The sequence below is a fragment of the Schistocerca americana genome, chromosome 1 (assembly GCF_021461395.2).
Source record: "Schistocerca americana isolate TAMUIC-IGC-003095 chromosome 1, iqSchAmer2.1, whole genome shotgun sequence".
Classification (NCBI taxonomy): Eukaryota; Metazoa; Arthropoda; class Insecta; order Orthoptera; family Acrididae; genus Schistocerca; species Schistocerca americana.
In genome coordinates this window covers 1061569043-1061641131 of record NC_060119.1, presented here as the reverse complement: position 1 = coordinate 1061641131, position 72089 = coordinate 1061569043, and the positions used below count along the sequence as shown (strand labels likewise).

Here is a 72089-nt window from a genome sequence, read left to right as displayed (position 1 = left end):
CTCAAAGTCCGTCAACTGCACATACGGTTCACGCCCACGCTGTCGCGGCATGCTACCAGTGTTAAAGACTGCGATGGAGCTCCGTATGCCACGGCAAACTGGCTGACACTGACGGCGGCGGTGCACAAATGCTGCGCATCTAGCGCCATTCGACGGCCAACACCGCGGTTCCTGGTGTGTCCGCTGTGCCGTGCATGTGATCATTGCTTGTACAGCCCTCTCGCAGTGTCCGGAGCAAGTATGGTGGGTCTGACACACCGGTGTCAATGTGTTCTTTTTTCCATTTCCAGGAGTGTATATAAATGACCTAGTAGATAGTGTCGGAAGTCCCATGCGGCTTTTCGCGGATGATGCTGTAGTATACAGAGAAGTTGCAACGTTAGAAAATTGTAGCGAAATGCAGGAAGATCTGCAGCGGATAGGCACTTGGTGCAGGGGGTGGCAACTGACCCTTAACATAGACAAATGTAATGTATTGCGAATACATAGAAAGAAGGATCCTTTATTGTATGATTATATGATAGCGGAACAAACACTGGTAGCAGTTACTTCTGTAAAATATCTGGGAGTATGCGTGCGGAACGATTTGAAGTGGAATGATCATATAAAATTAATTGTTGGTAAGGCGGGTACCAGGTTGATATTCATTGGGAGAGTCCTTAGAAAATGTAGTCCATCAACAAAGGAGGTGGCTTACAAAACACTCGTTCGACCTATACTTGAGTATTGCTCATCAGTGTGGGATCCGTACCAGATCGGGTTGACGGAGGAGATAGAGAAGATCCAAAGAAGAGCGGCGCGTTTCGTCACAGGGTTATTTGGTAACCGTGATAGCGGTACGGAGATTTTTAACAAACTCATGTGGCAGACTCTGCAAGAGAGGCGCGCTGCATCGCGGTGTAGCTTGCTCGCCAGGTTTCGAGAGGGTGCGTTTCTGGATGAGGTATCGAATATATTGCTTCCCCCTACTTATACCACCCGAGGAGATCACGAATGTAAAATAAGAGAGATTAGAGCGCGCACGGAGTCTTTCAGACAGTCGTTCTTCCCGCGAACCATACGCGACTGGAACAGGAAAGGGAGGTAATGACAGTGGCACGTAAAGTGCCCTCCGCCACACACCGTTGGGTGGCTTGCGGAGTATAAATATAGATGTAGATGTAGATGTAGACCCCATTGCTTTCCCGCCATGACGCGTAGCCACTGTTATCCGTGCCAGATATGACAATACCGGCTATTAGGCAGGGGTCATAATGTTCTCGTTGATCAGTCAAAGCTGTACATTATTATGGTAGGCTAAGGAACTTACACTGAATGGCGCACTATACTTCGAAGTGACGTAGATACGTGACATGATTTGTCAACACAGTCACGCAGTTTTTGTAAACGGTGGTCGGAAAGTCCCATCAATCGTTCATTTCCTCGATGACAGAACTTCGTTCCTTGGTCATGGATCCTTTCGGAAAGCGCTTAGCGAAAGTTCCCCAGCTGTTCTTTCAGCCTGCCGTAAGGATGGAAATCGTATGGAGCAAAATCCGGACATCTCGATCACCCACACTCACGTCTGTACGGCCTTGGCCAAATTGGTGGCACTATTGTTGGACGCGTCATTACGTTCGGTCCATATACCACCAGACCTTCACGGTGAATCTGAGCCCAATTTAGCACACAATACTTTTATATAATGTGTATCTTTGACGGTTCGCTCATAGAATCGTATTGTCTCGTGAACTTCAACTTTGGAGAAAATTTCCAGTTCCAGCATCATTTCAGTCGCACACCGTGCTGCGTCCATTATTCAAACCGCAGCAGAACTTTGTGTGCAGGATGTCCTAGGCGTATACTGTTTTCTGACAATGCACAGCTCTTCTTGCGCGAAGGTCTTAACGCGGGACGGCATGGATAACTTTCTTTCTGAAGTGCCTACGTATGTATGTCATGAGACGAAGAGAATGGAGCAGGAGAATATGACGGACCGCATCAGACTAGTCACACACAGGTCACAGTATGATATCTTCCATAAATCTGTACATCTTACGTGCGAATCTGTCTTTTGTGCGCTGAAACCGAGTCGATATATTAATAGACGAGAAGAGGAGGAGAGGGGAGGATAACGTGGGTACGCATTCCTTTGATTTGCAAGAAGCCCGAAGGTTTTGCAGAAGAGGTGTTGGAAGGCGCTGCGGGCGCTTACGCCCCACGTAATTACTAGCAGTCTACAGGGAGAATGGAATGGGGGGGGGGGGGGGGCTCTGGAGGCGCAGGTGGGATTACCGTGAGGCCCTGAAACACACCATAAATACTGCTCGACGTTGCTGGCAGGCTGGCCGGCTTTGTGAACGGCATCCCGGGGGCTGGAGGCGGTACCTGTGGAAGCGGTGATCGCCTTGCCCGTCATTTGTGCGTAGCTGCTTCGTGCGTAAAGCCCTTCTCCTCCAGAAAGAACGTTGCTCCTCCAAGCGAACAAAACTATGCGCCTCATCTTGATGTTAAGCACAAGAACATTTAAAGGTTAACTGACATATTATTTTACTGCAAAATTAGAAACAGCCAGACTGACTGATCAGTACAGATATTCAAAGGGCGAAATATCAAGGGTAGTCGAGAGAAAGCACTTAAAATCAGAAAAAAAACTATATCTAGCTGTCTGAAATGTAACACCACTGTAACATACGTTCTGGGACTCGCCACGACACGCGAGAACAGATGTTTCATATCGCACCAAAGTACACTCACGCTCGAGAAGTGTTTGCCTTTTGTCCCCGTATCTGCGGACAACATTAGTGATGATAAAAAAAATGAACTCATTGTCAGTTTTGAGGACATGCGCAGTGCTTATTAAAGATATCTACTGAAAAAGTGAGCAATGTTCTTGATAACAACGTTGACTTGTTAAACGATGAACTTCAATAAAACTACTTCGACAAAAATTAAACACAATTGAGAATGCAGAGTTTCATGATTACTTTCAGTGATTAACATACCGTATGAAATTATTATGCATTTGCTTGAACATAAAAACCTCTTCCAAGTGTGTCAGAGCGATTTTACTGTGCGAAAGCAAGGCACCGATGACCACTATCTCTTGAAAGGGAACCGTCTTATTTGCCATGTCGATTTTCAAGAAGTTTTGGTCATAATTGTGGGTGAAGTTACTAATTAGATAAATGTACTCAACCACTGCAGCATCGATATAATCATATTCACTGTAAGTTTGTTTTTGAGACCACACATGTTGGTCAGAGAGGTCACATCTTTTGAAGGGAGTAGCAGTGTGTAGTGTGTGATGGACAGTATGGCAATGTACTCGGTTTGTGAAGTATGGAGGCTGACCTGCCGTGTAATGGAGGCAACATTATTTAAAAAGGGATTTTGCAATAATGCGTTTTAAGGAAAGTTTTTGGCAAGACTATATTAGTGCAAGAATGATAAAACCAACTGTTAAGATAATCCAGTCTTTTTATATGTGTGACTATGTAGTTTCTTATTGTTAGAACATCGAATATGGTTAAAGTTTGCTGTAGATATTTTGTAGAGAAGCACATGGACTTTTCTGATATTTGAAACAAGCGTCAAGGAAATCAATTGTACGCAAGAGAGATATTAAGAAATATTTTTGCTAACTTGTCTAGGTGCGAGAATTTTATGAAAAGGTGTATTGTTGTTATGGCTTAATGAAGCATGGTTCTACTTGAAGTCTTTTTTCTCATCTAACAGTCGTTTAGTTCCTCATTTCTCGTTCTTTACTTCCATGACTGTGTTTGCATACTCGCATTGCACATCGCGAGTTGTGTACTGAGAAGTATTTTTATGAAAATTGGTAAGCTACCGTCTCGCATTGTACCTAGAAAATAGGGCAGGTGAAATATGATTTTTGACACACTCATCATCATCTTAATAGTAAAACGTCGCAGAACAAACAAGTGGTCCGTTCGCACAGGTAGGTCAACAAATTTAATTAGTTCCATTAAAGTTCATGTCCACTGTGAGGTACAGTGACTGTCAGAGTGTATTTGTGAAAATAATATCACATCTGTTCAGAGACTTAATACCTGTAGAAGATCTCAGTAAAGTGATGTCTTGTGAATTTTCAGCAGTTTTATGAGAGAGTAAGATGCGTTAATTTGTATGTTTGCTTACCGTGTAATTACAGTAACAGTTCTGGAACAGTGACTGTTTGCAAGAGTAAAGATAAACATTAGCTATATTCAAGACCTACATTTTAATCTGAATCATTTCGTTTTGCAGTCAGATGCATATGTAAAATTCATTGAAAACAGGATGCCTTCCCGCAGACGAATTGTTAGATGTATCGACTGGTCTGGATTCCCCATCGTGTAGCGTGACCTGCACATATTTTCCGGTCAAAAATTCTGTTGGCCTGTACTGAGATTTACGCATGTCGACAATTTTTCAACTTGACACCTACAGACACGAGTTTAAATTTTACGTATTACTTTCACTTTTTGGGCTTGCTCACACTCTCTAGACTGTTTGCAGACCGTCTTGTACAGTCATCAGATGATCTAAGCCAGTTGTATAATTATTTAGACGAGATATCTGCATGGTGTGAAAAGACGCAATTGACTCTAAATAATGAATAGTGTAAAGTTACCCACATGAATACTAAAAGGAATCCGTTAAAGTTCTGTTACACGATAAATCGCACAAATCTAAAGGCTGTCAATTCAAATAAAGCCATGGGGATTACAGATACGATCAGTTAAATTAGAATGTTGTGCGGGCAGAAAACCAAAGACTGCGATGTATTGGCATAATATATAGAAAATCCAATGAGTCTACTGAAGAGACTGCTTTCACTATGCTCGTCCACCCTCTTCTGGAGTACTGCTGTGCTTTGTGCGATGTGCATCAGATAGGGTTGACTGAGGACATCGAAAAAGTTCAAACAAAGGCAGTTGTATTACCATGAAATAGTAGAGAGTGCCATGGATATGATACGCGAATTGCAGTGCAATCATTGAAACAAAGGCGTTTTTCGTTGCTGCAGGATATTCACATGAAAATACAACCAACAACTTTCTTCTGGGAGTGTGGAAATATTATGTTATCACCCACATACATAGGCAGAAATGATCATCATAATAAAATAAGAGAAGTGAGAGTTCACACGGAAAGATTTAAATTCTCGTTTCTCCCGCGCGCTGTTCGAAAGTGAAATGGTAGAGAAATAGCTTGAAGGTGGTTCGATGAACCCTCATCCAGGCACTCAATTTTGAATTGCAGAATAATCATGTAGATGTAGATGTTGATGTAGTCTGCAAAGTCTCCATCAGCATTTCTTTTGCGATACGGAAGTGCTTCTAGGAAAATGTCTTTGAGTATCACACTTTGGTTCGCTGCTTGGAAAGAAGGATTCGTGATGAGTGGGAAGGACTGAAGCATGCCTATGCTAACCATCCTTTACGACTTGTGATTGGTACACGTTTTTTGTCACCAGGAAATAAAGGAATGAAATGATGATAACCAATACAAGACGACTAAAATGTCCTTGAATGATACACACACACTGTAACCTCCCCACAAAATTTTTTTAGAATGTAATGACAATACTTAATAGAAATGGGAGCCGAGTGTAACCTCCCCACAAAAATTTGAAAGAAAGAAATATGACAATATTTAATTATGAATCCTAATGGACATTGCGCTAAGCGTAACCTGCCCACAATGAAATGTACTGACAATGGCAACAAAAATGTGAAATTCGCAATCTGACTCAAATATAAATTCTTCACCAAAAAATTAAAGTCCATTCAGTGATAAGAAAATTCAATTAAACCGAAATATCGGTCTTTGGCCCTGTGCAAAAATCAAAATTAAATTCTTACCTCATTGCAACACCTAGTCAAATTTCTGCTCTTGTTGTTGCGCACCGCTTGGAGGAACTGCATTGCAAATAATAATATTCTTTTTTTTTTGTGATTTTAGTGAAATTTTTCTTCAAAAGAAGTGGAATGAAATGGGAAGTGCAACGAAATCTTTAGTTCAATAAAAAATTAAATTTTTGAGAAAATGCTTTTGAAATAAAAATTATTATTGGGGCACTTGTTGGAGAATAATTACAATAAATAAAATTTTTCATTATCTAATGATTATATTAATTAACAGTATACCTCATTCAGCATCTTGACCAGTGTTGCCGACCGCCTACATCACACAACCGCACTGGGCTGCTACTACTGACCGACTGCTCTGCATGGCGACTACTAGCGTACTGCACTGCACGACTACTGACAGAGTACTGCTCTCAACTAGACAGAGCCACAGACTCGCAACGACTGACTGACTGACTGACTGAGAACCGCTCGCAACACTCGCGCGGTCAAGCGCAAACCCTCTGGTCACAGATGCTACAATGCCTCGCCATCGCTGCTGCGTTACATACGTGTTTCATAACCCTCCACTGGGGGGGCAAAAATTTGGCAGCGATGGTGAGTCATTTGGACTTGGCAATCGCGGCAAAATTTTTCTTTAATTAACAAAATCCTACAACTTACAGAATATTTAAATGTTGTGCACACGCACTAAGTACAAAATATATCAGACAAAGACAAAATGTGAGTACAAAACATAGTAGCAAATCAGAAAAATGTATATACAAATTATTTGACAGATAACAAAGTGCACAGGCGCTGAAAAAATTCTTTAGCATATTCAGAACAAATAAACAGACTGGCAAAAAATATTATGTTGACAAATGACATGAGTGCACATGCACTGCAGTTGAGAACATATCAGTAAATGATGAAATGTATATACAATGAGTAACAAATGATATAAGTGCATACGCATTGAAGTATTGAATATACAGAATGAGTACAATCATATTGAAAAATGAGAAAAGTGCACATGCACTGAAGTTCAGAACATATCATAAAAAATAAAATGTATATACAATATAAAAGATAAGAGTGTACATATACTGTACTTCAGAACAAATCGAAAAAAATGTCTTTAGCATTTTCGCAATAAATAAACATAATGGCAAAAAAATCATGTCCAAAGTGCACATGCACTGAAAAAATGTCTTTAGCATTTTCACAACAAATAAACATAATGACAAAAAAATCATGTCCAAAGTGCACACGCACTGAAGAAATGTCTTTAGCATTTTCACAACAAATAAACATAATGGCAAAACATCATGTCGACCAGTGCCATAAGTGTACTCACACTGGAGTTCAACAAATCGAAAAATGTATAACCTATGAACATAAATGATGTTACCAAAAAAAAATTTTTTTTTTTTTATGTGACAAGAATCAGGATAGGAAAGGGAAGGATTGCATCATGGTTGTAGCACTTTAGATTGCACACAGCTGTTCTGAAAGTCCATATCTTTCCACAGAAGTACAACACCAAGTGACACAACTTGAAGTTCTTTTCCCATCAGAATTTATCAGTGTAGCCAAGACACTGAACTGTCGTAGTAATGTTCCATGTTTTCATTTTGGCAGTACATTAGGTACACCAAACAGTGGGACCATAATAATGTCTTCATTGCTCACGGTGGTGGACAGCATGTCGTGTCAACACCACGCTCTTACAAGGCACACCCACGTAGAATTAGTGCAAAACCAAAGATAGTGCTCCATGATCACTAGGATAGACAGGACAAATGGACATTGCAGTAATTCAGGGTAGTTAGCTCGTGAGGTGAAGGACATCAAGTCACATAATATTGACAATTACAGTCTTCATGAGTAGTTTGTGGCATTCATAGCCTAGTTATTGAACATTTCTGTACCAAGTATGTAGTATTACAGAAAAATGTTCATTAATTGTTTTACATAGAATCAGTAGCCTTCTTTTCCTGGTTACAAAGTATTATGAAATAATCGCATTCTTTTCAGTTACAGAGTATAATTAAGAATCATTAACCTTCTCCTAATTACAGTTAATTAATCATTTGTCATTCTAATAATAATCATTAGCCTTTTCCTAATTACAGTTAATTAATCATTTGTCGTTAATTAATCATTTGTCTAATTACAGTTAATTAATCATTTGTCGTTAATTAATCATTTGTCATTCCAAAAGTAAGAATCATTAGTCTTCTCCTAATTACAAAGCATTATTAAACAGTCACATTCCTTTCTGGTTACAAAGTATCAACATTGGAAACAAGAGCTAATCAACGGCATAATTAATAACAATTCGTGTAGTGACATTAATTATTGGCACTCAGTGGCCAGCAAGTATTGAATATAATAAAACATAGTTCATCATTCAATATTATTCAGATCATTACGAAGTCATTATTAAAAATCAGTTAATTAGTCATAGCATTAATAATCATGGGCATTATAAGTAGTCTCATTACAATAAACAGTGTTCCTCATTCAGTAGTATTCAGATCATTACAAAGTCATTATTAAAAATCAGCTAATTACAATCAAAGCATTAATAATCACAGGCACTATAAGTAGTCTCATTACAATAAACAGTGGCAGTTATTAGCTAGTGACAAAGCATTATTTTAAATATATACTTTTTTTTGTCTCATTAAGAAGTCATTACTCAAGTGACATACTATTCAGAGCTAATCAGTATTATTCAGAATTTTCTCAAACTGGTATCACTACTTGGGACTGGTAATACATTTTTTTTTGTTAGCAATGCATTGCGTTGGGATCGTTAATTAATTGCTGAGGCATAACACTATTTGTTTTTGACCTATTGCTGCAAATGAGGATAGATAACGTCATTCAGCATGAGTCAGCTGTAGCAAGGTTATGTAACAAGGCAGTATATGTGATCACATTTATAAGTGATAAACACAAATGGGTAAAAAATAAAAAATGCAAGTACTAGAACAGGTATAATAACTAACAGGTTTAGTAAGTATCATGAAAAGCTTCTCCTGGAAAAAATACAAAAACGGATTATTGACCTGAAAGAAGAAACGCACACTATGCTGAAAAGTAGTGAACTTCGAATTAACAGGTAGTGAAATGTGTATAAAAATGTGTTCCATAGCTGTCCTTTCCAAAACTTTCTGTCATCCTACTATGCAATGTAACACCTGCTGTCAAAGCAAACTGCAACAAAAACTTAAATAACTACATAGCATAAATACATAACTTCAACATTATCCTCATCTGTAAAGAAAAAACTTCATTATCCATCACTTCATTATCCACATTACCATAACTTCATTATTATCATCACCTACAAAGAAAAACTTCACTATTCATAATACCATTTCCTTCATCATTATTCATCAGTATTAATTATCATCTGCAAAAAATCACTTCATTACTCATTATACAACTATTCCTTATCTCTAGCATATTTCATCACTAAAACTAAGATGTGTAGTTCAGTCTGACAGCCTGCATCAATCACCTTGTATTCTGAAAGAAAAAATTAGTTAAGACTGCTATTCTATGATGAGTATAGTATATTCTTGTTAATGTTTGTTAATCCTGATCCATTTACTTTTCCTCATAAAGTTATTGCATCTTCTATCGTTTATTCCGTAGGTGAAATTCCCGTTTCTGTTGAATTTATTTCTTACATACATCATTTCTTTCTGAAATTGATGAACAAAGATTAATGTCTTGCATTTAAATCATATACCCACTAAATAATAACTGGTTTATGGTAACATACTTAAGCATACAGCCTAACATGACAGAAAACGTAATATGTCAAAGACATTGACAGTGTTCAGATACGAAAATGTACACAGAATAATACAATGCAGCAGCAAAAAATGTAAAACAGTCACGATGTTGACATGTCATAAGGCAAAAAAAAAATGTCAAAGTCAACTGGTGTGTGTTATATCTTAACTATTTCACAGTGCATACAAACAAAACTGGAATACAATCGTACATAAAAAGACAAAATGTGACGTTCGTTGTGTTCAGCTTGTATGTAGTGTAGTTAATCGAGGCGAGACTTAAAGACCTTAATGAAAAAAATGTAATGAAATTAACATGTCATTAGCTAACATTGCATAATTAGTCATAAAATACGTAAGTTCGTCTGGAAAAGTATGCACGGTCTGATGTGTAACGACAAGAAAAGCGACCTGCTAACCTTACCTTGCCGGGCACTTGCCAAGAAAAAATACGATAATCATCAGTAATTAGTCAGGTGAAATAATTGCATTAGTAACTGGCATCATAGTGTGTTGAATCATACAGTGGTTTCACTCAATAAACGGTTTAATGTTTGAGATATGGTGATTGCCTTTCGATTTTCTGGTTCTCAAAGTTTCGACGTGTACAACATTGGGGTGAGGGATGCTGCGAATCCGATATGGACCTGCGTATAGAAGTTCAAATTTACTGCACTTACCTTTTAATTTACTGGATAAATAGTGTGTACGTACTAGTATCTTCTGTCCAACGTGAAAGTCACGGCGTGTACAAACCTGTTTTTGCTGTCTTCTCCGGCGCTCTGCGGCACGTTTGATGTTGTTCAGCGCAATGTCAATTATTTCGTGGTGTCGTAATCGACGAGATGTAGGAAATGTTATTAATTCTTTAATTTTGTTAGGTGGTTCAGCATTTTTCAGTATAACAGACGGAGATAGCATAGTGGATTCATTTGGTATGGAATTAATTACATCTTGGAATGAGAGTATGTATGTATCCCAATCAATATGTCTTTTGTGGCAGTATATTCGGCACAGCTTACCAATTTCTTTCACAAGGGTTCGAAGAAGCGTGGTACTTGGATATATAGATCGGAGAAATGTTTCTGGCTCGTAACATGCGTGTCCATACGCTACTACGAAATTGAGATCCATTGTCAGAAATTACTTTCATTACATGCCCTACATGAGATAGAAAATGTTTTACAAATGCTTTCGAAACAGTTTTAGCAGTAGCTTTGCGTAATGGAGTGAAAGTAACAAATTTTGAAGTAAGCTCAACAGCGACAAATATGTAGCAAAAACCTCTGTTAGTTCTGGGAATCGGACCAAAAATATCTACAGCGGCCATATGTCTTAATTTAACAGGTATAATGGGATATAATGGAGGAATATGTGAAGTGGTGTCTGATTTAGCTTTCTGGCAAATTTTACAAGACGCTAAAACTCGTCGTATACGTTTCTCCATGTTGGTAAAATAACAGTTCTGTCTCAGTATAAGAAAACATTTTCTTGCTCCGTAATGTGCGTAACTTAAATGAGTGTACCAGATTAATTTGTTAACCAGTTCGTCAGGAATGCATAATAACCAGCTGTTGCTGTCAGGATGAGAGCGGCGAAACAGAATGTCATTGCGTACAGTGTAATGGTTTCTAATCGTAACATTTTTTCTATCTTGCCAAAGGTGTTTAATTTCTTTCCACACATTGTCCTTATTTTGCTCTTGCGCTATGTCCTGTAATGACGATGAAATAAAGTTTTCAAATGCAACTTGCTGAATGTACATGACACTGAAATTTGTTTTGCAGAAGTTGGTTGCTACGTCTTGCTGATTGTTGCCGAGAGAACGCGATAGTGCGTCTGCTATAACATTTTGCGTACCGGGAATGTGAACTATTGTAAAATTAAATTCCTGTAAATATAGTTTCCATCTACTTAACCTGTCGTGCGTGAATTTGGCTGAAAGCAAAAATTGTATCGCTCTGTGGTCTGTGTAAACAGTGGTATGTCTGCCATAAAGAAAGTGCCTAAATCTCATAAATGCCCATACAACACATAATGTTTCAAGTTCTGTAACGGAATAATTTCGCTCAGCAGGTGACAGAATGCGGCTTGCAAATGCGATGTTTTTAATTACTGTAGAACCATCTTCTTCAATTTCCTGAAAAATGTGTACGCCTAAAGCGGTATTGGAACTGTCAGTGGCAATGGAAAAATTTCTACTAAGATCTGGGTGCGATAAAAGTGGTGCATTCAACAGAGCATTTTTCAAATAGCATTCTCGTGAGCAAAATTCTGCGTGTCAAAAGTAATGTTTGCGTTACTGTAATATGCAATCTGTGCTGTATCTGGTTAAAATTTATCGTACGTGTTATTATTTACGGGAGAATGTTGTGGCATATCCACTATACGAACTGTTCTTTTATTTCTTATTGACGTGTTACGCTATGGATGACACCTATTGTCTGTTTCATTCATGATTATTTGTTGTTGCTGATGTTGTTGCTGCTGAAAAGATCGACTGTTATTAAATGTACGCTGAAAATTGTGCTCGTTATTTTTACGTCTGTCATGATAGTAATTTCTATACGGCGCATTGCGATACGAGTTGAAATAGTGTGTTGTCTGTACGTAGTTATTTCTTTGCTGCCATGCGTCACTATTTGTTGGAGCTGGGACTATACGTGCACGCGGCGAAACATTAAAGTTTGCTTGACCTTGTAGACTGCATTGTTGGTTAGATATGCTAAGCGGCTGACTTTCATGCTATTGTGGTGAAAAACATCTATTGTTACAAAAATGTGGTTCCGATTGCTCAAAATTTTATACATACTGATGATTACGATTTTATCTGTAATTAAAATTACGGCGGTAGTTGTCATTACAGGAGTGCCTACTGAAAATTGTCACATTCGGTAAAAGTTAGTCACATCGGGTTTTCATTACTCGTTTCTTAATACTACGTAGAGCAATAGTTAAAGAGCAGTTTTGATAGATATAAAGGATAGTAGAAGAGAAGGCAGCAGTGCAGAAAACTAAAGATGAAACAGCACTACTACAGCTCGGGGCCCTATGCTCGCTACGGCACAAATTCATTAAAGCGTAATGAATCCCCTGAGGTCATTTACGCACTGCAAATAAATTTTAGCTTTTGCGTTGCAAGCAATAGCGGTAAAATTCCAAAAGTAAATCGCTGTATTCTTGCTAATTCCAGTTTCTGCATAAAACGTAATGCTGATGAAAATACAATAGCAAATTGTCGCCTCAGGTTCAAAGCTAGTTTCTCCATTACAGGTAATAGCGGTGAAAGTACAAAAACAAATTGTCGTATATAGCTCAAAGCGTGTACCTGTGTTCTGTCGTTATTAAATTCTTTACATTTTCTTACAAATGCAAATTGCTCGAAATCTACGTTCTCGTCACTCAGTTTGAGACCACGTTCAGGTTTGTGTGTGAATCTGTTCGTCTGTGTCATTTCGTACTTCAAGTTACGTAGCTTTTCAGATTTTACGTCGTGTGGCTTTTCGGATTTTAAGTCGCGTAGTTGCTGTAAATTGCTCACATTATACACGCTGCGTGAGTCAGACAAATGTTCGCAAAGTGGCGGATTCTGTGACGTATTGGTGACTGAAATAGTTTTTAACTCTGTTGCTTTAATATTTTCGCCAATTTGGTTGATCTGTCGTGCTAATTTCTCGTCAACTTCCATATTCGGAGTGTGTGAAACTTCCAGTGGCTCTAAATTAAACTCGTCGCGTATCTGTACTGCGTTTTTACGGCATTGTTCAGTAACGGCATTAACTTCGTGTATCTGTGTTGAGTTTGCTGAATATTGTTCAGTGACTGCATTAACTTCGTCTTTACGTAATTCTGTTGTGCTTACACGTGTACTATTTAATTCTTGTGCAACAGTGCCAACTTTTTCATTACTGTTATTAGCACAAGCCTGAGTATCCTCACGTAATTGTTCTTTATTGTCCTGACATTGAACGGTAACAGCTGTAATCTGTTCGCTAGCTTGTTTGTTCTGTTCATTAAGGTTATCGTGTTTTTCTCTCGGCTGTTTAATACTTTCAGAAAATTGTTTGTTCCGTTCTCTAAATTGTTTGTTTTCTTCTTCCAGTCGTTTGTTCTGCTCATCAAGTTTTTCATTAAATTGTTTAAACTGTTCACTAAGTTGTTTAAGATTTTCACTTTGTTTGTCTAATTTTTCGTTCTGTTGTTTGAAATTGTTGTCTATTTTCTCACTTTGCCTTTCATTCTGTTCTATCAATATTGCCATAAATTGCTCCAAGGTGACATTACCTACTCTATTCTCAGTACTGTTTGATGGTGTATCTACAATTGTCGCGTTTTGTGTGACCATTTGGTCATTCTGTAATTTACAAAAAGGTTTATCAGTCGGATGTACACTATCAGACATTATTTCGGAATTAAATGGATCCGTCATACTCTCACTACACTGACCATTTTCATTCGAAAAATTTGTCTGTACATTACTTAGATTTTCTAAATCGGGTGTGTTAAGCTCGGCAGCGCTCATTACTATAGAGCGTCCCGCGTCATCAATTGTCGTCAACTTAACAGACGAGACAATTGAGTTCGTTTGTTCATCATTAAGGTTAAAGTCATCATTAGTGGTTGGAATGCACTGATTGTTAGTGAACGCAGGATTGTCATCATTACGCTGCGTATCACAATTACTATCGGTCACGTTGTTTAAGTCGGTAATTTCATTCATAATACTTCGCGATACACTATTCACAGTCTTTCGCGGCATTTTTGCAATAGTCACAATTATTCACAAAATAAATAAGTACAATGCAAAAGCAACACACAAATACAATAGAGCAACGAATTGCCGTTGACCTGTAGAAAGAAAGTCACAAGTTAATAAAAGCGTTGCGCCAAATCCTAATTATATCTAAGCAAATAAGAGCAGATATCTGACTGTCGCTCAAAAGACTCTCAACGAAATACGATCCTGGCAGGGTCGCCAAGTGTAACCTCCCCACAAAATTTTTTTAGAATGTAATGACAATACTTAATAGAAATGGGAGCCGAGTGTAACCTCCCCACAAAAATTTGAAAGAAAGAAATATGACAATATTTAATTATGAATCCTAATGGACATTGCGCTAAGCGTAACCTGCCCACAATGAAATGTACTGACAATGGCAACAAAAATGTGAAATTCGCAATCTGACTCAAATATAAATTCTTCACCAAAAAATTAAAGTCCATTCAGTGATAAGAAAATTCAATTAAACCGAAATATCGGTCTTTGGCCCTGTGCAAAAATCAAAATTAAATTCTTACCTCATTGCAACACCTAGTCAAATTTCTGCTCTTGTTGTTGCGCACCGCTTGGAGGAACTGCATTGCAAATAATAATATTCTTTTTTTTTTGTGATTTTAGTGAAATTTTTCTTCAAAAGAAGTGGAATGAAATGGGAAGTGCAACGAAATCTTTAGTTCAATAAAAAATTAAATTTTTGAGAAAATGCTTTTGAAATAAAAATTATTATTGGGGCACTTGTTGGAGAATAATTACAATAAATAAAATTTTTCATTATCTAATGATTATATTAATTAACAGTATACCTCATTCAGCATCTTGACCAGTGTTGCCGACCGCCTACATCACACAACCGCACTGGGCTGCTACTACTGACCGACTGCTCTGCATGACGACTACTAGCGTACTGCACTGCACGACTACTGACAGAGTACTGCTCTCAACTAGACAGAGCCACAGACTCGCAACGACTGACTGACTGACTGACTGAGAACCGCTCGCAACACTCGCGCGGTCAAGCGCAAACTCTCTGGTCACAGATGCTACAATGCCTCGCCATCGCTGCTGCGTTACATACGTGTTTCAACACACACACACACACACGCACACACAAGCGGAACATAAGGGTGAAAATCTCAATGTCAGCTTTCACAGCTGCTGTAAAACTCTGTACATAGCACCAAAGGGGTGCAAGAGAATACTTTTCAGTCATCGATAATTTTCTAGTCTCTCGTTCTCTCCCAGCATTCTTGAAACGTAACTACTGCATTAATAAAACCGCCTTCCAAATTAAAACGTTGGACCACCCGGAAAGAGCAAGGTTATGGCTGTGCAGTGTACTGATTTTAACGTTGCTTGTGAGACTTCGCGATTGAATTATTTCATGCGTATTGTGAGCCGTATTTCTGCACTAACTGTTGGCATATTTTTCATTGGAAGTTTTGGTGATTTCAAATTTCACTCTCACGCATTTCTCATACCTTTTGTCGTATGGCCAAACCCAGGCATTCAGTGTGTTTAAATACACCTGAGTATGATGGAAAATTTGTTTGTTGGTATATGCTAGGAGCATTAATAGGACAGTGTAAGCTGAGACAAAATACATCTTTATATCTCTCCAAGAAGTCTGAAGGTGAAACACTCAAAAATTCGAGCTGCATTCATTACTGAGAGAGTGCCGAGTAACGATCCGTACCATCTCGATGCGCAACAGTTAAGAATTTCTTGTCCGGTTCCGAAGTGACTGAAGCTGTCGTCAGGCGTAGAGCAATTAATCCTCCCCGGTTCTGCAGATTTCCTGTCCACCACCGGCCGACATCGTTCACGTTTCGTTCCCACCGCCCACGCCCTGCCAACACTTTCCACGGGCTGTTGCCGACACGCGCCACTCAACGTCATATCGCCCTCGTAATTAACGACCGCGACCGCAGAGCTTAAACTGGGGCGATTTATCAGCTAATGTATGTGAATTCTGTGAAATGGTTAAATTTATGAGACTTTCGTGGAATACAAGCTGCTTTTTTCCCCTATTACATAACCTCATATTGAGAGACATAGATCCCCGAGCGTGATTATCCGTTTCACATGAAATTCCTACACACTGGGGAGCACTAGTCACGAAAGGCGCCGAGGAACAACGTAGCACGCGCTACTGAAGATGAAACCAGGCGGTAAACGAATTTAATTCCACACAAAAAAGTGTGCATGATACATAATGCAATGTGTAACTACCATTTCCAACTACTATTTCTGTGGTCTTCATGGCGAAACCTGTTGTGATGTAGGTCTCAACGCTACTCCATCCTCTGCAAGCCTCTCTCTTTTCGCGTAAATACTGCATCCCACATTCAGTTGAATCGACTTTGGTTTTCCTCTGCAACTTTTACCCTGTACATGTCTCTCCATTACCAAATTTGCTCCGGTGTTGCCTCAGGGTGTGTCCTCTCAAATGATCATTTCTTTCCGTCAAGTTGGGCCACAGATTTCTTGTCTCGCCTCTGTACCTCCTCATTTGTTGTCAGAAGTACACATCTAATCTTCACCATTCTTCTGGAACAACACATTTTTTTTTGCTGTCTAAGCTGTTTACCGGCCGTATTTCACTTTCGTACAAGGATTCACTCCAAACAAATACCTTCAGAAATGACTTACTAACACTTAATCTTATATCCGCTTAAAATTTCTGATTTTTCAGAAACGCCTGTTATTGCCAGTCTGAATTTTATATCCTCGTCACTTCGGCCATCGTCGTTACTTTGTCTGTCTAGATTGCTTATACAGGGTGACACAGAAAAACGGAAACATATCCACAATCCAATAAAACTAGAAGTGATGAAGAAAAGAAATTGCATTCATAGTAATTGAAACCTTACAACTTTGCCATTTACGAAACATTGATGGCATTTATCATTTTTTTTTTTAAATTGCATCTTTTAGATGGTGTCCTTCTGTACGAATACATTCGTGAAATCTGCTGTTGACATTCCTCATTGGCCGCTGCAACATCTCAGCTAGGATACTGTGAATTGCATCCCGAATTCTCTGTTTTAACTCTGTTTTGTGTATTGGTCGAGTCGTGTAGACTTTGCTCTTGAGGTAGCGCCACAAAAAAAATCACAAACCGATAAATAGGCGTTCTAGGAGGCCACGACATGTTACCGAATCGTGAGATCACACAGTTGTCAAACAATCCTCGCACATATGCCATTCATTGCTGCGCAGTGTGTGATGTCGCTTCGTCCTGTTGAAACCAGGCTTCTTGAACGTTTGGAAAGTTGTTCAATGCAGGTGTAACGAAAGTTCTAACATCAACACGTAACCATCGGCATTGAGTGTTATTGTGTTTCCCCGTTTATTTTAGAAAAGGTACGGTCCGATAATCCCATGTGATGAAACACCAAACCATACTGTCACTGTAGTTGCGTGTAAACGGCGCTCATGAACGTCATTAGGATTTTTGTTTGTCCAGTAACGGTAGTTCTGTTTACTCATATAACCTGTGAGATGCAAATGTGCCTCGTCTGACATCGACAACTTCTTTAGAAAGTCATCGCCATTGTTTATTTTTGTCATCATTTGCTGACAGAAACCTAATAGTATCCGGTAATCGTCGTCCATCAACTGTTGCACCATCTATATTTTGTACGGGTTGCGGCGGGGCGGGGTTTTTGCGTGTTTTCCTTGTGCAGGCAGCAAATTAGAATTCACCTACCTCAGAACGGCGTCTGCTCGATGTCCCTCCACTCGCCAACGTAGATACTTACAAGATTATGTAAAAGCAGCACTGATAAAAAACACCATCTAATATCTACAATTATTGACGCTGCGCAACTTTAGTTCAAATGGTTCAAATGGCTCTGAGTACTATGGGCCTTAACATCTGTGGTCATCAGTCCCCTAGAACTTAGAACTACTTAAACCTAACTAACCTAAGGACATCACACACATCCATGCCCGAGGCAGGATTCGAACCTGCGACCGTAGCAGTCCCGCGGTTCCGGACTGAGCGCCTAGAACCGCGAGACCACCGTGGCCGGCCGCAACTCTAGTAATGAAATAAAGTTCTATAGAAAATCTGTCAATAAAAATTTATCGGGCGGTAAGAAAATGGATTGGCTTCTGGAAAATAATGTCTGAAATTTCCATACAAAAAGGCTTATTTTGTTCATATATCCAAAGAAACGGTACTATTCAGTCCACATTTAAACTATTTCTTCACGTTCACTCATTTCACACGCACAGCAGCCAGAAATCTGTACAAACCCGTCTCGAATTAAACAACGTTCTCACAGTCGCCGGCCGTGGTGGCCGAGCGGTTCTAGGCGTCAGTCCGGAATCGCGCGACTGCTACGGTCACAGGTTCGAATACTGCCTCGGGCATGGATGTGTGTGATGTCCTTAGGTTAGGTAGGTTTAAGTAGTTCTATGTTCTAGGGGACTGATGACCACAGATGTTAAGTCCCATAGTGCTCAGAGCCATTTGAGCCATTTCTCACAGTCATTAATTTCACTACTAACATGAGTTATTACACTCAGTCCTTCTTGTGGATTTCCCAAAAATTAAACTGCTCGCCAAAAAATTCTCAGTGGTTGAATACTGAAACATTCGATACGGATACTATGAAGGCCAAAGTTTCACTCGCGAATATCTATCCAACAAAACTATTCTAGAACTTCCAAACTTCACAGAACTGTTTACATCAGCGTTAGTCACGATACGTATCAAATGCGGGGAACTCAATACTCCTTCATTTTACACATTATTTTGACGAGCACTAGTAACATGACCGTCCGCGTTCAAAGCTAGCGAGCGACTGCTTTCTTGTGGCCTCACTCTCAGTTTAACTATCAGGTAACGAGCAGGAACCGTCTCATTTCTGATTGGCTAACCACACTCGCTGCCAATCAGAATGCTCGCTCATGATCATACGCCAAAATGGCCTGCACCAATCAAAAATGGTTCAAATGGCTCTGAGCACTATGGGACTCAACTGCTGAGGTCATTAGTCCCCTAGAACTTAGAACTAGTTAAACCTAACTAACCTAAGGACATCACAAACATCCATGCCCGAGGCAGGATTCGAACCTGCGACCGTAGCGGTCTTGCGGTTCCAGACTGCAGCGCCTTTAACCGCACGGCCACTTCGGCCGGCCCTGCACCAATCCTTACATACAAATGCATTCACGTCATTCTGATATACAAATATTAAAGTAATGTTTAACAAACGAAAACGAACAGACAATAAATCTGGAAATATCCTTTAGATACAGATAATATTCCAGCTGACTTTCTGGCTGCTCTGGTACAATAGCAAACACACCTAGAAATACGTCATCAGCAAAGTGGGTTAATTCCCTATAAACATTTTCCCATGACAGGCTTGTGTAACTCTTGCAGGTTACTTAAGACAGTATATAATGCAACATTAAAATTTGACGAATGTCCCAGGGACACACTCTCATTCACTCACATATACTCCCACAACAATCTTAGACACCAATAATAATTTTGCCTGATTTTTTATATTACGAAAAAGAAAAATAATTAAAGTTTTAATATGAAAATCTCAGTTAATTAATTCTGCACACTGAGAGTTCTGTTTATGATTTTAGATCATACCAAAAGATAAACTATTATATTTCCAAACTAAATTTAGTTCCCTAAGTGTCAGTTTTTTACTTTTTTTAGGAGTTTTAGCTATCCCTGAAACTATTATAGTTATACAGCTGAAATTTGGATACAATCTTCATCTGAACGTCAAAAGGTAGTGTACCGATTTCGAAAATGATTAAATAATATTTAATATCATTTATTTAGGTTCTTATAGGTGATGAATGTACGCGTCCTGTAAGAGACGTTGGATAGATTTCCCACGGCGGGTAGTGACAGGTGCGCATGTGTCTCCCGGTTAGGCCGCCAGATGTCAGCCCCCGAAGTTACATCTAGCTAGCTATCCTAAAACAAACGTTCGATCCGAACAAACTTGCGACGCAACAGGATGAAATTTTAAATCAAGATGAAGAATTCTGCGAACACTCTCCCGCGACATTCCAACCACTGCCGCTTGCTTACGAATTGAACGCCATGGGCTCCGTAACACAGACTCGCGCACAACACCAATGTTCGCTGGAGAACGCACTCTTCTTGGTCGTCCTGTTGGTTTTTTCTTGAGGGCAGATCCAGTCTCTTCAAATTTATTAATCTAACATTTTATCGTGTGTTTCGACGGAACGGCATCATAACGTTCTAAATTATAAAAACGTCGAAACTCCCTCTGCGCTGCTACCAAAGTATCATCATTTTTATAAAACATTTTTGTGGCCAATACAAGCTGTCCGTTCCACTGATCCATGATTACTGAAATGGCGGGCCGTTTACTCGCTAACTGTCACGAACCCGCAGTGCTGCCAGCTGCCCATGGCTGCCACCACTCATTTCAAACATTCCCGTTATTTTGTGTCACCCTCTATTCGTAACATTGTAACCAGCATCGATTCCATCGGACCGTCTTCAGATCTGAACATTTCGTTTACAAGAGTAACTAGCTAATGTGGAAGCTACGTCACAGAATATCGGTACTATTCTACGACGTAGCACGTGCACTGTTTGTGTAGAATGTGACAGGTCAGTGTTCAAGCTAGCAACTAAGATCCGAAGACGTTTCGAAGGAGTCAAACCGGTCATATCACTGGGAATGTACGCCAATAAAATCTAACATTGATTGCGTTATACAAACAATAATATATCAATATTTTGAATAGGTCTAGTGTCCCATTTTTAATCTAATGCTCTCGACATCGCCTGATTTAATCCGACTACTTTTCACTACCCTTTTAGCTACGTTAATATTCATCTTACAAATTGTTTACAAGGCAATATCCCTTCTATTCAACTGCTCTTGCAATTTCATTGTCCTTTCTGGCAGAAATAGAATGTCGCCAGTAATCCTTATAGTTTTTATTTCTTCTCCCTGAACATTAACTTCCTTCTTTGAATTGTCCTTGGTTTCCTTCACTGTTTGATCAATGCAACAGGAAATCGAAATCAATATGGAGATTGAAAATGGTTGTAAATATTTAATACATAGCGATTATGGAGGGTGAAAAACAACTTCATGAAAATGTCTACATACTTTTTACATGAGTTCTTATGGTCACACGAACAATATTCAGAATTTGACGCCATACATTCCGAAGCGTATGTGGAGTCGCCGACGCAAGCCTTCTCGAACTTTGACGAATGAAAATTTGGGTCTCATTTTTGTTACTGCAAAACACTGATCTAGAGTTATCTTAATTTTCAATACAATATTATTTCATTAGATAATGTTCAGTGAGAAATACACAGCAATGTTTATTTAATTTATTTATCGTCTTATACTTTCTAAAAATAAAAAAATGGGCCAAGTACGATTAAGATACGAGAATCTCAAAGACTTTGTCCTGCCATCGGTATCGGTACTGGTAAGATATTGGTTACGTGCATTCCAAAATCGTATCAAAATCTCTACAGTAGTTCCGCAGACTAACCCGCAGATACGCACATACGGAAAGAAGCGAGCAGAAGCCTTCACAAAGAAGATGTAATAAAACAGTTTTAATTTGCTTAGTAATTCATTACAACAACTTACATTTTATGTTTCCATAAGTGGTGTTCATCTATTATGTTACTTGACGGATGATGAAAGCGATGTATGTTCCAATCGAAAAAGATATTTTGTATGTAATATAATTACAATTTAACTAGTTCCAGACTTTTTACTTTACTTTTACTGTGAAACCTTGGTTCTTGCCGAATTTTATGGTCTTAGGTGAACGGGAAGCACCCTACAGATTTTGATGAGTGAGTCTTCGAGAATCAAAATATCTGGCATAAATGGCTTCACTGACTTAGAACCTTCAAGCTTACAATTTTTACACCATCAAAGGATCACAAACCATAGAACGTGACGTAAATGTGAACGTGATACGCCAAACTTTTCGAGAGAAAAAGGGTCTTAAAAGACGAACAGACAAAGAGAGGGATAAAAAAGTGACAAAAATATTTTTTTCGTATAGCATAGTTGCAAAATATCGATTTTCGAACTTTTTCCTTTACTTGTACCGTGAAACCTTGCTTCTTGCCACATTTCATAATTTAAGTCAACGGGAAGCATCTTGTAGGTTTCGACGAATGAGTTTTCGGGTCTCAAAATATGTGGCAAACGACCGTACATTTTGATTGCATTAGCTCAGAAGCTTGCAATTTTTGCGCTGCCAAGGTACCGTAGACTAGCGTGACATAAATTTGCATGATACGCCAAGCTGTTCCAGAGAAAAAGCGTCTTAACTGACGGACAGATTGACATACGGACAGACAGACGAATGACGGTGACAGAATAGAAGTTTCCCGTTACATAATTTCAAATTAACAGTTTTCGGATTTTTGCCTTTACTTGTACTGTGAAACCTTGCTTCTTGCAAAATGTCATGATTCTAAGTCAACGGGAAGCACCCTATGGGATTTGATGAGCGAGTTTTCGAGTGTCAAAGTATGTGGCATAAATGGCCTTTTCGTTTGACTGGAGTGATTTCTAAGCTTAAATTTTTTACACCTCCAACGGACCATAGACTTTAATACATGACATAAATCTGAGCTTGATTCGTCGACCCGTTACTGAGAAAAGCGTGGGTAACAGCCGGACAAACAGACAACAAAGTGATCCTACAAAGGCTCCGACTTTACAGATTGAGGCACGAGATCCTAAGAAGTATTAGACATTATTTTCAATATTGTTATGTTGCCCAATGGTCAAAGGCATTTTGCATCAATAATGGAGCTAAATGAAACTATTGCAGCAGCTCTTCAAATTAGCAAATAATTATGACTGTATTAAAAAATTACACAGTTATTTAAAATTCAATAAAATTTCATCCTATTAATATATACGAAGAAAAGAAAATTAGTTTATTAAAAATGGCCAATTCCTAACGTCATCAGCTTGCCCCGGTTCTCCCTACGCAATGTTCTAAGAGAATGTAATAAATTAAGAGCACAAGAAGCTGGCATAGCATAACTCTGCCATAAGAATTAACCGGTATTTATAACACCAAGAAGCGGCTCTGCGGGAGTGCGTTCCTCTGTACAAACACACATCATTATAAAGTTTTAATGAAGACATATTTTGACCGTAGCGGTAGGTATTTTTAAAGCTGTAAAGTCTCAGCACTCAATAAAAAGTCTGAGTAACGGAACTAATTAATGTTTTGCGCCGATCCGTGGTTTTGTTCACACCGCCAGAGCCGCTGTCAATACCAGATCACTTCCCGGAGGTCCACTAATAACTTTTCAGAGAAACCGGCATTAGCAGCAAACACTATCAGTGTTCCTGGAATAAAATGTCCCGTACCATAACTTGCTAACGGAAAATGAGCACCATTTTCTGCGAAACATCTATTTGTATACTATTAATTACTATGACCTACTGGCTGCGCAAAAACAGTATACGATATCGGATTGGTTGTATACCTCAATACACAGCTGTCTAATTGGTCATTCCGAAACATTGTGTGGATGCTCTAAATTTTTTAATTGTTCTCGGCAGATAATATCGACCGTATATCGGCCACAGTCCGATGTAATCGTGTATTTGCAATTTTCAGTCATAGAAAGCTTTGTTGAGCGAAATATGTGTGAAAATAACGTTCTACATCTTTGAATTAAACGCTTAAAAGGAACCTGTCTCATTATTTGTAGATCTAGTTACGTGGCCACTACCATGATTTTTCGACTCAGTATATTAATAATTTGTATTTAATTAGCAACGTGTTTTGTAGATTACTTTTTCAACACGCCACAATCATGTGCCAGTTAGTCAGTTAAATTCAGGCTACTGAACATGATTCGAATTTTCATTTGATAATCACTTTCAAATATGACTCCACAAGACAATTTAGTATCCGGACAAAGTACTACGTAATTGTTAGCTATGTATTTTTAATTTTTTTCCCATTTTCCGTATGGAAATGTGGAATTCCCAACTGAAAATCCTCAACTTTCTTCTAGAGTCACGTATCTTCCAATGTTCCACACGAATAAGACACTATTCGGTGGTTTCATAGCAATATTTTACTCCTTTCTTAACGAAAGCACAGTTAATGAAGCGTAATTTTTTGTCCTTATTGACCCAGCAAACGCCCTATAATATGGTTCATGGAAAAAGTTAACACAGACGAAGAGATCACCCCTTGTTTGCACAAAGCCAACATAAACAGTGTATCAATTTCCAGTACTAAAAGTATTGCTAGTCAGCCTCAACAGTAAAATACACGTGGCTCAGATGGCTCTGAGCACTATGGGACTAAACATCTGACGTCATCAGTCCCCTAGAACTTAGAACTACTTAAACCTAACTAACCTAAGGACATCACACACATCCATGCCCGAGGCAGGATTCGAACCTGCGACCGTAGCGGACGCGCAGTTACAGACTGAAGCTCTAGAACCGCTCGGTCACAGTGGCCGGTTTTAGTACGTGTTTACCTGGTGATTTAGCTAATGTTTTATACACACCATTCGAACAAAACTGATTCAGTGGCACATTTCCCCAGTTCAAAGAACCCATCTTATATTAAAAAAATGTTTACAGAATAAAACATGTGTTGCCACTTTGATGTTTTTTATTATGACCAGCACTGTCAGTACAACCTCAGTAGACCAAGCTTGAAAATGAACCTGTGAGGTTCGAAACTAGTCAGCCTAATGTAAATACTGCAACTGTTGACAGGATCGTTAATGAATGCCTTATGAAAATTCATATTCATTAACCAACGATAACTGCTGATGAATCAAACCTATTACTACTACGTTCAGCTCAGTTAATTATCAGGTATAATAAAATTATTGACATCAGCCATGCAGAGTTATGCGAATAATTTTATGAGACCTATTGACTGAATGTAAGCAGCTCTTTGTGGTTTCTACCTATGAGTTATAACAAATATCTACGATCAATGCGGTTCCGTATACACAAAATAAGTTTTAATAGTTAATTTTATTGCCAATATAATATTTCCTTTCGGTCTCTCCAAAGCTGGGCTTTTCAAAAGACCCTTTTTTGTAACTGTATATTGGGTTTAACGTAAAAGTATTATGTATGCCAGCTACAGGAATGTATACGAATTAAACTACAATTGGCATATTTGCATATAACGTTTTGTTTCGACATGGAGCAGCCAATTTTAGTTACCCTTTACAAAACAGTTAAAACAATTAACTCCTTTCCAAGTCTACAATTACAATAAGAAAACAGTAATACGCAAAGTATTATAGTGAAAAGGTCTCAGTGTCGCTTTCCACGACTTCTTTATTATTGGTCTGAGATAAAAGGATTATTGGCATGCTGACTATAACGGAAGTGCACATGTACGTATCATTACCAGGCGAAAATTTGGTCGGTCGGCATCGTCACCTTACTGTGCAGAAGAGTCAGGTTACATCATGTCGGACAGAAGACATGAAGGCCTCAGCTGAATATTTACGGCCTGAGCTGGAGATTGCATCGCCCTAGTATTCTATCAATGGACCGAAGTCTGCCAGATGCTACGCTTCAGCCGGCCAGTGTGGCCACGCGGTTAAAGGCGCTTCAGTCTGGAACCGCGCGACCGCTACGGTCGCAGGTTCGAATCCTGCCTCGGGCATGGATGTGTGTGATGTCCTTAGGTTAGTTAGGTTTAAGTAGGTCTAAGTTCTAGGGGACTGATGACCTCAGATGTTAAGTCCCATAGTGCTCAGAGCCATTTTAACCATTTTTTGCTACGCTTCAACGAGGTCTATATGATCTTTGGATATCCTTACAAACTGTTACATCCAACTATTTGAGCAAATAGACTGGTTTAAGCTTACGGTCTTGGCGCACTGGTAACACCAGTTCCAGTCAGACCACTGAAGTTAAGTGCTGTCAGGCTGAACTAGTACATCGGTGGGTGACCGTCGTGTCTACCGAACGCTGTTGGCATGCGGGGTGCACTCAGCCCTTGTGAGGCAAGTTGAGGAGCTACTTGAGTGAGAAGTAGCGGTTCTGGCCTCGTAAACTGACATACGGCCGGGAGAGCGGCGTGCTGACCACAGTGCCCCTCTATATCAGCATCCAGTGACGCCTGTGGGCTGAGGATGATACGGCGGTTAGTTGGGCCTTCATGGCCTGTTCGGGTGGTTGTGTTCGATTGGGTTCTTTGGGGGAGGAGACCAAACAGCGAGGTCATCGGTCTCGTCAGATTAGGGAAAGATGTGGAAGGAAGTTGGTCATGCCCTTGCAAACGCATCCAGGGACACCTGTAGACTGAGAATGATACGGCGGTCGGTCGGTACCGTTGGGCCTTCATGGCCAGTTCGAGCGGTTGGTTTGGGTTATTTGGGTGAGGAGACCAAACAACGAGGTCATCGGTCTCGTCGGATTAGGGAAGGATGTGGAAGGAAGTCGGCCGTGCCCTTGCAAAGGAACCATCCCGGCATTTGCCTGGAGCGATTTTGGAAAATCACGGAAAACCTAAATCAGGATGGCCGGACGCAGGATTGAACCGTCGTCCTCCCGAATGCGAGTCCAGTGTCTAACCACTGCGCCACCTCGCTCGGTGTTCGGGCGAAGTTTAGTTTTTATTCTGGTTTAAGCTGTGACTTACTGATACTATAGTTGTAGTATACTACGCCTTTCCCTTTTGGACGATTTTACGTTTCGGAACAGTTAAAGGACGTTGCAAATCTTTACACCATTTTTAACCGTTAGCAACGTCTAAATGAATGTTTGCATAGCATTTTTCAGTCAGTACTTTGTAGATAACTAGACCATCTACGAAAATTTTTACTATTAATATTGGCAGCAAGGTCATTAATATATTACATGAACAGCAAGGATCTAGAACACTTTGCGGAGACGCTGTGAAGTTATTTCTTCATCTGTCGATGACTCTCCATCCCAGACAATATACACTGTTCTCCCCAGCAAGGAATCCTCAGATAAGCCTATTGGTACCCCATACGATAGTACTTCTGTAAATAAGCCTGGATGTGGTACTGAGTCAAGAAATGATGCATGAAGTTGACTGCTTTGTTGCATGTCCTTCAGGGAGTCATTCACGATTACGAGAAGTGCATATGACCGTTGTTATAGGAATCCATACCAGTTGGAACTGAAAAGGTCATGGTGATGATGATGGTAATGGTAATGGCCGCGGTGATGATGGTGATGGTGGTGGTGGTGGTGCTGGTGGTAGCCCTGGCAGATGTCATCTTCTGTTGGACTGAGTCTCCGAGGCTTTCTAAATCCGCTGATATACTTGAGAGTCTGGCTGGGAAATTATGTATCGACGAAGTCGTCCGTGTTATTTGCATGTATGCCGCAGCGAAATACGTTGGTGTGCAAAAATTTCCCACGAAAGTAACTTTCAGATGACGCGTCCCAGCCAAATAACATACCTCGATGAAACTTTGACCATGGATAGAAAGAACTGCTACAGAATAGAACAGTACAGAAGGTACCAAAGAACAGAAATGACACTTTTATTCAAAGACAAAAATTACAGTGAAGTCATCGAGAGTTATGATGGTTCCCTGGATTTTGCAAAAGGCGGGGCATGGTTGTTAATACGGTGCGTGATCACCACGGACGACAGCGCATGCTCGGGAACGTGCTCCTATGCTGATTGTAAGGTTGGTAAGGAGCTCTTGAGGCAGGGCGCTTCACCTCTCCACCAGCGCTGTTGACACTGCTGGATGATCGGTGATGTATGTGGACGTGCTGCAGTAGATCTCCCACATGTGCTCGCTGGAATTTAAGTGAGGGCAACGGGCAAATCAGTCCATTCGCCGAATATCCTCACGTTTCAAGAGCTCCTCTACCTACGCTGTATGATGCATACGTGCATAGTCATTCATAAAAATGGAAGTCCGGGCCGACTGCACCACTGAAAAGAGATATATGTAGGAGAAGTGCAACGTCACAATAACGTTGACCAGTGAGTGAAATGTATTCAAAGATTTGTATATCAGTCCCCCAGTGTAACATTATGTCGCCCACACCTTAATACCCGATCTGCGAAGTCAATCATTTTCGATCATGTTCCTGGGTGCATTACGTGTTTCCACCGTAAATCAACTAGACACATTGGAGGTCATTGGAGAACGTACATCGCATCCGTGGTGATCCCACACCGTATTAAGAGCCATGTGCAACAGTTTGTTATATCTAGCGGACTATATAACATGAAAATTCTTTACTTAAATGAGTGTGTCTGTACTTAAATTGCAGAATGACTGAGAAGATGAAAGTTCTATGTTATTTGATTCTGAAACAACTGAATGAAACTGAGCGTACTGAGCCTACTTTCTCTTTACTTTTTCCTATCATGTCAATATTGACCTACAATATTCTGGCGCAACGCAGTCTGACTGCTCAAAAAAATTACAACCTACTTCAAATAATTAATTCAAAAGAATGGCCCTGACTAAAAAGAAATCTTAACAATAACCTATACATTTCATTAAGCACTTACCTCACAAAAATCTTCATTACGTGAACTACTGCAATACAGCGAGCGTCAATACTGCCAGCTCAATAAAAGATTCTAACTACTAAAGCCACTAACTACTAATAGGCATGTGATTAGCAAAGGAAAGATTTTGTTGCAAAAGAAATAATGTATTTTTCACCTTATTAATGTGACGTCCAGTTCAAACACGAATATAAATCGTCATTGACATCTAGTACTAAGGTATATAATCATGAAAAACATTCAGTCTCCAAGTCGAACATGTACAGATCGTTAGCCCACGCTAACACTTCAGACTTCTACCATCCACCAATGCTAACTTCTCACATCTAACCTCCATCACTGCTGGCGACTAGCTTCCAACTGCCCAAACCTACTGGCGATTAACTTCCAACAACGAGTCTGACCAGCCACAGACTCTCTTACAAAGAAAGCGCAGTCAGAGATCCAATGCAAAGCGCTGCCAACTTACACATAAATCGCGGTCACTTCAGTGCGATTATTGTCTTTGAATAATAGTGTCGTTTCCGTTCGTCTCATTGCATATTTCATTCAGTTACCTTCCGCACTGTACTGTAAGAGTTCTTTATACACCGAAGAGCCTGCCTAATATCATGTAGAGCCCCCCCCCCCCTCCCCGACACGCAGAAGAGCCGCAACACGACATGGCATGGACTCGTCTAATGTCTGAAATAGTGCTTGAGGGAATGGACACCATGAATCCTGCAGGACTGTCCATAAATCCTAAAGAGTACGAGGAGGTGGAGACCGCTTCTGAACAGCATCTTGCAAGGCATCCCAGATACGCTCATTAATGTTCGTGTCTGGGGAGTTTGGTGGCGAGCGGAAGTGTTTAAAATGATAAAAGTGTTCCTGGAGCCACTCTGTAGCAATCCTGGACATGTGGGGTGTCGCATTGTCCTGCTGGAACTGTCCAAGTCCGTCGGAATGCACAATGGACATGATTGGATGCAGGTGATCAGACAGGATGCTTACGTTCGTGTCTCCTGTCGGATTTGTATCTATACGTATCAAGGGTCAGATATCACTCCAAGTGCACATGCCCACACCATTATAGAACCTCCAAGAGCTTTAACAGTCTCCTGCTGACATACAGGGTCCATGGATTATTGAGGTTGCCTCCGTACCCGTACACGTCCATCCGCTCGATACAATTTGAAACGAGACTCGTCCAACCAGGTAACATGTTTCCAGTCATCAACAGTCCAACGTCAGTGTTGACGGGCCCAGGAAAGTCGTAAAGCTTTCTCTCGTGCAGTGATCAAGGGTACACGATTGTGTCATCGGCTTAGGAAGCCCATGTCGGTAATGTCTCGTTGAATGGTTCGTACGCTGACACTTGTTGATGGCCCAGCATTGGAATCTGCAGCAATTTAGGGAATGGTCGGATTCCTGTCACGTCGAACGATTCTCTCCAATTGTCGTTGGTCCCGTTCTTGCAGAATCTTTTACCGGGCGCAGCGATGCCGGTACTTTGACGTTTTACCGGTTTCTTGATATTCACGGTACACTCGTGAAATGGTCGTACAGGAAAATTCCCACTTCATCGCTCGTGCACTGACTATAAAATCACTTTCAAACTCACTTAACTCTTGATAACCTGCCATTGTAGCAGAAGTAACCGATCTAAAAACTGCGCCAGACACGTGTTGTCTTATATAGGTCTTGCTGACTGCAGCTCCGTATTCTGCCTGCTAACATACCTCCGTATTTGAACAGGCATGCCTATACCACTTTCATTGGTGCTTCAGTGTGTGTATAGACACAGTTTAATCATACTACGTTACTTGGCAGCGTCAGAGAGTCCTTAAGTTTTGCACTGTAGTATATGCTGCTGTGACTGGAATTAACTACTGCGCTGTCGTAAATTGCAGTAGCAGCGGTACGTCGTGAATTCTGAAACCGGCCCCGCCGCCTTCTGGCATCTCATTATCACTCGTTAGCGCGTCCGCGGGTATCTTCCAGAACGTAAACTGCAGCCAGTAATTGCTCTACATACTCGCTGCGCCGAAAGGCAGGCGCCAGGCTTCCGCCACCCAAACCGGCGCCCCACTTGCGCGGTCTGGCTGCCTCGTCAAAGCGACGCAACTATTGCCCTGTTAAAATGCGTCTCCCAACACATCATCAGCATTTTTCGTGTCATACAATCCATTCTGGATCCATTACATTGTGATCTGGGGCTGATCTGAGATTATGTTATTCTGCGCAACGGATTAATCTGAGATGTACCCTTTACCCTGTGACTCCTGCAAGATGCGATTTCCACCCCCACACTACTACAGAAGTCAAACACACGCTGCTAACGTTCTACAGACAAATGCCTGAAAAACTTTCAGCAATAAATATCTTCTGTAGTCGTCCGCTGTAAGGAAATGACACAAAAATTCACAAAATTTCTTACGTAACTAGTGGGATACTTGGGTACTGGAGTAGTGCTAGTTAGTGTAAGAAAAACATGAAACTAATGAATATTATTATTTATTTTGCAAAAATTCTGAGAAATCGTAATGGCACTTTTAGTTATGAATTGAACAAGTTATATCCTGGTTCTTTTCGGAATGTGAAGTTACCTCTCAAGGATAGGATTCGCTAATGAAATTTCTATACAAAGTTTAAGATGGTTGTTGACTTGGGAGAATGGCTGAGGGGTGCGCTTACTCAACTTGAATAATTATCCTTTAGAATGTTGCTAGGTATGTTTGAGGCTGTCGCGTGTGAAATGCAGTGAAGTGTACTGTTGTGGAGGAAATATGGGGCTCGCAAGAGCTGTAGCGCACAATTCCGTAAGCTGCGATGACTGCTGTCTGCGCCGCTCGCTGCTGACAAATAAGATAACTCTCGTTCTATCTGAATTAATCTTCGCCAATCAAACTCTCCCTACGCCATGATGAAGTCAAGGATTCCTATTCGCCTCTAGTCTAACTGTTGGCGTGGTACACCGGTCAGATAACGAGTTCACCGTGATGCCACTCAAAAATTCGCTCGCAGGCGTTTAACTATAACTCTGTCCATTCACACCGCACAATAAGTGTGTCGGCCAACACAGTGAACAAAGCTTAATCGCAAGGACTCAATTATATAGAGAGTCGCACTTCGATTTGCTCTCGACAGAGGTGCTCTCCCAGTGAAGTACTGAAGAGAGACTTGTTCCTCGCTCCAAGAGCGACAACAGAACGGCGCCTCTCCACGCCAGACATGAAGGGGTATATCTTTCGGTCTCTTCCATTACACCTTCAGGTCAAGGCGTCAGAAATATCGTCTACCAATGAGCACCAGGTCAAGGCGTCAGAAATATCGTCTACCAATGAGCATCGCTCTTCTAAAACGGGAGAATGACGTTTCGTTCAAGACAACCAATCCAGAAATCCGTAGTATTGGCGTTTGGCGTTTGCTGTCTCACTGTGAAAATCTCTGAAACTGCGTGCTATGTGCAAAGGATGCGTAGGCTGGCCACTCCCACACAATGTAGTGGAATTTGCTTTTAATCCGAACACAGGGTCGTTCCCCCTTTTCACTCAGGCCCACGCTGTCCGCTTCACAGGCGGTCACTGGCCGACATAGGCTGGGTCATCCTCTGTCGGGACCAGCATCCCGTTGTGCGATTTCTCTCCCGAACTAAAAGCTCCTGTGACCGTCGTGTCTGGAATGTATGTGTGTACACCAGCCTCGAGTATTTCAACCACGATGCGCTTACTTGTTATTTGCATATCGTTTATATGAATTCATACAACACTGACTTTATTTTATCGAGTTTGGGTTCGAATGAAGCGTCTTGATGTGCAGAATACGATTGTGAGGGCGGAATATGTAAGCAATGAACGTCAGGAGACCACGACGTCTTACAACATCATTTGTAACCATCAACAGCTGGTAAGGTACCCTCAAGTCTTAGATTCAAAAGCACGAAGCACAACGAATCACAGGTTCGATACAGTGAGTTGCATACCATCACCAATGCATCTCCAGTAGTTCGTAAACAAACTCATGTACGTGAACCCTCGTTTGCCGGTAAAGACCTCAAAATATAACTAGAGATCTAGCCTTGAATAAAATTTTAATTAACAAGGGCATTCAATTTTATTCTGTGCATGATTATTCTATTTCTAGAAAAGTATTCCAGTAGAGAAATACACTGAGGCAGGACGCTAATGCAGGGTGTTTTAACTCTTTTATTTGGTGATAATTAATTGAAACCCTCAGCTGCCGACAAGTGTTGTTGATATTCCTCGATGGGGACAGCTGAAAATGTGTGCCCCGACCGGGACTCGAACCCGGGAGCTGCTGTTTACATGCCAGATGCAGCTGATAATGTGGGTCTCAAGGGAAGCATGCAAGGGATAAGTCCCTGCAGTAGCGCTATTTATCTGTGTCCTCGGTGGCTCAGACCGAGCCGGCACGGTAGCTCAGCGTGTTCGGTCAGAGGGTTAATTCTATTAATTATTATTTATTCTAGAGAAGCTGCGCGGTCATCAGTGGTACCTGTTCTTTCGAGAACAATTACTGTTTTCATACATCTTTTATTTGGAGCTGAGTCAATAAGCTACATTTTTGGTACGTAGACGACAGCAATGAAACGAAAACCGTGAATCTCTACTTTCTCTACTGGCACTCTCGTTAAAGACTGTCAGTCATTCAGTACTAGCTTCGATGCAACTATTTTTATTTTAAAACGTATTATATTCAACAAAGCATGTAGAAATCACATGCTACTCTAGAAGACGCGTTTGTAAGTCCTAGAGCACGTTGAATATAGCCATTAAAGCCACAAACAAATCTCACTGTTGATGAAGCATGAGCTTAACATCCGCCGTACCGGGTTCACTTTTATTTATTTATTTATTTATTTACATAGTTTACTTCCACATTGGAGCACTAAAATCAAACATAATACAACAGAGTCTACAATAATTAATTTTAGGTCTTAGCAGTCACCAATTTCTTCGTTTCCCAAAACTTCTTCATTCGCTGTGATCTGGCTGCTCGTTCTTCTGCAGATATGACATACTTCTTCCCTTCTGATGGTTTGAATGTCAGCGGTGTGTATTTTTTCTTCAGAAGCAGTTTCTCTTATCTTTGTTGAATTTGGTGTGTGGTGATGTACAGTTCATCCAGATCACTTTGTACTTGTTTAAACCAGATGTTTATAGTTTAACTGTTCCAGAAATAGTCAAAAAGTTGCTTCAGGATTCTAGTATTTGGTAGGCGAGATATGTGGCCGAAAAATGCAATCCTAATTTTCCACAGTGTATCAATAACGGATTCACTCTCTTTATACACTACTGAATTGGGCAAAAATCTCCACTGGCCGTTAACTTAGTGTTTCTTACTGGTAATTGATCGGAGTATTCTTCTATCAACTTTCAGCAATTTGTCAGGAGTCTTCTATTGAAAAAATCCACCGGTTTGGACAGTCACGACGAGATTATCTAGGCGAAGACACCATTCGGATACGGTGGGGTGTCACATAGAGGACAAAGGCTAGTCGGAGCGCCTAGAGACGCACTGAATGAACAAACAAACATGCAACATATTCCTCAAAAGAAGGTGCTTAAATTTAACAAATCAGGAAGATTTTCGTATTTTGCAACAGTCAATATTAATTCTTTAAGGTAAGTTGGTGAACTGAAGCATTTAACAGAACATAGTTATGACAGCCCTTCAAGAGTTACGCATTACTGACCAGGTTCACTTTTAGCTACACATCCAAGTTCGTTGGGATGCTCTCTATACGCTGTATTGTTTGCCGCTGACGGTATTCATCTATAAGATACCCTCCATACAGTTGAGCGCTATCGCACTGTATGGTGAAACTGCTCGAGTCGTAAGATACGTGTAAGTATCAATTTTATGAATCTGCACAGTCGGAGTTACTATGTGGAAACGCATGGACCTCTCTATGTAAAGATATACTACACCATTTAAGGCAAAGACCTCACGCTGAGCTTCTCTGTTATACCATTCTGAAATATTGTGTAAGTGCAATTGCTATTTTTACGATAGACAGTGTCCGGTCAAATCAATGTGACCACCTGTCAAAATCCTGAATAACCAGTTTCGTAGCGCGGCCCGCTGCAAGACGTCCAGGAAGAGAGTCAATGACATTCTGTACAGTACAAAATGGCTCTGAGCACTATGAGACTTAACAGCTGAGGTCATCGGTCCCCTAGAACTTAGAACTACTTAAACCTAACTAACCTAAGGACGTCACACACATCCATGCCCGAGGCAGGATTCGAACCTGCGACCGTAGCGGTCGAGCGGTTCCAGACTGTAGCGCCTAGAACCGCTCGTCCATCCCGGCCGGCTGTAAAGTACAGACAGGGATGTGGACTCATTACGACTCCAGCGCCGTGGCCAGCTGCGCTAGGTTTCTCAGTTGAGGATCCATGGCACGAACAGCCCGATCAAGGTGCTCCCACAGACGTTCGGGTGGGATGTAAATGCGGGGGCTGTGAGGTGGGTGGGATTTGGTAGCCAACGTAGTGCAGTAAACTCACTCTGGTGCTCTTTCAAGGGCACACATATATTGCGAGCTATGTGGCACGTTGCATTTTCCTGTTGGCAGATGTCAACCTACCGTGGAACAGAAAACTGTATGCACGGGTAGACTAGTCCCCAAGGATAGATGCATAGTTTTTTTTATACACTGTGCCTTTCAGAATGAAGAGATCACCCAGAGAATGCCAAGAAAATATTCTCCAGATTATAACGCTCCCAGCTGCGGCCTGGACCCTTCCAATGATTGTAGATCTTTATAATTAAATGTTTCCCTGAGACATTTAAGTCTCTTTTTATAATCTACGATAATGATCGAAGCAGACGAAACGAATTAAAATTTGTGCTATGGCTAGGACTCGAACGCGGGTCATTTCGCTTGCTAGGCGGAAACGCTACTATTTCACCACCCCAGCACGATTCTGCACATCACTGTACGAACTACCTAAGGTGAGTGCCCTCCCCCACACAAACTTCAATTCATTTTTCCCTTACATATTGTCACTACTGTCAGGCCTCTCCCACTACGTCCAATGCTGGGGTGCTTGCCAATATCGGAGAGCCCTGGCAGTAGTGACAATATGTAAGGGAAAAATGAATTGACGTTTGTCTTGGGGAGGACACGCAGCTTAGGTAGTTCGTGCAGCAATGTTGACCAGCGTGCTGTGATGGTGTAATGGTAGCATTGCTGCCTAGCAAGCAATAAGACCCGGGTTCGAGTCCCGGCCGCAGCACAAACTTTGATTCATTTCGTCTGCTTCGATCATTATCTTCCAATGATTATTGCAAGGTGTTTGCTCTCAGACGTTCCACACCCGTCAACGGCCGTTGACGGGTAAAAGATATTCATTTGAAAAGGCCATCTGTCAGCACTCAGCAGCGTTACTGGCTTGCAAATTACAGGTTTCGTCGCCTCTGAGCAGCAGCCAGCGTGGGCGCATGAACCAGACACCTGCTGCGGAGGCCCATGAGCATCAATGTTCGCTGAACGGTCGTTACGGACACACTGTTGATAGCCCGTCGATTCATCCGGGCGGTCAATTGCTCAACAGTTGCACGTCTGTTCGCAAGTACACGTCAACGCAACCGTCGTTCACCCAAATTATGTAAGGCCCGCGGTGCACTGTAGTTGCCTCGGCGCTGATTTTGGGTACCACTATTATGCTATGCACGGTATACTTTAAGCACGGCGGCATGTGAACACTTCACAAACTTAATCGCTCCAGTAATGGTCCAAAAGCTAATGGTCATGCACTTTTGGACATCAGATAAATCACTCAGTTTCCACATTGCGACAATGACTGCATCGTTTTTCGAGTCCCCTGGCATGTTTTACTCTTAAAAAGAAGTAGGTGACTGAGGGACAGGCACGCATTTTTATTTTGTTAGTTTGCCAATACTTTTTGTACTATTGGTGGGAATGCCTCTGTACCTTCATACGATTTCTTTGTCTCTCTTGTGGTTTGAATCATTGTTGATGGTGACGATTACATGTGAAGTTACAGTTTTTTTCTGAAACAAATGTTGTCAGTAACGCAAGTTTTGTTGTGTGTCTATTTGACACATACTACTAAACGTGAAACTTTTGTTTCTGGTGAGCAGAACTGAATGCGGCTAATTGCCTTTTCCCTTAGACATTCTTTTAAATCATAAGATCTCGCATTTTTGAATATAATATTCAGGTTGGGGGAAACGCGCAAGTTCCATGTACGTAACGAAAAAATACAAACCAAAATACTGAGAGAGAATGTTCCAAATTTTGAAGAAAATCTTGCTAGGATGGACGAAGAAGGAAATGGACAGGAAATGGATGTAGGCGGTTTATTTTATGCCTCTTCTAATTGTGATCCTTCCTTTTCTTCTGAAAAAGCATCCCATGTGTCTTCCTCTGATAAACAATATTCTGTTGCACGTGCTGACTTTTACTGACAAGGTGACCAAGCAAATAACAGTACTTCGGTTCATTTCACTTACGAAGGGAAAATGGATTTTATTGGGAATCAAAAGAACTAACTAAAGCTGGACTAATATCTCGTGACAGCCTAATGCGGGGAATACTGGATATAACAAATGGTTGAAATGGCTCTGAGCACTATGGGACTCAACTGCTGAGGTCATTAGTCCCCTAGAACTTAGAACTAGTTAAACCTAACTAATCTAAGGACATCACAAACATCCATGCCCGAGGCAGGATTCGAACCTGCGACCGTAGCGGTCTTGCGGTTCCAGACTGCAGCGCCTTTAACCGCACGGCCACTTCGGCCGGCCTGGATATACGTGACAATGGCTAATAAAATTTAGGTGTTATTCCTAAGACAGAAGAGATTTGGTTTTCAGTCTTTGATGATGAACTTATAGAACTAATTGTGAAATAGACAAACTTCAAGCTGGAACAGTACAGAAACAGGAAGTACATCAGCAAAGTAACTACAAATCTACTGATATGTATGAAATAAAAGATGATGTGTAGTCTTTCTCCTTACCAGAACAACAGGAACACTGCAATAAGTGTGTGAATTATGGTATAACTAAATGCCTGGAATGTTCAAGAAAAATGTGTTTTGAGTATTTACTAAATTAGCTAAATGAAAATATTATGAATTTTGAGCTTATCACTGAGATTAATTTTTTCTTAACACAGTTAATTTTTGTAGAGCTCTGATACACGTTGTTTTATTCATGAATGTAATACATATTGAATCCTTGATCCAGCCGCTGTGGCCGAGCGCTTCTAGGCGCTTCAGTCCGGAACAGCGCTGCTGCTACGGTTTCAGTTTCGGATCCTGCCTCGGGCATGAATGTGTGTGTGATAGCCTTAGGTTAGTTAGGTTTAAGTACTCGTAGTTCTAAGTCTAGGGGACTGATGACCTCAGATCTTAAGTCCCATAGTGCTTAGAGCCATTTGAACCATTTGGAATCCTTGCTTGTTGGGATATTTACTAAGTTACTGTTCAGTTTGTTCATTGTACTAATGTATTAACGTACCTCTTTGTCAGAAAGCAACGTTTACCTTTTTTTAAAAAAAAAAAGGAAAAGGTGTCTGTCAGAACGTATTTCCTGTTAAGTAATAAACGTTTTTCTTCCTATTGAGGGCTTTATGCCCTCAACTGCTTGTGCTGCCACCTGTGACTACAATAAGTGTCCACTACTAGCTACTCAAACCCCTGATCGGAGGGTAAGTTGTAAGTGGACTAGCCGGCTCATATTCGATATACTTCCTTTTATATACACTGCAACGAATTTCTTGAAAACAGCTTCTCTCTGGGCAGAGTGTGGTGTTGTAATGGTAGCCTGTGCATACCTATTACAGTTTCCTGCCACAGAATGTACCTTTGTCGCAGAAAACTACCCCTCAGAAACTTCCTGGCAGATCCAAACTGTGTGGTGAACCGAGACTCGAACTCGGGACCTTTGCCTTACGCAGGCAAGTGATTTACTGGCTGTGGTGACGGGTCGTAAGTCGTGCTGGGGTGGCTCAATTGGTAGAGCACTTGCCGACGAAAGGCAAACGTCCCGACTTGGAGTCTCGGTCTGGCACACAGTTTTGATCTACCAGGAAGTTTCATATCAGCGCACACTCCACTGCAAAGTGAAAATCTCATTCTACCCCTCAGAAGCCTACTGAACTCTATATTGTCGTGGCGTAGGGTGGCGTCCCCCACTCCATTTTCTTCCCGGTCAACGCCCTGCACTAGCTCGCAACCCCAGAGTGCCCAGTGCGTACTTTCACAGTTTCACCACCCCTGAGGGGTACGGCAACTGTCTAGCAGGCATGAGGCGAGGATATTGTAGTCTTACAGTAACTCCAGCACCGCCTTTTCTTTGTAAACCTGGCTTTTCCGTTTACCTTTCTTGCGGGCCACTGCTCGTTAGCGAACTTGCAGCCAGCCTGAACTCAGAGCAGGCAGGAACTATTCCTGGCCAAAAAGTAATGCATGCAGATATGCTGCTTAATGTACACCAGCCTTACCCAATCTCGTAATGAAATGCATCGTGATCACCCTTCCTTGAGGACATACTGACTTGTTAATAATTGCTTAGAACAAAATAGTGCAAGTAAAGCCCGAGAAGGGAATGGAGGCTGTCTGAAAGAATAGATAAACATATAAAAACAGGAAGAACGTAAATACACAAGGGTACACAAACACATAGTGGGATAACACAAGGAAAGGACAGGGTTTGTTTTACTGCAGTATTTTGCAAACAAAGCTTTCTTTACTTCTCGGAGATCTCCCTTCATTCTTCATTATTTCCAAAAAGTCCTATCTATACCTGCTTTCGGCTTCACTGTCATTTCTCAGTTTACTTTGGAGCCTAGTATTACGTTTTTCACACGCCATTATTGTCACAATATTTCACATGATAACACAGAAAAGCACAATTTGAAGAGCAAAATAAGATAACATAGCAACGGAAATAATGTCTACTTAATTGCAAGCACAGCTGCGAAATACTTGGTGCAAATCTACATGCATGTCACAACTGTTTTACTGTACAACAATGAAAAACTACAATTACAAAGGAATTTCTCTCTATGATTACGCGCTAGCAATAAACAATTACACAAACTACAAGAAAAAATCAGAAGATTCCAGGTTCGAATCCTGGCAGGGTCGCCACATGAAACGTCCCCTTTGATAAATTATACAAGACTGTGCTAAAACTGACACACAATATTTTTAGCACCACGTTCAAACTCACTTGAATCTTTATAACCTGCCATAGCAGCAGCAATAACTGATCTAACAACTGCACAAGACACTTGTTGTCTGATATAGGCGTCGCCGGCCTCAGCGCCGTATTCTGCCTGTTTGCATGTCTCTGTATTTGAGCACGCATGCTTATACCAGTGTCTTTGGCACTTCAGTGCATGAATGTGGCATGAACGGTCCGCATTCCGTCCTAGACGGACCATTCAGTATGGGCCATCTGCCATGTATGGCGGTACGCGGTGGCGTGGGCTCGGCACACCACTGTCTAGACCTTGGAGCCGCCACTTCTCACTCATATAGTCCTCAGTTGGCATCACAAATTTGTGTGTACACCTCCCTAGTCTTCCCCCCGAGGAAAACTCCCTGACAGCGCATGTCATAAGACATAAGACTAGCAACCGGGGGACACACTGGTCACTGTGCGTCACAGGCAAACCAAGAACGTAACGGAGGAGTGTCATAAACTGAAACACCTCTTACAGTAACACCTTATTAGGACGTATTTCGCTTGTTATGTTCAGTATTACGTTCAACTATCGTTTCCATGCTAAAGGAAAATCTGTTACAACCTATCCGTTTTCTTAGTCAAAGTGCAGGATATATAAAACTGCAGAACCAGGAAAGTCTGGTATCTCGCTTCTACGAACAAACTACAAAATGGTTCAAATGGCTCTAAGCACTATGGGACGTAACATCAGAGGTCATCAGTCCCCTAGACTTAGAACTAAGTAAACCTAGCTCAACCTAAGGACATCATCCACATCCATGCCCGAGGCAGGATTCGAGCCTGCGACCGGAGCAGCAGCGTGGTTCCGGACTGAAGCGCCTAGAACCACTCGGCCACAGCGGCAGGCAAACAAACTACAAATGTTTGTGTATATCATATTCACGGCTATCCTTGCTATATGCAGACAAGTGCAGAGATTTCCACACACACTGTATACTTTACCGTCTCATCAACGTATACAGTCCCTGACAATTCTCCTCGGTCTTAACGCTTTTGTCTGAACAACACAGCAGAAACACTCGTTCTCAGCAGAGTAAACACCTTTCTGTCACACTTGTTCGTTCAGTCGTCCTTTTGAGTCCATTTCAGTAGCAGGACCCCGACTTTAAAATAACCTTCTTCACTGTATAAGAGAACGGAATAAGATCTCCAGCTTAAAAGGACAACTAATGATATATCTACTAAAACAACAAATATATGTACCTCTGTTGTGTACGCGTTCCTCACCCCATCACAACCAAGTAACCTTCTTTCCCACCAGATGCTCCTCATTTCTCAAAGCCCTAGCTATTGCATCCTAATTGAATTTCCCTTCTTCAGAACTAGATACGTCATAAAATCGATTTTTTGTACTTCCGTAAATACATTTTGTGCCATGTGTTGTCACTTTTCATATAATTATTATTAACAGTGGTAGGAGCATCGCTAGCATTATCGTTATGAGCTGTTAGTCACCACTGTTATTCCAAACGGCGTTAGATGCATCTTATTTCAACCATTTTAAATCTGTTACCATAATTTTATACAACATATCACATTATAATTATTACCATTCTGTAAGAAACTGTGATACAAAAACTACAGTGTGTGTAAAACTTTGGTCTGATAACAGAGGTCCTAAAGCCCCCCCCCCCCCTCATTTGGTCGGGTTCAATAAATGGGTAAATTACAAATGTTGGGTTTTAAGAGAGAAAACAGAATTAAAAGCAGACAGTTTGTCAGCGAAAGAATTTTTGTTGAAAAGTAGCTAGAAAATGATTTTGTTAAAAATCTACAATATCATGAAAACTGCTAGTTTAAACCACTCACGGCCATTTCCAGGTATGTCAGAGTTCAAATTATAAAGCGTCTCCTCAGAAATATGATGCAACTCAACAAACGGTTTTGTTACTCTACACATATACTAGAATCACTAGTCAGTTTATGTGGCTACTATACGTCCTTCAGAGGCTACGTTGTAACATGAATGCACGTACATTTGACCATTGCTATGAAGCATGTAAGGAAAGGAGGAAGCGCTCTTTTCACAACAACTGCAAGAACCGCCATACTGCAAGGGAGCCATGACGCCACTTAATTACTTCTGTCACTTCCAAGTCGTCTTTCTCGCGTTTCACAGGCTATAAATAAAACTCGTAATAAAACGTAGCTGACGGCTTCTTTCCGGCAAACAAGTAGTCACGTGTGGCTCGCAACGGCTGCAAAAATACGAGATGCACGGCCTCACTGCGTTTGTATTCCTGCGTTCTGGACCACACCACAGCAACTAGTTCCATCGTGTAAATATTTATTCACGCAAAATACCACACTATATACTGAAAATTAAAACTAATAAATTTATAAGGACTTAATCAACGTACTGATGTTCGTAGAAACGTATTAGAATGGTACTTTTTCTAATTACAAAACACTGCGAAAGCTATAGTGAATGTTTTCTGTGAGCGGAATGCATGTGACAACATGCGCTACCTAATATGTTTCGAAAAGCCACACATACTACCAGAATTCTTCCGGAGCTTATACCTCGGATTCTGTTGGTGACAGATAGGAAGAGTCCACTGTTTTGGACAGCCTTTGGGCTAGGGGCCATTTTTATGCCCAACGGAAGGATCCTCATAGTGTCGGTACGTTACAGTACAAGGTCAAAGTAAGAATATTACACTCCCTCCTACTTAGGCATATGGAGCAAATCGATGAGCTGTTTTTAAATTTGATGTCGTTTCTTAATGTCTTTAAGGGTCTTATGGAGCCACCGTTAGTTCATGGGCGGTTTTCCAGAAAAACCCCAAAACAGATTTATTTTACCACCTACATCTACATCCATACTCCGCAAGCCACCTGACGGTGTGCGGCGGAGGGTACATTGAGTATCTCTATCGGTTCTCCCTTCTATTCCAGTCTCGTATTGTTCGTGGATAGAAAGATTGTCGGTATGCCTCTGTGTGGGATCTAATCTCACTGATTTTATCCTCATGGTCTCTTCGCGAGATATACGTAGGGGGCGAGCAACGTACTGCTTGACTCCTCGGTGAAGGTATGTTCTGGAAACTTCAACAAAAACCCGTACCGAACTACTGAGCGTCTCTCTTGCAGAGTCTTCCTCTGGAGTTTATCTATCATCTCCGTAACGCTTTCGCGATTACTTAATGATCCTGTAACGAAGCGCGCTGCTCTCCGTTGGATCTTGTCTATCTCTTCTATCCACCCTATCTGGTACTGATCCCACACTTGTGAGCAGTATTCAAGCAGTGGGCGAACAAGTGTACTGTAACCTACTTCCTTTGTTTTTGGACTGCATTTCCTTAGGATTCTTCCAATGAATTTCAGTTTGGCATCTGCTTTACCGACGATTAATTTTATATGGTCATTCCATTTTAAATCACTCCTAATGCCTACTCCCAGATAATTTATGGAATTAACTGCTTCCAGTTGCTGACCTGCTATACTGTAGCTAAATGATAGAGGGTCTTTCTTCCTATGTATTCACAGCACATTACACTTGTCTACATTGAGATTCAATTGCCATTCCTTGCACCATGCGTTAATTCGTTGGAAATCCCCCTGCATTTCAGTACAATTTTCCATTGTTACAATCTCTCGATATACTATAGCATCATCCGCAAAAAGCCTCAGTGAATTTTCGATGTTATCCACAAGGTCATTTATATATATTGTGAATAGCAATGGTCCTACGACACTGCCCTTCAGCACACCTGAAATCACTCTCACTTCGGAAGACTTCTCTCCATTGAAAATGACATGCTGCATTCTGTTATCTAGGAATTCTTCAGTCCAATCACACAACTGGTCTGACAGCCCATATTCTCTTACTTTGTTCATTAAACGACTGTGCGGAACTATATCAAACGTTTTGCGTAAGTCAAGAGACACGGCATCGTACCAAACCGAGCCAGGTATACCAAGACGCCTTTGCGCAACAAGTGGCTGAAATTTTAACGATATTTTATTAAGATCTGGAACAGTCTTGAACATTTTCTTTATATATATCCCTTTCCGAAATTGAGAGGTTCACAGTTGTCTCACATATACACTTAAAATACGCATTTAAAATTCGGCATAAGGCGAAATCAAAATAATAAATATCCGCAGATAAGTGCTGAAATTTTAAAGTTCTCCAGGCATTTATGTAGAAACTTCATCTTTCCATTTCGAAAAATCTTCATTCGTTATCAAGAAAAGAACCTGGTTTTTCGTTACGAGAACCGAGGGGTTGATTCCAAAAAGGTTTTGCGTAGCAAATAGGTGTAATTTTTAAGATATACTGCTAAGATTCAGATTTCGAGGAAGCAGAAAATTTTCTTGATATCTTTGTTTCCCGGATACAGAAGTTCACAGTTACCCTACCTGTAAGTGTAAAATATCCATTGAAAAATCCGGTGCGAGGCGAAAACGTGGTTTATAAAATGAAGTAGCACGGAAAAATATGCTGTAAAATGTTTCCGTTATCATGAGAAGGGTACTGGGAACCCCATGATGTCCTACTGAAGCACATGAAGAATTTTTGTGCCACTAAAATCTGGTCTGAGGAGTAAAATTAGTTATACGTTATTTCAATTTTACATAAGTGAACTATCAAACTATCATAATTTTCCTGATTCATGAAGTTCCCTTGCACATGAGTCACATGCCCTTCTGTGGCTTCTACTGGAGCAAAAAAAAAAAAAAAAAAAAGGTCTTGACATGCGAGTGTATAGCTTTTTAATGCTGTAGAGAAGCAGACAGAGGCATTGGGAAACAGACGAAAAAGTAATAAATTCCCGACGACAGTAGACAATGGATGTGGCACAGAACTAGCGAAGGAGACAATGCAAGTCCGAGAGAAAGAGAGGGCGGGTGGCTGACAGTGACAGAACAGTTCTAGGAAAATAGAAGGAGGCAGAGCAGGTGGTAGAGGAATGAAGAGACGGGGAAAGTGGAAGTGTGTGAGAGGTAGTGATAATGAGAACCAGAGTCCATGAAACTGACAATGAGGAAAGGATAGATAGTGACAGTGAGAAGGGGCAGCAGCGATGGGAAGGAATAAAAGACTGTAGCAGTAATAAAAGCAAAAGGGAAACAATGACAATAAGAGGTGAGTAGTGGTGGGACACAACGAAGGACACTGCGGCTGTGAGAGTGGACAGAGTGATAGTTGGAAAGACTTTAGGAGATAATGACACAGAGTTGGGCTGAAAGAGTGACTGAGAATGCGCAAGTAGGAGTGGGTGGAGCGATTTTCAGGGATAGACTATTGGGTGAGAGCGAGTTGCAGTTAGTGGAGCTCGTAGGAGTGAGAGGTGAGTTACATGCTGAAACAGAGCGCGAATATGTTAGCATGTCAAAATTTTTGGGAATGTTTTTAAAGGTGCTGAGGCAGACAGAATGAGGCAGCTGGTACTCCACTTTTCAGACCCTTTTAAACAGGAGCATATTCGACTTTTCTGTGCTCCGATAGAAGTACTTTCCGATAGTCTTTAACAAGTACACCATTCAATATCGACGCTCTTGTAGATGAGACGAGAGTCGTAACGTATCGTGGTGGACATACAGCAACACACGAAATCCCAGATAATATTTTTAACAGAATTACTAAGGTTCTTTTCTCAAAATGGTTCCTATCCTAATTTCATATTGAGTAAAGTGTTTATAGCACTGAATTCACGCTTGGTTGGGGCCGGGGTTCGAAATCCATTCCTGTAATTCAGGTTTAGATTTTCCTATACTTTCCGTAAATCGATTAAGGCGAATGTCCGTCTCGAAAGGATAATTATGAATTCCTTAGTCACCCTTCCCCATTCCGAGCTTCTGCCTCATGACATCGCCGTCAATGAGACGATGTACCCATTCTCTCTCCCTTCCTTGCCAATTTCGTACAGAGATTATCACAAAACAGTAGCATAGACTAGACTGGATCGAGTACATAATCACTCAGAAGGCTAAACAAATCTGAGGGAATTGTAGGCAAAACGTTTATCGACTGTGAACAAGTACTACGTACTCGAGAATTCAGACATGTCCACATCCACAAATTTCTGAGTAACATATCTAAAATCTTAAACAGTATTGTGGACAGGGTCTTTGAGCACTGATGTGATGAACCCAGCCGCGACTCGAGTTATAGCATGTCAACTACTGTCCTTCTCTGACATCAGGTCGTATTCCATGAATCCTTCTAGATTTAGCAAGTTCTTAACTGAAAACAGTAATGTCCACAGGGCATCTCGACCACTCCCAACGCATAAGAAGCCAAACAGCGTCTGAGCCAGTGTTTTATTTTACTTCTTAAGCGTTTTCGAGCTTTCTTATGTCATTCAGTAATAATCAAAAACTAGAAAAATGGAATACGATAGTACAAAGGCAGTCATAAAGTGACATCAGAATACATATAGTGGCTGTACACAAAACTAAAATAAAATAACATGAAGCAGATCGCACCGAAGTACAGCGAAGCTCAGGTCGTGAGTTGTCAAATACACTCCTCGAAATTGAAATAAGAACACCGTGAATTCATTGTCCCAGGAAGGGGAAACTTTATTGACACATTCCTGGGGTCAGATACATCACATGATCACACTGACAGAACCACAGGCACATAGACACAGGCAACAGAGCATGCACAATGTCGGCACTAGTACAGTGTATATCCACCTTTCGCAGCAATGCAGGCTGCTATTCTCCCATGGAGACGATCGTAGAGATGCTGGATGTAGTCCTGTGGAACGGCTTGCCATGCCATTTCCACCTGGCGCCTCAGTTGGACCAGCGTTCGTGCTGGACGTGCAGACCGCGTGAGACGACGCTTCATCCAGTCCCAAACATGCTCACTGGGGGACAGATCCGGAGATCTTGCTGGCCAGGGTAGTTGACTTACACCTTCTAGAGCACGTTGGGTGGCACACGATACATGCGGACGTGCATTGTCCTGTTGGAACAGCAAGTTCCCTTGCCGGTCCAGGAATGGTAGAACGATGGGTTCGATGACGGTTTGGATGTACCGTGCACTATTCAGTGTCCCCTCGACGATCACCAGTGGTGTACGGCCAGTGTAGGAGATCGCTCCCCACACCATGATGCCGGGTGTTGGCCCTGTGTGCCTCGGTCGTATGCAGTCCTGATTGTGGCGTTCACCTGCACGGCGCCAAACACGCATACGACCATCATTGGCACCAAGGCAGAAGCGACTCTCATCGCTGAAGACGACACGTCTCCATTCGTCCCTCCATTCACGCCTGTCGCGACACCACTGGAGGCGGGCTGCACGATGTTGGGGCGTGAGCGGAAGACGGCCTAACGGTGTGCGGGACCGTAGCCCAGCTTCATGGAGACGGTTGCGAATGGTCCTCGCCGATACCCCAGGAGCAACAGTGACCCTAATTTGCTGGGAAGTGGCGGTGCGGTCCCCTACGGCACTGCGTAGGATCCTACGGTCTTGGCGTGCATCCGTGCGTCGCTGCGGTCCGGTCCCAGGTCGACGGGCACGTGCACCTTCCGCCGACCACTGGCGACAACATCGATGTACTGTGGAGACCTCACGCCCCACGTGTTGAGCAATTCGGCGGTACGTCCACCCGGCCTCCCGCATGCCCACTATACGCCCTCGCTCAAAGTCCGTCAACTGCACATACGGTTCACATCCACGCTGTCGCGGCATGCTACCAGTGTTAAAGACTGCGATGGAGCTCCGTATGCCACGGCAAACTGGCTGACACTGACGGCGGCGGTGCACAAATGCTGCGCAGCTAGCGCCATTCGACGGCCAACACCGCGGTTCCTGGTGTGTCCGCAGTGCCGTGCGTGTGATCATTGCTTGTACAGCCATCTCGCAGTGTCCGGAGCAAGTATGGTGGGTCTGACACACCGGTGTCAATGTGTTCTTTTTTCCATTTCCAGGAGTGTATTTACTTAAAACTACTGACGTTTTGGCAGTAAACCTACAATCAAAGCTACACACATATTGTCACTTGGCAGAGAACATTCTTTAACGCCCTCATATAATAAAAGCCACCTTCATAATAAGCTAACAATCTAATGTAAAATCGTAAGCAAAATAAAGATTAAAATTACATATACTAAAAGGATTACAATTACTACATGTTAATTATTGATCAGAAAGATTAAAAATTTTGAAACATATTAAAAGATTTAAAACGTACAAATTTCCAGAAGACCAAATGGAGGGCACCACCTGCAACAATTTGAGCGTCGAGCAAGGTAATGGTGTTTGTGTATGCACGCTATAGCATGCCGCTCCCTCTGACCACCCATCAAATTCACGCTTACGTAATTAGACGTCATGCATTCTGGGTTTAGCCTGGTACATCATCCCATACATTGAAACAAACACTCCGAGAAAATACATTCTGCCAGCTGAAAATCTTGTGTGAATCTTTTCCTTTAGCGTAATGTATTTCAAACTCCCGCAGTTTTGTTGGCTTTGTACAGAATATCCGTGTTCGTATCCAAATCCGAGATTGTATGAGTATCTGATGAGATACGTGTGCCCAGCGCGGTATGCGACTTTCTTACCCGATTAAATAAAAACGTGACCTGAATGGTGTTTGTCTTTCCTTTAATACGAAGGATGTTCCAATACACCATATTATTCCGCACTTTTTTTTTTGTTGAGTCATCAGTCTTCTGACTGCTTTGATGCGGCCGGCCACGAATTCCTCTCTTGTGTCAACCACTTCATCCCAGAGTAGCACTTACAACCTACGTCCTCAATTATTTGCTGGGTGTATTCCAACCTCAGTCTTCCTCTACTGTTTTTGCCTTCTACAGCTCCCTCTAATACCATGGAAGTCGTTCCCTGATGTCTCAACAGATGTCGTATCATATTGACCCTTATCCATTTCAGTGGTTTCCACGTATTCCTTTCCTCTCCGATTCTGCGCAGAACCTCCTCATTCGTCACCTTATCATCCCGTCTAATTTTCATCGTTCACCTGTAACACCACATCTCAAAAGCTTCGATTCTCTTCTGTCCCTGTTTTCCCACAGTCCATGTTCCACTACCATACAATGCCGTGATCCAAGCGTATATTCTCAGAAATTTCTTCCTTGAATTAAGGCCTATGTTTGATACTAGTAGACTTCTCCCCTTCTTGCCAGTTTTCTGCTTTTGATGTCCTCCTCGCTACGTCCGTCATTGGTTATTTTGCTGCCTATGCAGTAGAATTCCTTAACTTCATCTACTTCCTGAACATCATTCCTGCTGTTAAGTTTTTAGATGTTCTCATTTCTGTTACTTCTCATTACTTTCGTCTTTCTTCGATTTACTCTCAGTACAATTCTGTACTCATTAGACTGTTTATTTCGTTCAGCGGATCATGTAACTCCTCTTCACTTTCACACAGGATAGCAATGTCATCAGCAAATCGTATCATTGATATCCTTTCATCTTGAATTTTAATTCCACTCCAGAACCTTTGTTTTGGTTCCATCATTGCTTCTTCGCTGTACAGATTGAGATGTAGGGGCGAAAGACTACATCCCTGTCGTACACCCTTTTTAATCCGAGTGTTTCGTTCTTGGTCGTCCATTCTTATTATTTTCACTTGGCTCTTATACATATTGTATATTACCCTTACCCCTATTTTCCTCAGAATTTCGGATACCTTGCACCATTTTACATTGTCGAACGCTTTTTCTAGGTCGACAAAACCTATGAACCTATCTTGATTTTCCTTTACTCTTGCTTCCATTATCTTTTGGTTACAAAACACTATTTTTCAACAGAATCTCCATTAAATGCGACGACCTTACGCCACCTTCTTGAGAGGGCCTGTATGCCAACATGGTACACTCTACAGGTCGACGTCGGAGCCAACATTTTGCTACATCAGAAACCTTCCCATCATCCCTGTGGAGTGCATCCTTCATTGGGCCAAAGAGATGGAAGACGGAAGAGGAGAGATCCAGTCTGTGGGGTAGATGAAGGTGAACAGTCCGATGAAGTCTTGTGAGCTTCTCTCAGTGTCCAGACTTCTGCGAGGCCTTGCGTTGCCATGGAGAGCGAGAGGTTCGTTTGTATTTTTGTGGTGATGACCACACCAAAGTCGTTTCTTCAGTTTCAAGAGAAACACTACAGACTTAATTGTTGGCACCATTAGGGAGGACATCACCGGTGACGATGTTCGATAAAAAAAAGTGTCACAATCACCCTCATAAACCGCAAGCAATTCCGCACAGATTGTTCTTCGTTGCTCTTTATGGCCTCTTGTGATGCGGCAAGAAATCCAACGGGCATACATCTCTGAGTCCACAACTAGTGGACGAGTGTCAACAGTGCCAACAGAGACGTCCAGTTGTGCAACGAAGTGTTCGGTTATCATCCATCAGTCACCGCACGTTCCAGCATTGTTTGAGGCATAGCTCTGTGACTGGAGATCGGACACGTTTGCACAATCTTCTTGCAGTTATGACACACACACACACACACACACACACACACACACACACACACACACACACACACACACACACCTCGTCCAACGACTCACCGTGCTTTTGTTCACTGCCAGGCCTTCGTAGACATTCTGCAAGCGCCTACGAATATCTGCGATGCTCTGGGGTTCTCCGCCAAAAAAAGCTCAATAATAGCTCTCTGCTTGGAACTCACTTCCTTTACAGTCGCCATTTTGGAAGCTACTTATAGCACCGCCACATATCGGAACATCATGAAACTATAGCGGCTGAAGCGGTAATATTCCCCGATGTCCCACAAAAAGTTTAGCATTTTTTTAAACTAAATTGGCCCAAAAAATATGTGGCATTACTTACTGACCCCCGCCCCCCCCCCCTCACCTAGTAACTTCGTCCTACTCACTTTATCACTCGTTTAGTTTCCAGAGTTACAGGTTGCCTTTGTCCAGGATTCTGGAACCTCTCATTTCATAACACGCTACAGGAAACTTCATTATCATGTCGATTCATACAACACCGCGCAATTACATAAACGACTGCCGTTCGTACAGCAGTAGGCAGCAAAGAGAATTTTGCTGTTTTTACCCGGTAACAGAAGCCAGCCATTTCTGTTAGCTGACGGGCTATGCTGGTTATCGATAACCGACAGGAAACGCAATTGGTCGCTGCATGTTCTCCGACCCTTGCACTTTGCTTGTGCGCACTGGATCCATGCATCCTCTCCCATCCGACTCTCCCTCCTTCACACTGGTACGTACACTGTCCAATGTCACACAGGCTCTGCACCCGAAAGGCAGATTCACCTAGCCCGGAGGACAAGGGCTCATTTCCGAGTCAATGCAATTTACAGGCATAGCGCAAGTCAAAAGCACAGTAACTGCATTTGGCCGTGATTAGGTCTGTACAGCTCCACCGCTGCCGTTCCTGTTCGACGTTCTGCCTCGGGCCCACAGGTCTCTCTCTCCCTCTCTCTCTCTCTCTCACTCTCTCACACTGCGTGTGTGTGTGTAATCCACTGGCAATTGGTGATGCGCTCACTTTTCGCATTTAGTCGAACTCAGAACTTGAGATACTTCCAACGACGTAATTAACGTAACTAAAACATGATTAGTGATATCATCAAAGCTCTTTGCAGACTAACACAAATCGCCGGAAACGAAATACTGATCGGAACTATATCATTCGTCTAGAAATACGAGGAAATCAAAGATCATTACAGAAGTCTGCTAAAACGTCATTATTCCCTGTCTTAAATTCTAAAAAATAATAAAAAAATCGCACTAGCGGGGTCCATTAACGACAGAGTTGACAGTATTTTGAACATGGCTGCCCTTCAGCAACAGTTACAGAATAGCAGGTGAGAAAGACAGCCAATCAGTTGCAACAAATGATGGTTTTCAGTTAACCCTAACCACTAATGTTTTGCACATCAAACTGCCTTTTCCTGCTACTAGTTACTTTATTTATCTCATACGCGTTTCGCCTTCTCCTATTCTAAGGCATCATCAGTGGGATTTATAAAGATACAGTTTTGTTAGTTATAGAGTATCAAACAGTCCACTTCGCGATGTTTTGTAAAAAAAGTAATTACTTACGATTTGCTGATCTGCGTTTCCTCACATCTGCTCTGGAGGTCGTACTACAACTTTTATCACTGCCATATAATCACATCTTTGTGTTCTCGCCTACCACACACTGTACTTCATTAGGTTGGCAAGAAATAGGTAAACATACCAAAGAAGATGAAACATGTAATGGAGTCGCAATATTTACGCTGTGAAAAGCAGTGTACGACGAAATAGTTGTATCGAGTGACAAAAGAACAATAGTCCACCACAAAAAAGAGTGTGAAACATGGTAAACATTGTGTGGAAGAAGAGAACACAAAGATGTGATCATATGGCAGTGATAAATGTGGTAGTGCGACCTCCAGACGAGATGTGAGGAAACGCAGATCAGCAAATCGTAAGTAATTACGTTTTTTACAAAAAATCGCGAAGTGAACTGTTTGATAATCTATAACTAACAAAACTGTACCTTTATAAATCCCACTGATGATGCCTTAGAACAAGAGAGGGCGAAACGCGTATGGGATAAATAAAGTAACTAGCAGCAGGAAAACGTAGTTTTATTTACAAAACAAGTTTTTATACGCTTGCTGCGGAAGATGGCCACACAAACAAACTTGTTTAACCCTAACCATGGTTTCAACGGATATAAACTCTTCTTCTTCTGAAAGAGAAGAGAGAAATTTTACGTTAACAGACAGTCAGTTAACGAAGTGATTTAACACTCCCACATGAACTCTGTCGGCAACAATTTGTACATCCTTTTGTAAAAGTTAAAGCCCCTAAAATGAAGGGCTTGTCACATCACTAAAAGCACTCACAGAAATTGCCACACAATTTTAAGAGCTCTGTACAGATCGTTTCAAATACATTTCATGCGGATATGTTAGATAGCTTCACTAACTGACCATTTGTTGATGTGAAATTTGTCTCTTGTTCTTCTGGAGAAGACGGGTTTGTATCTGTTGAAACCATGGTTAAGGTTAATCGAAAACCAACAGCGTTAGCAATGTTTAGTGTAGCTCAACTGTCGGAGCTTACCAATGAAAAAGGATATTTAGAAATTTGCTGAACAATGTAACGTGCAGTGAGCCGAACGACACAAACTTATTTTTTCTGCTGCAAGTTCATTCATATGATAAATTTTTATTCAGAAAAATAGTTCACGAAGGCTGACAGGGAAAATAATATCAACGACTTGTTTTGAACGCAAATATAAGCAGATACAACGAAAAATGAGAAAGAATATCCAGTGAAGAGGACGAAGGGCAAAATAGGAGTATCTGAGGAACGGTATTAACCAATTTTTACACCGGAACAGACTGTATTAAGGATAGTTGCACTTCGATAGGAGAATTCTTTTACTGATATGATTGCTACATTGGTAAGGATGAATCCATTGTTACGTGTCTAGTTCCTGTGCTTAGGCTATTACCACAATGGAATTTAGAAGACAAGCAGAAGCTACTGCATCGCAGGTGTCGAGTAAACGAAATAATAGAGATTTCAGGAGTATACGAAGCTTGGAGAGGCTAAATGATTCAGCGCTCTAATAATGAATAACAAAAGGTGGGAAATAGAAAGAAAAGGGTTCAACGTCCCGTTGACGATCAAGTCATTGCAGGCGTATTAGAAGCTCGAGGGGAAAAGAAATCGGTTATGTCGTTTCCATAGGAACGAGACGGTATTTGCCTTAAGTTATTTAGGGAAACTAAATAAAACATAAATCTGTTTCGACGGACTGCTGATTTGAAGCAAGGCTTAAGTCACGGTCGCTTTCGTCGCTTTTTGACAGTCGGGGTCGAAGAATGCGATGTGCTATAAAATAACATTCGCAAAAATGCGGCAACATTCTTCCACTGCAACAAACCATTTTTCTTGTCTCACTTTTCATTCCCTCTCCGAGAAAAGAGAGCGGGCGCATGTAAAACTTGGTTCTTTTGAGCCTTGCGAAAGATGGCACTGGGGCAGGGGGATCCCATTTAGGCTATGAACACAAACGAGACTTTACAGTCTGTCACAGAAACAAACGAAATGCCTCCTGCGCTTTCAGAATGCTACAATAATTTGCCTCAGAACCAAACAATAGAGGCTGAAAACACAACTTCAGGTTTCAACAGGCCGTAACAATATGTGACTGGAAAGATATGCCGCTTTCCCTCCCAGATAGTGGATAACGCTGGGTCTTCACTTACTCCTGTCAAGTGCACACGGCTGTGTTTGTACATTTTAAGAAGAGGTGGATAAATGTGTTTTCAGGAAGTAAGGGAAACGCAGTGCTAAGTCCAGTGAAACTAAAAATGGACGCACAATAGAAACAAAATCTGATACTAAAATAGGCATTGCTAATAAGCAGTTAGTTCGAAAGTGGAAAGTATTGTATAAGTGGTAGAAAGTGTAGTATTCTGCATAAATTCCGCTATTTTTGCGTAGTTTGTGCGAGAACACGAAAGAGAAAACTGTATGGCGTCTCATCAGGAAAGCTGTAGCATTAATTAACATTCACAACAAACTCGAGAACTTAGCAGTTTAAAACAGTTTTTTAATGCTAAAAGCAAAGCAAAATACGATTATTATATCATTCTATATGTAAAAGCAGTGCAGAAGTGGAAAATGTACACACACTACTTAACACTATGTTCGCTAACAGGTTGCGCTGAGAGAGATACACATTCGCGTTTTGTAGGAATTTTGGATAGGCAGAACACTAATATGAGCAAATGCCGCTCAGTTACTAGTGATGGTGCACAGTCATATTGACAGTTTGCTGTAGTTTAGATATGATACGTAATGTGTGAATACACATGTGTAAGGGTTAATTTTAAAAAAAAAGAAATTTCATTAGCAGATTACTGTTAGCTTTACTATAATATATATGTATTTCACTTTTAAAACCATCATTGATAGTATAGCTTACAAAATTTTCTATTAGCAGAATTTTGCAAAGACTTTTTATATTTTAAACAAACGTAAAATTTTCTACTTTAAACACTGATTTGAACCCATCTCTTCCATATACAAACCCAGTACCTTAAAAAGTAACCCACCTCACTCGGTGTGAATGGAGTATGACTGAAAGACTGATAATTTTCCGCCATGCTTTGAATAGTGATTTGAGAAGTATCTACAGAAATGACACAAGAAACAGAGTAGCAGGCATAGACACACAATAAAGTATACAAATTTACAAAGTATCACAAGGAAAGAATATCGCTGTTGTTCAGAAATCAGCATGAACTATAAAGACATATTCTTCTTCTCCTGCCACAGCTCCACACTTCTGGCAATCTATTACTTTCTTCTCAAAGAAATTATTCTGTTTCTCCAAAGATATGTGCCCGACGAAGTTGATTGATTTTTCTGACAAATATGTCTTCAAACAGCCAACTCCAGTGAACCTTTGATAAGATCACCGTTCACACCCATCATTGCTAGAGAAAGTACCATTGTTAAAAGTTATTGTTGTATCTGAACACCATCCCCAACTACGTTACCTATATCCATTACTATGCGCTTCTGAAACTCTAAACACCTTGCTTCAGAATGAGGCATATGAAGTCACAATGCAGACCCACATCTCTTGAAACAAGTTCTACAACTGTCTACATGCGTCTGTATGAGCCCTAGTTTCTCTTATCTTCGTGGTTCTTACGCAAAATGTTCTTTGGAAGCAGTAGAATCGTTCTACAGTCAGCTTCAAATGCTGGTTCTCTAAATTTTCTCAGTAGTGTTTCGTGAAAAGAGCGTCATCTTCTCTCCAGGGATCCCGTTTTGGGTTCACAAAGCATCTCCACATTACTTGTGTATTGATGTAATCTACCAGTTACAAATCTAGCAGCAGTCCTCTGAATTGCTAAGACATCTTCCTTTAATCTGACCAAGCAGTGATCCCAAACATGCAAACAGTACTCAAGAAAGGATCACACTAGTTTTCTATGCATATCTTCTTTACACATGAGATACACTTTCCTAAAAGTTATGCTCAGAGAGATTATGTTCCTATTGGTGCATTTAATTTTAAACCAACTTCCGAATGAGCTGAAGACTTGAAATTTTGTAGAATGCACAGAACTGGATTACAATGCAATATTAACTCGCTTTATTGTCGGTCTATTTGGTAGGGGTGGCTGTATAGGTGAAAAAGGTTGATAGCGTCTGGTATCTAGGCTGCCCTGAACAACTGGTGTGTTGTGTGGATAGTATGATAATGTGTTTTAAGAAGAACGTGTGCAGACAGGCACAACAGAACACAGATGGGGGGAGAACGAGATGAATAGTGAGAGATGAGATGAGATGAAATGGTACAGGGGGAGGAGGAGAGGGGCTGGGAGATGTGGGAGAGGACGAAATTTACAGAGAGAGGGAGAGGAGTCAGTGCACAGAAAGAGGATTAGGAAGAGGGGGGAGAAGCAGAGAGTCAAAGAGAGGAGGAGATGGGGAGAGAGCAGGATAACGAAGAGACGGACAGAGAGAAGGGTGAGGAGAAGACGGAGGAGGGGGAGTAGGAGATGGACACAGAGAGAGGAAGAGACCAATTGAAAAACGTATTATATTAAGAAATCTTTTTATTGAAACAATTATTTATATTTACCAACTGGAGAGAAAGTGATAACTTGGTAAGTCTGGCATGGTATTCTGGTGTAGATCAGGGAAAGCGTAATCGTTGTTACGATGTCTTTGCAAGCGGTTAATGACACAGAAATGTTTCACCCTAATGTGATTTCAAGTGGTAGGTGTAGAAATACAATCTTGAATTGGACTATAATTTATGGTACAATAGACCAAAAGAAAACGGATTTGGCGATGAGTATCTGATTTCAAAGTACAAGAAGTCCTCCAAAAAGATTGATATTCAGCTGGAACCGTTACTGAGGTGGAAGGCAAGGAGACTTGCTATTTTCCCAATTCAGCACCATGATATCTGGACTGTATACAAAAAAGCAGAAGCGTCGTTCTTGAACGGCAGAAGTGGATTTATCGAAGGTATTGTTTCACTGGCAGCAGCTTAAACCTGAAGACAACAACTTTATTTCCCGCGTTCTTGCTCTTTTGTTCCAAGTGATGGCATTTTTTAACGATACCCTAGTTGAAAGGTTTAGTCATGAAGAGAAATTAACCAAAATAAGACGTTTCTGTCGTTTCCAAACTGCTGAGAAATGTGCATTTGCCATGTATAGTCTTCTCACTGATGCACACGTAGGGCTGTGTTGAAGAAGGGTTTCTTTTCAGTGCAACTGAAGCTCTGCTAAGTGTGAAAAACAAGGCCGATTGAGGACTCAGATGGACTGCTGATGCGATTGGCACATTTGTGGAGAGTGTAACTGCACATGCTGCTGTGGAAGCCTTATTCTTTTCTGGTAGTTTTGCAGCTATATGTCGGCTTAAGAAGAGGGGTTTGATGCCATTTAACAAGGAACTTATTTCTAGAGATAAGGGTCTTCACTGCGACTTCACACGTCGTGTTGTTCAGGAGCCCACAGAAGCGGAGTGATTTGTATTATTAGAGATGAAGTACAGAGAGCACAGACATTTTTAACAGAGGCTCTGCCTGAAGCAATGATAGGCATTAATTGCGATCGTATGAAAATGTATACTGAATTTGTTGCTGATAGACTTCTTGTGGATTTGGGCTATTCAAAGGAATATTTGTCAGAAAACAAATTTGACTTCACAGAACACGTTTCCTTGGAGTGCAAGACTCATTTCTGAAAGAAAAAAGCAGGAGAGGATCAGAAGTGTGGCGGTTATGATAAGCAAGGAAAAATGCGTTTACACTTGACGCTGATTTCTGAACAACAGTGATATTCTTTCCTTGTGCTCCTTTGGTACTTCGTAAATTTATATATTTATTGTGATTAGTATCTTTCTATATGAAATGCTAGTTATGAAAATTTTCATAAATTACGAATAGTAGAGAAAATTGGGATCGGGCGTACGTCTTTTCCGGCCTTTTTTTCATGTCCTGTGCCATGACATTGGGTAAAGAGGAGCATTGCTTCGCGTTTTGCTGTTTTCCGCGGTAACTGCACTTTCATGCCGGCAACCACACAACCAGCTTCGCCGAGCCCCGCGCGGAGAGGCGACAGTGGAGGTCATTAGCGAAGTGGCGCCCACTCGCTCAACTCTCTGCACGTCCCCATCAATCGCCATCGCCCTAATCAAAGGTCCATTCAGGGCCGCCCCTGTCATCACGGGTGGACGCAGGTGCGGTAACCACAGCTATCATTATGCACCGACCGGGAGTCATTGTCAGTGCGCAACTTTGATTTGGCGGCAAGCAGACTCCATTTGCGGAGTTGGCCTATGACATTTGTTCCCTAAGTAACCTGTCAGGAAGTAGAGTACGCGTTTTTGAACTAAATAATCACTTTCTGTTCTGCGGTACATGATATACATTCACCAGCATGACGGCGTACCAGATACTGAATGCATAAAACAAATTTTGAAGATTTAACATGTGCTCCATATTTGTAAAAATTTGTTTTATCTAGTATCATTATAAGACTTGTACTATTTATACAGTCTCTCATTATATTTACAGCCTCAGCTGCAGCAGAGTGTATGTGACTTTAAACTTCCTGGCAGATTAAAACTGTGTGCCGGGCCAGGAATCGAACTTAGGACTTTTAGCTTTTGCAGGCAGATTAAAATATCCAAGCAAGTATCAGGACCCACCCTCAGCTGCAAATCGTGCTTGTTTTGCTCAGTCGGCAGAGAGCCATCCAGAGAATCGAGAAGGTCCAAGGTTCGAGATCCGGCCCGGCACGTAGTTTTAATATCTTCCTGTACTGTTCCTATTGCTCTTCAGTGTCCATCCGGGTACAGTCGTTTAAGAAATACGATGTTTCGACAACTTACCTTACCGTCATCATCTGGCAACACCTGTAGAATGAACTTCATTTTTTCATTCCTGATTCTGAAAGAGTCGGAAGGGCCACTGAGAGAATACGGTTTAATGGACCAAAGATGGTATATTTGTTCCGTTTATTTTCCAATTTTTCTTATCTTTTAACTAACTTACGAACTATTCTTAAACATAGGATTTACTTTTTTTGTTTTTTTGTTACTGAGACGCCCGCTAAACCCGCAGGGCAGAACAGGTGATTAGGATTGAGGAAACGGCGAAATAAGGTGTCAGTGAGGTTCACTCAAAATTGTAACTTATTATAACTTAATAACACCCTTAAACCAAAGCGGCACGTAGCCGAACCTTTAGAACTACGAGTTCAAAAAGGCAATTATTTCACGACTGAGGGCCACCAAACAAGAAATCTCAAAAGTCAACAAAATAAAAAATGCAGTTAAAATAGCAAATAAAATAATTAAAATATATATGGTATCACAGCTAGCCTAGAAGTCCTCAAGGCAAAAGTAGATAGAACAAACATATGCAAGGTGTAATACAAGCGGCTGAGGGCCACAATGAAATTTGAAAATTTTAAAATATATTACCATAATCTTTTAAGGCAGAAGGCCGCAGTGTTTTTACTCAAAGGGTAATATCATGAATAAGTGCAGTAAAAACTAGAATTTTTAAATCATTGGCTATGATAGATTGCGGTTCTAGGCGCGCAGTCCGGAACCGTGCGACTGCTACGGTCGCAGGTTCGAATCCTGCCTCGGGCATGGATGTGTGTGATGTCCTTAGGTTAGTTAGGTTTAAGTAGTTCTAAGTTCTAGGGGACTGATAACCACAGCAGTTGAGTCCCATAGTGCTCAGAGCCATTTTTTATGATAGATTATAAACAGACAATTAAACACCGGTGAGAAAGACAAAGTAAACGGCACTCAGAAGCCTCACTTAGGTGAGACAGGTGGTGAGCCCAACTACACTTGATCCGTCGGAACCCAACCAGGGGACAGCCACAGACCGACTGACACAACGACTCCCTTGCCACCAATCCGTACATGAGAAAGCAAACACAAAAAGGTTACGAACGTGATTATGCACAATGAAATATGTATTAGCTGTCAAAACTACACACCATGTTGGACAGCAACAACAGGTGAGGAAAGGACGCTGCCTGAAATTACGCCGGTGGCGAGGTCAGGTAACCAGAACACTAACGGCCACAAGGCAGAAAATTCCACTGTTGCACTCGAATTATCGTCAACCAATACAGTTAATTGCACCACATGGCGGCTAAATTTCAGCAATAGAAACACTCAGTGTTGCTCACAGGAAAACCTCCCCAAAGTGAACCACCGAAACGAACCACACCACATGAATGGCTTTGGTAGTTGAGACCAGTACTCAACTTTGACGTCGTGGGCCGGTGAACCACGAAGCTCGTAGCGATCGGACAGCTCCACACAAGCTCCGACACTGCGCGGGGACCTGCAGCAGACCCAGCCGACTGCACCGCGCGGAGATAACTTCCTTGGTCTGCAGCAACCGACCGACTCCTCTCAGAATGCTGCCAACGTCTAAAATAGTCTTCGGTGGAAATAACGCCAACCACACAGACAACCTGACAAACTCTTACATGAAGACGTGAAAGATACCCAACAGTAACGAAATACGCAAGAAGACAAAACGGGAGTCGATGCACACACACACACACACACACACACACACACACACACACAGCCGACTCAAGAACGTTCGGCGAGCCAAAACGTGTCGTCCGGTAGGAAGACCGACCGACGATCCACCAAGACCGTGGCCCGGCTCGAGTGATGCGTGGCGGCAATGGTCGGCCGAGACGAGCCATGTCGACGCAGACCTCACTGCTGCTCCAATCCGACTGCATTAGTGCCGCATTACAACTCACCGACTGGGACGTCCGGACTGCGCTCCAGACGCGTTCGAAATGACTGGCACCCCGAACTCGCAACCTGAACTCCCCTTACGACAGACAACGACCGGGAAGTAATAACAGTCGACCAAAGGTACTACGAGAGGGGATATATCGATACGCGCTGCTAGCGCCGGTCACGGTCAGGCATAGCAGCAACTCAGTGACAGTAGTAATTTAAATTAACGTTGTGAGGTGGAAGTACGTTAAAAACTGGGTATATAATACATGACGGCGGGTACACGAGCAGCGCGCGGCTCAGTTACTTTGTTACTGTACAAGGCTTTAAACTACGTTCAGTTCCGAGGATTTAAGACTCAGTATATTAACGTTCCCTGTTTTTGCGTATTATGTGTGTGTGTTTGTGTGTGTGTGTTTGTGTCTGTGGGTTTATGTGTACATATTTAACTGTGTTCACAGTATGTATGTTCACCTTCTAGCATTTCTACAGTTTTTGCATTGCGTCTGTTTTGCAGTTGTAATGTATACATGTATTTCTAACAGGGAATGTACACTATGTGATCAAAAGCATCCCGACACCTGGCTGAAAATGACTTACAAGTTCGTGGCGCCCTCCATCGGTAATGCTGGAATTCAGTGTGGTGTTGGCCCACCCTTAGCCTCGATGACAGCTTCCACACTCGCAGGCATACGTTCAGTCAGTTGCTGGAAGGTTTCTTGGGGAATGGCAGCCCATTCTTCACGGAGTACAGCACTGCAGAGAGGTATCGATGTCATTCGGTGACGTCTGGCACTAAGTCGGAGTTTCAAAACATCCCAAAGGTGTTTTGTAGGATTCAGGTCAGGACTCTGTGCAGGCTAGTCCATTACAGGGATGTTGTCGTGTAACCACTCCGCCACAGGCCGTGCATTATGCACAGGTGCTCGATAGTGTTGAAAGATGCAATCGCCATCCCCGAATTGCTCTTCAACAGTGGGAAGCAAGAATGTGCTTAAATATCAATGTAGGCCTGTGCTGTGATAGTGCTATGCAAAACAACAAGGGGTGCAAGCCCCCTCCACGGAAAACACGACCACATCATAACACCAGCGTCTCCGATTTTTAATGTTGGCACTACACACGCTGGCAGATTACGTTCACCGGACATTCTCCATACCCACCACCTGCCATCGGATTGCCATATTGTGTACCGTGATTCGGCACCACACACAACGCTTTTCCACTGTTCAGTTCTCCAATGTTTACGCTCCTTACACCAAGCGAGGCGTCGTTTGGCATTAACCGGCGTGATGTGTGGCTTATGAGCAGTCGCTCGACCGTGAAATCCAAGGTTTTTCACCTCCCGCCTGACGTTGTACTTGCAGTGGATCCTGATGCAGTTTGTAATTCCTGTGCGATGGTCTGGATAGATGTCTGCCTGTTACACATTACGACCCCTCTTCAACTGTCGGCGGTTTCTGTGAGTCAACAAGCCGGCCGCAGTGGCCGTGCGGTTAAAGGCGCTGCAGTCTGGAACCGCAAGACCGCTACGGTCCCAGGTTCGAGTCCTGCCTCGGGCATGGATGTTTGTGATGTCCTTAGGTTAGTTAGGTTTAACTAGTTCTAAGTTCTAGGGGACTAATGACCTCAGCAGTTGAGTCCCATAGTGCTCAGAGCCATTTGTCAGTCAACAGACGAGGCTGGCCTGTACCCTTTTGTGCTGTTCGTGTCCCTTCACGTTACTTTTGGTGATTACGAAATAACTGATTTCCGAACTGGAAGGAAGATATGTATTTAGAGGCAGGGCAGACCTACGTGCCAAGAGCTACATCACGAAAAGCAGTATCTAATGGAGTGTGCTGTAAGAATTAGTTACCTGTATTTGAAGTAATAAGAGGCAAATCTGAACTGGTTCCGGTAGCTTCGAGTACAAGTGCAAAAGTGTTTCTTCTCGCAAAGCTAGCTTCATCTTCCTGTCAGCTCGCACCACAGTTTTGTTCCATCTAGTCGTGGACAATAGCAGACGTTACTTCCCTGATGGCGTAATGCAGTTTCAGAAGCGTTTAAGAACTTTGGTAAATCGAATGACATCCCCAGACAACCGACACGGAGACTCTGACTAGCTGCTTTGAACCAAAGTATTCCACTAATTAAAATAGTTTTTGTAAACAGTTCTGCACAGCTTCAAAGAAACTTATTTAAAGAACGACGTCACGGAAACGCCAAAAGCTGCAATACTGTTTATTTGTTTATAGATAAGCAGTTTCGGTCAAGCGAACATCTTCAAGATTCGGATACTATTATATCAGGTTAAAAGAAAATCCGGCAGCAGTTCGCGCTCTCATGCTCAGAGTTGCTGATACTTGATCATGGAGACTCGCGTTCGATTTCCGGCCGGGTCGGAGATTTTCTTCGCACGGAACTGGGTGTACCTGTTTTCTTCATCATCGTTGACGCGCTAGTCGCCGACGTGGCGTCAAGTAAAACGAAGACTCGCATCTTCCGATCTAAATTACCGGAAGAGGACTCTCGGCCAAATATGCCATACGCAGATTTCAAAGGAAATTTCCTCGACGCCAAGCCTATGCCCGCAATAGTAGTTTTCAGATCGTGATATGAACCGTAGCGCCCAGCAAGAAAGCTTATTGACTCCTTCGCACATTTCTCGTCCCCTAATAGGTGGTACAACGGTGTCATTATTATTCGCTAACTACCGAAATATGATCTGCGAGGAGTTCTTAAGTTTAATGCGGTCATCTGTTACACATATTTTCAAATCCCTTGCAGATTGCTTCATTGAGTGACGTGTGTCGCGTCGGATAATGTTCCGAAAGATAGACAATATTTCAATGAGACAGCTGCTCGTCATCTTCAGATACTTGCTGTCGTTGATCTGCAGTGGCTCGCCAATATACACTGAAGACGCAAGAAACTGGAACACCTGCCTAGTATCGTGTGGGGCCCCCCGCAAACAGACAGAAGCGCTACAACGTGACATGGCATGGATTCGACTAATGTCTGAAGTAGTGCTAGTGACACCTTGAATCCTGCAGGATTATCCGTAAATCCGTAAGAGTGCGACGGGGTGGAGATCTCTTCTGAACAGCATGTTGCAAGGCATAAAGGCATCCCAGTTATGCTCAACAATGTTCATGCCTTGGGAGTCTGGTGGCCAGTGCAAGTGTTTAAGCTCAGTAGAGTGTTCTTGCTGCCACTCTGTAGCAATTCAGGACGCGTGGGGTGTCGCATTGTCCTGCTGGAATTGCCGACGTCTGCACAATGCACAATGACATGAATGGATGCAGGTGATCAGACAGGATGCTTACGTACGTGTCACCTGTCAGAGTCGTGTCTAGACGTACCAGAGGCCCCATAACAGTCCAACTGTACGCTCCCCACACCACGACATTCATGAGATTGTCTCCATACTCGTACACGTCTATTTGATACATACAATTTGCAACGAGACTAAGATTCGTCCGACCGGGTAACATGTTTCCAGGTATCAACTGTCCAATGTAGGTGTTGACGGGCCCAGGGGAGCCGTAAAGCTTTGTATCCTGCAGTCATAAAGGGTACACGAGAGGGCCTTCGTTTAAGAAAGCGGATATCGATGATGTTTCGTTGAATGGTTCGCATGCTGACACTTGCTGATGGCCCAGCATTGAAATCTTCAATTTGCGGCAGGGTTACGCTTCTGTCACGTTAAACGACTTTCTTCAGTCGTCGTTGCTCCCGTTGTTGCAGGATCTTTTTTCGGCCGCTGCGATGTCGGAAATTTGATGTTTTACCGGATTCCTGATATTCACGTTACACTCGTGAAATGGTCATACGGGAAAATCCCCACTTCATCGCTACCTCAGAGATACTGTATCCCATCGCTCATGCGCTGACTGTAACGCCACGTTCAAACTCACTTGAATCTTGATAAACTGCCATTGTAACAGCATTAACTGATCTAACAACTAACAACTGCGCCAAGCGCTTGTTGCCTTATATAGGCAATGCCGACCGCAGCGTCGTATTCTGCCTGTTACCATATCTCTATATTTGAATACGAATGCCTGTATCAGTTTCTTTGGCGCTTCAGTGTTTATGCTGGTTCGCTAGAAAAGTGCAGGCGCCAAGGGGGAAGGCGGAGGTGGCGATAGCGGGGTGGGGTGTTATAGCGTCACCATAGAGCACGGCGACATCCAGTTCACAGTGCCGACGAAACGGGCCTCGGTCTTCAGATTTACGACGCGGGAAAAGCGCGGCGCGGGCAGAGTGTTGACGCCCAGTTAAATGTGCAGACTTCGAATCCCCGTCTGTGTTGACTCGGATACGTTCGCCTGTGCCTGCACACTGAATCTGGGCGCCAAAACTGCCCGCGCTCGCATGTTGGGCCACGACTTGAAGCCGCACTTTTTCGCATCGTGCATGCGAAGACCTTGGCCCGTTGCTGCCGTGCTGTATGATTCGTCTGCGACGACGCTATACCCCCACCCCTTCGCGCTTGCGCCTTTCTAGCGAGGCAACTCGTGCATTGGTAGACAACTACAGCGATACGTCAGTAAGCACCTGAAGATGAGGAGCGGATGTCTCGTCTAAATATTGTTCAACTGTCACAACATTATCCGACGAGACGCCCGAGAACGAAAGAAGCAACAATTGCGTCGGGAAAGTCTCAAACAGCACATCTGATAGCATTACAAGTTGCTAGGACAAGTGGCGCGGGCAGAGTAGATAGAGGTTTTAATAGGAGCTCATGTGCAAAGTGCAACAGTCTCCCCTAGGAGAACAAATACCTTAGTTACTCAACGGCGTCTGCTTTGTGAAAGATAGACAGCACTATAATTTACTGTGACTCAGCTAGGTATGACATCTGAAACCAGCTATCTAATGTGATAACAGTATCCAGTGCTAAAGGCATTTGCGACACTCATAGGCGAAGAGAACGTGATGCCAATCCTGAGCGGTCCATTGGGCATGTTGTTACGCCCATCTGTACCGCGCTTCATAGTGTGGTGGTTGCAAAGATGGGCCGTGCGATGTCAGGTCACGGATTACGCGGGCTTTGGTTCACTCAGGGACGCCTGGACACTCCCTTGTTGAGAGCTCTTCCTGGCACAAAATAACAATGCGGACGCCACCGAACCTCAGTATTCACCGTCTAGGCTTGGTTGAACTACAGACAACACAAGCCGTGTACCTCCTTCCTGGTGGAATGACTGGAACTGATAGGCTGTCGGACCCCTTCCGTCTAATAGGCGCTGCTCATGCATAGTTGTTTACATCTTTGGCCGGTTTTAGTGACACCTCTGAACGGTCAAAGGGACTGTGTCTGTGATACAATATCCACAGTCAACGTCTGCATTCAGGAGTTCTTGGAACCGGGCTGATACAAACCTTTCTCTGATGTGTGTACATATGGCAGGAGAACCCAATTGAGAGTTTTAGGACAAGAGACCAGTGGTCGAAAATAAATATTTCAGGTGTTAGCAAGAATCGAAACACACACACACACACACACACACACACACACACACACACACAATGTCTAAAATGTGTCTGCTGTTATCTTACCACGTTGCTGTAATCTCTTCTCTCACCCGTTAAACTATATTTTGTTCCCTTGGAGTTAATTATTGTAGCTCCATTCCGTTTCTTTTCTGCTGTTACCACTCTTCTCCTCAACAAAACGTGCGCCACTTCCATCAAATCGAAAAGGTATACAGCGGCGCATCGTGCCGCGAAGATCGCATCACCATTGCTATACTGTGCCATGTCCGACTTACGAGGCTACTGCAACCCTATAAGGACGTGTTAGCGGTCACAAATCTACTAACGTCTCATTACTGCAGCAAAACACGTGGCTCACAATTGGACATTTCCTTATTTGGGATCGCTGTGTTCGTGACGTCAGAACTAACACGAACAGAAAATTGCCTCATATTCATCCCACCGATGCTGTCGTTTATTTGTATGTCTTTTTCTGCCTGTCTGCCCCCCCCCCCTCTCTCTTTCCCTCTCTCTCTCTCTCTCTCTCTCTCTCTCTCTCTCTCACTGTTCACCCGCTTGCAAGGGAACACGTATGTGTACGCGCATGTGTGGGTATGTGTATGTGTGCGCGTGTGTGTGTGTGTGTGTGTGTGTGTGTGTGTGTGTGTGTGAAGTAGTGAGCTCCTTATAGGTCCACAATTACATTCGGTGAGTCACCACTTTCTCGCTGTTGTGTGTGTCCGGATTTTGTTTCATACATGTTGCTTGTTACAGCACGTCATTAACACGGCACTGATTTACTGCACTCGTGACTTCAGTGATCCGTCACTGAATTTTCGACTACGGTTGCAACCAGAGGCACGTTGACTGGACACAGAGTCTAAAACACAAGAGAGCCGATCTGTTCCGGAAACGAAAATCTTGCGTATATTTCATTCTTATCTCGCCGAAGACTTTGGTGCTCTGGTTAAGACACTGGACCCGTACTCGGGAATCACGATTTTGAAATCCTCCTCCAGTCGACGCTACAAATGTTTTCCATATTAGTCCTGAGTCACTATAGGCAAATACTGAAAGTAAAGAAAGACACCATCGTTTCCGCTAAGGCTCTTCAGTTGTAATAAATATTTTTGTTCTCCACTGCCGATCGGTTTCGGCAATTGTGCTGTTGTCCAGTTCACATTGATTAACAGCTATTTACTCTAGTTGCCCTTTAAAAATATAATCATAGATCCAGTACCCTTAACTTAAAGTTAAAACATGTTTTAATATACTCTTTTTAAGAGTCAAGATCGTAAGTAAATAATATTAAACGGTGACTTGTTTCGGCTGATGATACAACCATCTTGGGATCTGGAATGAAAACATAAAACTGCACCAAGGAAAAATGCCAGAAGGGATTACAGAAAACTTAATAATATAAGCAAAAGTTCAATTATGTGCCAATTATAAAAACATGTGTAGTGTCTGCTCTTAAAGCATGACAAAGTTCTCTGTTTTGGACTGACGTTTATGTTTATTTCTTAGGTCTTCAGAACCTATAATTTTAAATCAGCCGTGTATGTAATTATTTTATTGAGCTCCGTCTCTTACATGAGCGTCCATTGTGATGCAGAGGTTGTGTCTTTAGAGGCAGGGACTACGCATGGTTTTATAACATATATGTAATTGACCTTTGGCTTATACTGTATTATTAAGATTTATGTCATTCCTTGTGGTACTTTTTCTTAATGCAGTTTTCTGTTAGTCTTTGAGATCTGAAAACGGCTGTGTAATAAGCTGAAACTGGACATCACTTAATGCTATTTACTTGCGGTCTTGAGGGTTAAAAGTCTTTATGAACATTATGTTTTTTAACTTTACATAAAACTTTAGATCGTTTGTTTTCAACTTGGCTGTGTCAGGAATTAACCATGTACTCCTGACAATGGCGCATTAGACGAAACAGGAAAATATTGCAGAATGAAAATAAATATTTATCGCAACTTTACTGCCTTGCTGAAATGATGTCGTCTTAGAGTTTGTCAAAGCTATGGCGTCTGCCAGAAAGAAATCGAAAAGTCCTTATGGAACATTCCCTCCCAACCGATGATCAATCCTTGCGTTTTAAACACTTCTAATGACGTTTCATTTTCATGGTTTAAATGGCTCTGAGCACTATGGGACTTCACTTCTGAGGTCATCAGTCCCCTAGAACTTAGAACTACTTAAACCTAACTAACCTAAGGACATCACACACACCCATGCCAGAGGAAGGATTCGAACCTGCGACCGTAGCGGTCGCGGTGTTCCAAACTGTAGCACCTAGAACCGCTCGGCCACGCCGGCTGGCCATTTTCATTCATACATTTACATTATCCTCGTTAATACAGACACACACACACACACACACACACACACACACACACACACACACACACACACACACATTAGCGCTAGTGCACGTGTTTATCTGAATTAAGGGCAAACCTGAGCTACGATGATGAACAGTTCCCAGCGGTTCGTGTCTAGATTGCAGCTGAAACGTGTTTCGAAATAGATACAATTCACGGATTTCCTGCCACTTGATACGTAAAGCAGAACATAATTCCGCCAGCTTTGTTGAAGAGTACGCCGAATTCGATTTTCCGATACTGAGCATACATGGCTGTAAATTTGCCATTCGCCTAGCTGTGTTTGTAAAGCATGTTTTGAAGATTCGTAGGCAAGTTCATTACCACCAGAGCACATCACTGCAAGGAGCGTGACATCTCAGAGTATCTTGTTCCATTCCATTGTAATACAGGGAAGTTATAATTAAGCTTTCACTACTTCAGACAGTTAGCAGGAAAATTATTTACCGTGCGGATACTCAGCTTTACCCGGAATGATATTCAGACTGTGGGCTGCAGGATTCGCTTTGTTAGTAGTATAACCCGTTAGGCGCCGGTGCTGGTAAACGACATACCCGCACAGAGCTGAAACGCAAGCTTCAGTGGACATTAAAGTTGCAGACAGTTAACATGGGTCTAGACAAAGTAAGCAGGGCTCTTTACGTGGAAAGTTGTTTTATCAAAACAACAGCAACAGTGCTGGTGCTCTTCGTCAGTATCGACGCATTAAAGGAATACGGAGAGGTCCTCTCTCCGCACCGTGGTTGAAGAAGATCATATGGAAGTTCGAATTAGATTTGGGAATTGCTCCTGGGAGAGGTAGATGGCCAATTGCGGTAGAAATTGGTGAAGAAGTTACTGTTGCCATGGCTGAGAATTCTGGTACCAATGAGAGATCTTCAAGCAGTGCACGAGCTCTGCCACGACAGAGGAAAATTCCGTGGCCCATGTCGAGTGCGGTTCTAGGCTGCCGTGGCAGTGAGCAGCGATTGTAACCTAGGACGTAAACATGGTATGCAATTAACAAATGTTACCCTCTCTTGTCGAAATTAAGATGTGTTTCTTTCAATAGTTTATGCTTTCTTTCTCTTCTTCATGTCCTTACAAATATTTCCACGGCGTTTCATTGTTCTACGACCACACATTTTTCATGGACGTCTTCTGAAGTAGAGAAAGTTTATTATAACTACCATGCATTACATGGTAAGCCCCCTTATAATCGTAAAAGACGTGGACGTAATCCATACTACTGAACGTTTGGAATGTTGCAGGTTGCCGATACAAGGCGAACATTAATAAAATCGACAGACTGTAGGGACGGATTCCTGACTGGAAATACAGGATAAAAGGTCCTATGAACATGAGTCTGGAATTGGACGATGTGCGTGCAACGACAACAAATCTTACCGGAACACAGTACAGAGCTGCATGCATCCGCGTCACAACAGATGTTCAAAGAGGCCTCCGTGGGATTGCAGGTAATGGGGATGATAGCGGTTGTCGTTTAAAATACACATAATCGTACTTTGAGCATGTCAAATTAAACACCTTTCACCCGTCAATTTTCAATCTTATTTTATTAGACATCCAGTTTCGGCGCTTTATTACGCCATCTTCAGGCCCCTGACCGACGTATAGGTATAATGTGCCTCGCTTGTGATCGAGGCAGGGGCCAGCAATACCGGTAGTACTTGTTATAGTGACCACTTCAGACATCACCCAACGACTCGGGTGATGTTTGAAATGGTTACTGTAGCAAGCAGATATCTACTAATACCAATATTGCTGGCCCCTGCTGCGATCACAAACGAGGCAGATCATTCCTACACGTCGCTCAGGGGCCTGAAGATAGCGTAATAAAGCGCCGAAACTGGTCGCCTAATAAAATAAGGTTGTAAATTGACGACTGAAAGGTATTTAATTTAACATCCTCAATCGAACAGCCGAGTCCCGCGACCGTCGCTAAAAAGATGTGCATACAGAGACTAATCGTACTTTGGCTTATATCATGTTGGCGGCCACTTGCCTAGTACTTGTACTAGGGTTCATCTCTATATCCTGTAGAACCCGGTCCCCCAAATCTGGTGTACGCACAGTCCGCCACCTCCCTGCACGTTCGTCTGTCTGAAAGGACCCGTGATTACAGAAACGCCCAAAAAGGGCTTGAAATGTTGTGTGATGTGCCTAGTGGCTATGAGGGTACTTGTTTTAGTATAGCCGTGCTGCCTTTCGACCGTTTCCACCTGCATGGCCGTACACAAACATCACCTCGGCTTCTTTAAATGGTTCAAATGGCTGTAAGCACTATGGGACCTAACATCTGCGGTCATCAGTCCCCTAGACTTAGAACTACACTACTGGCCATTAAAATTGCTACGCCACGAAGATGAGGTACTACAGACGCGAAATTTAACCGACAGGAAGAAGATGCTGTGATATGCAAATGATTAGCTTTTCAGGGCATTCACACAAGGTTGGAGCCGGTGGTGACACCCACAACGTGCTGACATGAGGAACGTTTCCAACCGATTTCCCATACACAAACAGCAGTTGACCGGCGTTGCCTGGTAAAAGTTGTTGTGATGCCTCGTGTAAGGGAGAGAAATGCATACCATCACGTTTTCGACTTTGATAAATGTCGGATTGTAGCCTATCGAAATTGCGGTTTATCGTATCGCGACATTTCTGCTCGCGTTGATCGAGATCCAATGACTCTTAGCAGAATATGGAATCCGTGGGTTTAGGAAGGGTAATACGGAACGCCATGCTGGATCCCAACGGCCTCGTATCAATAGCAGTTGATATGTTGTTGTTGTTGTTGTGGTCTTCAGTCCTGAGACTGGTTTGATGCAGCTCTCCATGCTACTCTATCCTGTGCAAGCTCTTTCATCTCCCAGTACCTACTGCAACCTACATCCTTCTGAATCTGCTTAGTGTATTCATCTCTTGGTCTCCCTCTACGATTTTTACCCTCCACGCTGCCCTCCAATACTAAATTGGTGATCCCTTGATGCCTCAGAACATGTCCTACCACCCGATCCCTTCTTCTGGTCAAGTTGTGCCACAAACTTCTCTTCTCCCCTATCCTATTCAATACTTCCTCATTAGTTATGTGATCTACCCATCTAATTTCCAGCATTCTTCTGTAGCACCACATTTCGAAAGCTTCTATTCTCTTCTTGTCCAAACTATTTATCGTCCATGTTTCACTTCCATACATGGCTACACTCCATACGAATACTTTCAGAAATGACTTCCTGACACTTACATCATTACTGGATGTTAACAAATTTCTCTTCTTCAGAAACGCTTTCCTT

At 42.1% G+C, this 72089-nt stretch overlaps 1 non-coding gene and 1 pseudogene across 1 annotated transcript; both read left to right on the top strand.

Moving 5' to 3' along the window:
* Positions 1–36130: 36130 nt before the first annotated feature.
* Positions 36131–36202, top strand: Trnaa-agc. The gene has a single exon. It is a non-coding gene; the product is annotated as a tRNA-Ala (tRNA).
* A 2363-nt stretch (positions 36203–38565) lies between these two features.
* LOC124596313 lies at positions 38566–57972 on the top strand (annotated as a pseudogene).
* The last annotated feature ends 14117 nt before the right edge of the window (positions 57973–72089 follow it).